At 41.0% G+C, this 51,457-nt stretch overlaps 1 protein-coding gene across 1 annotated transcript; it reads left to right on the top strand.

The window, feature by feature from the left end:
- The first annotated feature begins 25,449 nt into the window (after positions 1 to 25,449).
- On the top strand, positions 25,450 to 49,479 carry GRPR (gastrin releasing peptide receptor). The gene is made up of 3 exons (XM_010725418.3): positions 25,450 to 26,552; positions 44,064 to 44,415; positions 48,440 to 49,479. The coding sequence occupies exons 1-3, from the start codon at positions 26,134 to 26,136 to the stop codon at positions 48,830 to 48,832; spliced, it is 1,164 nt and encodes a 387-aa protein (XP_010723720.1). The 5' UTR covers positions 25,450 to 26,133; the 3' UTR covers positions 48,833 to 49,479.
- Positions 49,480 to 51,457: the final 1,978 nt, after the last annotated feature.

Here is a 51,457-nt window from a genome sequence, read left to right as displayed (position 1 = left end):
AGACAAGAGAAAGAGACAAGAGAAAGAGAAAGAGACAAGAGAAAGAGACAAGAGAAAGAGAAAGAGAAAGAGAAGAGACAAGAGAAAGAGACAAGAGAAAGAGAGAAGAGACAAGAGAAAGAGACAAGAGACAAGAGATAAGAGAAGAGAAGAGAAGAGAAGAGAAGAGAAGAGAAGAGAAGAGAAGAGAAGAGAAGATGAGCTAAAAAAATTGTATCATTTATTAAAAATAAATAAATACCAGAATCCTGACTAAGATGTGAAAAGGATATTTTTTTTTTACCAAGTCTACCAAGTCTTCATATTAATAGTTGCTGTCTCTTCTCCATACCAACAACAGAATCACAGAATCACTGAATGTCAGGGATTGCAAGGAACCTGAAAAGCTCATCTAGTCCAATCCCCTGCCTTAGCAGGAACTCCTAGATTAGGTCTCACTGGAATGCATCCAGGCAGGTTTTGAATAATGTCTCCAGAGAAGGAGACCCCACAGCCTCTCCGGGCAACCTGTTCCAGTGCTCCATCACCCTTACCATAAACAAGTTATTCTGCATGTTAGTACAAAACTTCCTATGTACAAGTTTTAGGCCGTTACTCCTTGTGCTATTGCTACACACCATCGAGAAGAACCTGGCCTCACCCATTTGCCTCCCACCTTCCTTTAGATGTTTATAAATATTTACCAGATCCCCTCTCAGTGTCCTTTTCCCCAGGCTGAACAGAGCGCGGTTACTCAGCCTTTCCTCACATGGGACTCTCCTGTAGAAAGCAGGAGAGTCGGAAAATCAGTTTTGGAAGATTTGAAATGCTTGAAGAAGTTGCCAGCTTTGCTATTGTCTGTGTACAGAATGAACAGCAGCAAATTAAATGTACCACCTCCTTCGTGATATGAAAAATGAGGTTTCTGTCTGCAAACTGCCTCCTGCAAGTGGCTCCTGCAACACTGTGATTCCTAAGTTCTGCCTGGGAATCACTTGAGAGAGCATTTAGATCTGGGCCATGACAAAGTATGTCTGTGGAGCTGCTCAGCACTCCTGCTCACTATTTCGGTTGTTGGAGAAGCATCATCTTTGCATGGAAATAAAGAGAAGCATACGAAGAAGAAAGAATGAAATATTTTTAGGTGGGTTAGGGAAATGTTATTTCCTTTAACATTCATTAGTACTTCCATGGACATCAACAATATTTTCTTGCTGTCAATCTTTCCATAAATATATTTAATGAATTTCTTTGCATCCATTACAACCAGGTTTATGTTTCTATCCAAAACATTCAAGCAATTGCAAATTAACAATGAGTGATAGTCACTGAAAGTATCTCTCCGCTATCTTCATCTTTATGATCTTAAAGATTGCAGTGGGGAATCCTTATTTAATGAATGAAAACAACGTCTGAGAGCTGCAGAATGTGAAGTTCTTCTCAATTGCAAACTGTATGATAATAGTTGTGCATGAACATGCCTTGGCCCTTCCATACATTCAGGGCTGACAAAATGAATCATCTCCTTTAATTCTTTTGGCTGTTGAAGAAAAGGGATTGAAACCTTTTGCTACGTAATGATTAAATGATCACAGGATTAAATGATCACATTTGTAGAGTAGTTTTGAACTACTTTACAGCAGTTATTGCAGACTTCATTCATGCATGCAAATCGTTTTCTAACGTGTTCCATGAAATGCAGATTCTTCTTATATCTTTTTTTTTTGGAGTGGAATGCAATTGTGACAGTCGTAATTCATAGCTAACCAACAGCAAGTAAATGTTGGCTCATCTGGCTCCATATCATTGTGTTTGCTCTACATTCTTTATATACTGAAGAAATAGTCTCTAGGTATTATGCTGACACAGGCAGAATTTATCCCAAAGCAAGGAGGATGCTTTGGAAGATGAAACCATTTTTAAATGCCAAAGAATTGTACACATAAGAAACACCTAGCTGCGCTGTTTTGTTTTTTAAGTTAGATTTTGTTTGCTCTAAATACATGTTTAAGTGTATTGCTTGTGCAATGATTTTCATGTTTGTACAGAAGCGCAGAATTATTTGGCTTTAGGGGCACTGTGCGCACGTAAACTATTGCAGGTTGAAGCTGGACACAGAATTTGATTTTAATAAAAGAGACCTTTAATCTTCTCAGTTTCAGGCATCCTGGTATGCTTGAAGTACGGATGTCACGTATTCTCAGAAGAGATCACAAGGGAGAAAACGGTCTTTTGTCCACGCTTCAGTCGTTCAGCTTCTTTTCAGAACAAGTAGAACCTGGATTCCAGACCCTCCTTACATCCATATGTATATACATGTATGTGCATAGGCATGTGTGGCAGAGATGGCAAGATATCAGCTTCTACTTTGTGGGAGAAGAGTCTGCTTCCTTCTTCATTCCTGGGGACAGCGGGCAGCCTCTATCCATGTTGCTGAAGTCTGAAGAACATGAAGGGACTTGCAAAAAAGATATATATTTCTTGATTGTGTAAGAATGAGCCTTACTGTGAGGCCACTAAACCATCCTATCTGCTGGAAAATGAAAATGGTTGTTTCATGCCTCTGTGCAGTAAAGAAGGTCTGTAAGCTTCCTCTTAACATCTAAACTAAATCTCCTTTGTCTTAGTTGAAAACCATCCGCCCCTTGTCCTAACACTATCCATCCCTGTAAACAGTCATTCCCTCTCCTTTTATCTGCTCCCTTCAAGAACTGGAAGGGCACAGTGATGTCTCCTCAGAGCCTTCTCTTCTCCAGCTAAACAATCCCAGTTTCCTCAACCTTTCCACATAGGAGAGGTGCTCCAGCCCTCTGATCATCTTAGTGGCCCTCCTCTGGACCCGATACAAGAGCTCTGCATCTTTCTTGTACTGGGGGCCCCAGGCCTGGATGCAGTACTCCAGATGGGGCCTCACAAGAGCTGAGTAGTGGAAGACTACCACCTCTCTCTTCCTGCTGTCCACCCCTTTTTTAATGCAGCCCTTTCTTCCATTAAGACCCAACCAGTACTAAAGTGACTACTAACTATTAAGATGGAACCTATCCCTCCTCTTAAGGTGATTTTTTCTTAAAGGAGTAAAGCTATATTGGAAACAAATATTGCAAGGAAGAGTTTATTCCCTTGTAACCAAAGCATGAACTCTCCCTGAAAGAACAAGATATGTCATTAAAAAAGCCCAAAGTTATGTTTTGCTAAGATAGTGAAGAGTAGCATGAAAACATGTTCCAGATGATGTCTATTACAAGAACACAGTGAAGATTTAACTCTGTCTTACTACACCTATTCACAATGTACTCACCAAACAGCACAGCCTTAATGGGATCATGGCACGCCACTTCAAAACCCGCTTAATCAAGGAAAGTCCAGAAAAAAGAGTGTTTCTGGGTTATTCTTCACAGTTTTCTGAGAAAAAGAAAGACAAAAAAGAAGCATGGAAATAATAAGTTTTGATGGGGAATTGTACAAATCATATCCCTCCTTACTTAAGTGTTTTGAACTTCATTCTACTCTATGCTCTCACATGTCATACAGTCATCAGCCATCCATGTTTTTACCTGCCAGAATTTAATGAATTTAAGTTTCCATAAAGAGAAATGCAGTCAGTTCTGCTCTGCACTGGAAAGATTTGCCAGAGGAGATAAATGTCTTCATGTGTTATTCAGCTTTTTTTTAAAACTGTCACAATATTCATAAGAATACTGCATTTGCACCTTTTGCTGACAAGTTTTGTGGGTTTCATTTACATTTAATAGAAAGGGTTGGGATATAAGCATGTAAGAAAAGAAATTAACATGCTTAGAACATCTAGCAAGAGACTTCTGCTCAGATTTTATTTTTACTGTCCTCCATGTGGGAATGAGAAAAAAAGGATAAAATACATTTTATTTAGTTAATACGTTGTCACATTATACGTCTTGTTAGCAGTACTTAGTAATGTTGAGCTACAGGGAAGGATATCATTAATTTTATGTGCTTCTGAGATGATATTATGCTATGTACTATGTCTTTTCTGGCTCTCATTTGCATCTTCAGACTACAAGGTGCTTCTCCACAATCTTGAGAATAAGCTCTTCATTTTCAAAATATGATGTAATCACTAAATCATACTCTAGACATCCTGGTCTTCAACTGCATTCTCCCACTTTAAATGCAAAATTGTCAAGCTATTCTACCAAAATTGTCTTTGCATCAATGTCAAAATTATACTTGTAACTAATCATAACTATTTATCATCAAGCACCTACTTTTATTTTTTGATGACTGAATCATTACAAATAAAAATAGTAGTAAATTTACTCCTGCTGAGAATCATTTATGAAATCATTCAATTTTCTACAAACACATTTCAATTCTGTAAGTAGAAGCAAGTGTTTTCTTTGATCATATTTCAACAGATGTTCTTCTCGATTATTCTGTCTCCTAGAACCCTTAATTGAACATTGGAGGCAAGTGAATAATGACTAGTACACTTTAAATGTTTGAAATGCAATATTGGCTCCGCAATGCAACATTAAATTAGGTAAGAATTAATTAAGGTTTTCTCAAATTTCAGGAAGCTGTTCTACTTACTCTAAGTGATAAATATTGCTATGAAAAGAAATGAAAACTAAATCTTTGCTTTTATTTCTCAAAACATTAACAAATCACTCACAGTAATGAGTCGAGATTAAATACCTCCATAGTCTAACGCATTTTGAGTGCTTCAGGTTTACACATAGAATCACAGTATCATAGAATCTTTTGAGTTGGGAGGGACCCTTGAAGATCATCTAATCCAACTTCCCTGCAATGAACAGGTAGATCAGGGTGCTCAGAGCCCCGTCTAGCCTGACCTTGAGGGGTGGGAACATACACCGTTTCTCTGCACAGCCTGTTCCAGTGCTTCACTACACTTTTCACAAACTTTTTTTTCTTATATCCAATCTAAATCTCCCCAGTTTTGGTTTGAAACTGTTTTCCCTTGTCCTATCACAGCGGACCCTGCTGAAGAGTCTGTCCCCTTCTTTCTTACAGCCCCCCTTTAGATACTGAAAGGCCTCTCTCAGTCTCCCCAGATCCTTCTCTTCAGAACACAAAGAGGGTTTTGTGTAACCAGAAACTCATCCATATTTTCTCTAAAAGGAGATATTTTGCTGTTATCACCAACACTTTTAAGATGATGAATAACATCTCTGATGTCCTGTAGCACTGCTTAGTGCAGTCACTGCATGGACAGACCCCACTGATAGAAAGCTGGTAAAAGTTTATAGTAAATTGGTCAAGATTTCTTTCATCATCTGCACAGGAAGCCCACGGACAGCAGAAACAGTCTGTAACAAATACCAGTGTGGTAACGCACCATGACTGATGGGTTAACCAGAGAAAACAGTATTGAAATGTCATCTAGGGCTGGCAGTATGCTTTTGAGGAGGTCCACAGAGAAAGAAGGTTTTCTCCTCTAAGATGCAGCAGAAAAAAACAAGTAACAGTTGCTATGGAGGACTCAAACAATGATTTGCATACAGTGTGTTCAGATAGAAGAATCCACTAAAATGTCTCTAATGGGAAATGAAAATCTTGACAGAGACATTTAAATAGATACTTTTTATGGTTTTGGTTATGATGCATTTTTTGTGTCCATAAGACAATTTCTTCTCACTGAAGACAATTTCTTACTTTGTGAGTGGAGGATCCTGTAATTAATAATTAAAATCAATAGATTTTTCTTTTCTTATTCTTCCTCTATGGCTGGGGAAAATACCTTGTGTAAAAACCTTAAATACAAAGGTAAGGCTTGGACAAGGGCACACACTTCAGAATGAGTCAATAACTGTAAGTACTTCCAGCTTTGCTGCATGTAGGTGAGTAAATGTTGCATTTTGAGTCAGAAGATTTTAAGTTCACATTCAGCCATGCTCCTTGATTGCTGCCAGAAGCTTGAGGCAAAATCCTGCCCTTCACCTCCAGCCTTGCACATGCACAGCCTTAGAACACCTGGCTGATGGTTGCTTCTCACCTCCCATAGCAGCAGGTCATGTTTGGTAGAAGTCTATTTATTGCTTTTACTGAACCACTGTACCTTCTGTGTTCTTATCCTACTTGGACATGTCATCATCTCAAATATATTTTAGAGGTGGTTTTTTGTTTGTTTGTTTGTTTGTTTGCTTGTTTTCTGTTCACACTGTTGCCTTCTCTATTGTTGCAGATGTATTCATTTGGAGATGTAGTAGAGCTGTGTTTCACTGCTCAGTGCTATCAGTATATGAGATGTCTGGTGCATTGGTTAAGGATAAAGAATTAGGAAGTGGAAAAATGATAAGGGGCCCATAGCCTCAAAAATAGATGATAAAATTGTGAAGGCCCTGGTGAGGTAGCAGTAAGAAGCAAGATTTGTTGGAGGCGTTCAGTTGGTTGGGAAGCTAGTTGAGATTTTAACAGCTGGTTATACTCCAGTTATATATAAGTACATATATATACTTATATAAAGCTCTTTCAGCAGACCCCTGATTTTGCAGAGGTACCAAAATTGTTATCAGGATCTCTGACTGAAAGTAATTTTGTCCTCCAGGCATTGGAAATGTTATCTGTTTAACTTGGGGGGAAAAAAAGGAGTTAGCTGTAGCAGCAAAGATTCACTCTGCTAAATTCTGCGGTCAGTGTGATTTGTTCATCAGTGGCTAGAAGAAATGGGTTAACTGTATAGTGGCAATCTTCCTACCAAGAATATAAATAGTGCTCCTTCGTTAAGATCAGTAAAGTCTACCTCAATTAAACAAAAACTAAAGATGTAGACCAAGGGGAAAACATACACACTTCGTTAATTTAGCTTCAGAAATATTGAAGAATTTACAGCATTGCACATAAATCTGACTCAAAAATTGTGTCTGCAGAAAAATTACGTGATTGTTGCTCAGAAACACTAACAGAATGACAAGGAAAGATAATGACTGTAGGGAAGAAACCAGTAGCGAATTTCTGGTGTTTCTACAGGAATTCCAATCTGACAAATGCTGCTAACTGAAAGGGAGCTTCATCAGAATGACTGAATTCATGTGCTTTTTATTAAAGAAGGGCTCCAGGAAAGCAATTAAGAAAATAAATGATATTAAGAAGCAACTTATCATCATGGATTTCTCTATCTGAAACTGTTACAGCAGTAAGGAAGATCTGTGTGACAATAACTGCACTAAAATTATTTTTTTTAATGCACAAGAATGCTGGTGTTTTTAACTGCGCACTTGCTTAGACTTTGAGAAATCATCTTGGAAATTCAATGGCAGACATGCACCTCTTAGCTTACATCTTAAACCTACGAAAATGGTATACAAATCTTAATTCTCAATAATTATTAGACTATTCTCTAGATAAAAGAAACTCATCATTGAGAATATCCATCTTTTGCTGTTTTCTTCCTGTTGTTGACTAAACGGCTTAGGAAAATTTGAGCTTTTTATTTTTTCAGATCCCGTGCCTTTCTCTAAAGCCCATATTTGGGAATTCCCACTTTCACTGTCCTTATTTTATTAAGGTTATGTTGTATCTTCAGATTCAAGTCCTCATTTTTATAGGTACCTCTGATGCAATACAAAGCCAGCACATATTGCAACATCAATGCAGCAGAGTCAGAAGTGCTCTTGTACCAAGTTTTTTCTGTCAAGAATGTCTTTAGGAATAGAAATCTAGCCAATCTTTGGCAAAGCAAAGAATGATCTGACATTAAAGAAGCTGCATAAGATTGGACATCACACAGTGGAAGAGGGTACTTTTAAAATGCACTGTGTCAAAGAGAGAAATAAACTCAAATGGAAAGTATCACCTAATACATGAAAGGAATGCACAAATAGCCAAGATCTTGAGTGAATCAATGGAAAAGGACACACACTAGAAAGAGGGCTAGAGCGAGCAGGTCAAACACAGCTGTTTTTCAAAAAGGAGATTTGGGACAAAGCACTTGCTATACATCTCTTAGTGCATAATCCAAGAGAAAAGATGGCACAGATAAAAAGTACTCCTTTGGAAAGGGCAAAAGAAATGGCAATTTGGGGCAGTTATCAAAAGGTGTATTTGCTTTGTTTATACTGGATGAAGAAAGTACTGCAAAGGAGCCAAGTTATATAATGTGGAGGCATTTAATATGATTTGTAGCTCTACTTTAGAGGCAGCAGAGTGAAGAAAAGCTGTCCTTTAAAAACCTGCTTTTAATCAGAAGAGTAATTGTGGTTGGATCAGAAACTTCAAGAGATTCTGCTATAGGACTCCTGAAGTGTGCAGCCCGGAACCCAATACAACTTTCTGATCCCAACCAAATGAAATGGAGATATTGTATAGATAAGTTAGGACAATGTTTAGCACCCAGGTGAAACATGGCTGCCCAAAACTGATGGCAGGGAGAACTAGCAAAGATCTGGTAGAGCTTTGAGAAATGACTCATTGAAGATGGGTTTCCAGCTGCTCATGATCTGCATTACTCACTGCTTGCTGACTAGCTCAGAGCATGGGGTCAGGAATAAGTGTTTGATGTTAAGTCTCTTCAATTGATGAGTCTAAAGCTGCAGCCCATCTCTGCTGCTGGAGCAAAGGCATTTTTGTTTCCAGGCTTCGTTCTTGCAAAATGACTGCTTTTTCTGGAAAGATGCTATCCCAGACCCAGTTCTGTCATTGCTCCCTGTGCTAAACCGTTTGTTCTTTTCCTGTTTTGCACCTTCAGAAACATGGAGGCATAAGCTCCTTGCAGCATGCAAGTGGCTATTTCCATGGTTCCTGCACTGTGTGAGACAACTTTCTTTTGAGAAGGCCTGCTGTGCAGCGCTGCTCTTACTCCCGTTGGGAGGAAATTGGTCACATGTTTATATGTCTGGGATCAAATATGGCGGTCATCTTTTGATTTGTCTGAGGCTGTGAATTAGTACAGGCCTTTAAAGGGGAGACCTTGTGCTTCATCCCGCAAGATGTTGAGCACTCTCAAATCTCATTGATCTAAATGAGGAATAACCCTTTAGCATTAAAAAGGAACCATCTTGACCATGTTCTGAAGACAGTCACTGAGAAATGGACGAAAGCTGGAGCTCAGTACTCTTTTTTTCAACCCTAATGTACTATTTACTTGCCTGAAAATATGGGGTATTATGTTTTAGTGTTTTGTCTTTGAAAATAACACTAAGCTTAATACTCTACCTCATACAGTGTCAAGAGTTTCTGCTAACTGCAAATTAAATGTTGATGATGCATGTAAAAGTCAATACCAGATAGCTTAATTGTTGACTAATCTTAGTTTGCATGTTCCAAAGGAAAAATATACTACTGAGCTCGCTATGATTTTTATTACAAGCATAACAAAAAGGAAAGGTTCCTTCTAAAAATCTCAGGCTGCTCTCTTGACAGACCTGTCCTGTGAAAAACACCATAATGCAAAAGCAAGGAAAGAGAAATTACACATCTAATGCAAAAAAGCACCTAGGTGATTCATAATTTGAGCTCCTGTCATAAATATTTTCGCTTTCTAAGATAGAGAAAAGATTTACTTTCACACACAATCTAGGGTGCTACAGTCTCCCATTTGCTTTTTGATCATTATTTAAATATTTAAATTAGAGACTACAGTGCCATCAATTATGAGGAGCAGTGTCTTATCTCATGAACAGTCTCGTGAATCTTACTTAGCATAGGTAAAGATGATGCAGCCCAGTCGCAGGTGCAATAGTAGCCAAATTAGAAAGAAGTGTCAAGTGTTATTATGCTAGCATGAAAGTTCTTACTGTTCCCAATCTAATCCTTAACAGGGTCATGTCACGCACTTGGCTACATAGGCTATTTCAGAATATCTCTGACTCAGTTATAAATCTTCACAAACAAGAACCATTGTCAGAGTGGATACAAGTGAATTCAGCATTTCCAAGGAAAAATAAGTGGCTATTAAAAAGCATAATTCTCATTTCATATGTCAACACAGATATGGTCTCACATAATTCAGATCTAGACACCCAGAGGGAATACAATTGCACTTGGCATGTAAACAAGAGAAGACGCTCTCAAGGAGCTGAAGTGGGGTCACTGAAACATGCGGAGGTGAGTTGTCACTGAGCATAAAACCCAGCAAAGAGATGCACAATCGAACACGACAATGTAAGAGCCTTGACAGATTGTGTTAATGTCTTCCAGCTGTTCTTTTTTTCTTTTTTTAGCTATTTAAGGAGAAAAATCTTCATTTCCAGAGTGGTCAAGAGTTTTATTTATGACTTACTTTATTACTGTCCTTTCACTGCATAATAACATTTTATATGTATTTACTTCTTGGAATCACTGAGACAATATGAACTGCTGTTCTGAACAAGTCTATGTGTCAAAAGTAACACACCAAAGATTGATAGTTGTCTTGCAGGGGAGAGTTAGGCTTTAACCGTCTCAATCCATTGTAATTGTCTATTTCTGTCTTCAGTGAAAGGAAAATGAGTTGCTCTGTACTGTTTTTGCTCCAATGGCCATGAAGCTGCTGAATGATGACATTGATAAGGAGTTGCTTATCTGACTGAGACTGGTATTTCTCTAACATTCTAATAAACACGAGAAATTCCAGAATTAAACTTTTCTCCTGCCTCCTTCATCTGATAAGAACTGCATCTGTAAGGAAAAAACTACCCAACTTTCATTGCACATGTTATCAAACAGATGTCTACCTCTATCTATAGACTTTGATGACTGAACTTAAAAGGAAGCAACCCCAAAAATGAATTAGATAAAGGACCATAAATCATACCCTGCATCTGTCCCCCTGTTGCAGAACTACGGCCTGTGGAATTAATCTAAAAGTCCAAAATCCTTTCATCTATTTCTAATGAAAAAAAATGAACTTGAGGAAGGCAAGGAGAGGGGCAGTTTTTAAAATATTGTCATCTAATACAGAAAAGATGGCAGTTCTTCATCTCTGGCAGGTATCTGCAGAGAGTTGGTCAGCATGCCAGTTCCTCTTGATTAAAGTCACTTAGGCCAACTCCAGTGCAAATGTTAATGGCTCAAGTGAACCAAGTACAGGAAGGGTAAGATGATGGAAATTATTACTGATAGGCTGTTTGGAGCAATGGCTGCTGCATCAAGGGAAGGTGCAGAGCCAAAGGTGTTAACAGAGAGTTCAAGGCTCAGGAACAGAAAGAAAATGAAAATCTGGAGTGAGAAAACATAAGGATGGCCCATTGTCTTAATGTGTGCTTGCTGTAGGCACTGATCCTCGGAGTGAAGTGGGAGCCCATGCCCCATTAACACATGCCCCACTAGCACATGCTAACACTGAAGACCATAATCCTGTCTGTGCTGAAATCATTGTGGCATTCTACTGTTGATTTCTGTAAACCCAGGTTCTCATCAGTCATGTTTCTTTCCAAAATTTTGAGATGATTGTTAATCATTTCTGGGACAGAGGAGAACCGCATTTTTCAAAAGTGAAGACCTAACTAAGGAGAAAGTCTCTCTCTGGGATTATTATATCTGCATTACTGCTCAGTTTGGTGGCATCAGTGGGTCCTGCAGATACTGCTGGGACCTGCAATGCTCCTCAGACCTGAGTTGGGTGGACTTGGATGCTTAGGAATTCTGCAGTTTTATGAACTGCAGAAATTACTCTTTTCAGATGAAATTATAAAGGTTTGGAAACATGTATAGTTGTATACTGAAACTCAGAGCAAATTTCCTGTACTTGTAAGTAACAGTCTTTGAACTCCACAGACAGATTTCAGAAGAGATTTCTTAGCATGGAATACTTTTCCTTATAGCTTTGCACTGTGAGTTAGTTTACCCTCATGAAATACTGAATAAGCGCTGTTGGTATTCATTCTGAGTGAAAGAACAGCTTGGGCAGTGAGTTGAGGCTCCTGCTGTGTTAGCCCGGATGAAAAGAGCACTTCACATTGCCTTTGTACACAGAGAGGTCATTGTCAAAACAGGTATTTTCATCTACCAGCTACCTCACAGAGATTTCATAAGAACGTAGTCTAAATTTTCTGGTCTGTTAGTATCAAATCAGTTTCTCAGATGGGAAATTTCAGCATACAAGGAACTTGCCACCTTTAATGTTCCATTTAGGCAAGGTTTTCATAGCAGAAAAAGTACTCTGATTAATCACTGACACACAGCATTCACCATTCAGCCTACCCACATTAATGAAAAACTTCCCTTTGACTACTCTGAGTTTGAAAAAGGCCAACAAAGTCCTTGCTGAGTTTTTAGATGTAACTGAAGCTCTATGGTTCAGCAAAGTGGAATCTATCTGAAAGTTGTTTTATATACCATGGTGGACGTGGTCTCACTTTAACTGCTTCACATTTAACTGGGTTGCTTTCTGAAACGCCTAATGCAAATAGACCATTTCAAGTGAGTTAAGGCAAGCAGCTAAGCAGCAGTAAAACATTTTCTTAATACTAGTTTCTTGTGTGCTTTTTTTTTTTTTCATCTAAGGAAATCAATAACTTTTAAACTTAGAAGGCAAAGCTTCTAATTATTTCTACTCTTTATTTATATGGCATTTTTTCACATTAATATATGTATATTTTGGCAAGCCCAAAAGGTCAGACTGGATTAGCTTAAAAACTTAGTCTTACAGAAGGTGACTGAAGGATGCTTTTGTTCTCAGTTACAGCTTGAGTTCTAAGAAGCATTTGCAGTGCAGCAGTATCACTGGTGTGGTACAGATGTTGATAGTTCAAGTTCCTCTGATAGCTTTCTTCTCTGAGTCAAATATCCAAGCAGAATGAGAGTGACTATTCTTCTTTGTGATTCTGAATATGCATAGCTAATGATGTTAACTATGTTGAAAAATAGTGTTTTGTAGCTGAGAATTTGCTCTATAAAATAGTGTTGTGTTCTTTGTATCTGTTGTAGACTACATGGAAACAAATAGAAATATGCAGGCTGTTCTTTGGGAAGGGATGACATAAGAAGACTGGATAATATCTAGGGGTATCAGACCCATAGGAATACCGTTGGAAGATCTTGTTGGGTTAAAAGAGGCAAACCTGATGAAACCTTACTTAAGATGACTATTGAGAGCAATCCATGGAAACTGCCTTTTTCCACCATGGGATGTTGTTTTATCAGCATGGACAATCAGTGGACCAAGACCTGAGAATTAGGGGAGTGCTAAGTCTTTTCTCTGTACAGGACATAATTTATATCATTATTGCTCACTCTACTTGTGCGTGACTTTTCAGAAGATTTGATGTGTGTAATAGTACAGCATCTATTCATGATGGAGAGTTTCCTTGCCCTTTCTTCCACCCAGCTTTCACCAAAAGGATCAGGAATATTTTGAGAGGGAATTCAATTAGCAGGGAAGTCTGCCAATGACTGGTATAACTTTCTTGGGAGATTTGTGTTATATTTTACATGTAAGTGAAAAAGGCACATTCCCTACCACCTGGAAGTCCAGTGTTGTGTAAGTATTAATGTTGTAGCTTCTGTCCTATGATCTCTGAAATGTGAAGCTCTTTTGAAAGTGACATATACCTGCTGAGCAGACAGAAGCATATTATAATCAGATTGGTTTAATTCAGGTGGAAACAATCTGTAAACAGAAATTTACTGTCAGTTATTAACAGATCTTTTACATTTGCTAGCACCGTGTACTAGTGTATTCAGTGTATTCAGATCAACAACACAGGGAAGCCAGAAGAATGTTGATATGTGGACTGTGTGGTGGATGAAAATCACTACAAAGTGAGTAAACATCTTGTTTGCACATGTCAGAGGAAAGGGATTCAAGCACGATATCCAATCAAAGCACAGTTCCCAATCCTTTTAAATGTTTCCGTAGGATTGACTCAATACAAGATCCTCAAAGCATTTATAAGACATTTTTGTCCCTTGTTTTATTCAAAGTTTCACTGAAATTCAAGGGTGATGTATTCATTTTTTGTTATCGCATTTTTGTCTCCTCTAACATTGTGATCTGGTAGATAATAGGACTAGTTCCATGAAATGCAGAAAAGGCAATAGTTATGTTTATTGCTTTTTTGTATTAGAAGCCACTTATTTGGGATTAAAGGAGTAAGATTCTTGCTGAAGCACAATGCTATGCTGAGGAAATAACTCCAAATCATTTATTTCCCACCTACTTGTCTGTCTGGCCAGTAAGCTTCTAACTCATTTCTTCAGATAAATAAGGTGGAACACTAACTTGCCAAAGCTTAGAAAAGTGTTGAGGTTTGTCAATATATACCTGAATGCAGGTACTGTTTTAAGATGACTTTGAGTTGATTTTAGCTGGAGCTATATTAATCATTCTAAAACATCTTTCTATTTGGCAGTCACAGTGAGGCATTACAGACACTGTTATGGCTATAAACCCCAAGGATCTTCTGTCTCTCTTACTTTCATGCAGATAACATCCAGAGGTGGAAACAGTGGCCATAGAAGAATTATATTTTAGTGGAATGATGTTACTGATCTGAGGTTCTTTCTAAATCATACCCATTGGCGTTCCCTACAAATATTATGTAATTTGATTTCCCAGTGAAGTTTAGGAACATGTTTATGAATGGGTTGTCCAGAGATGGAGGGGAAGCTGCACACTGTTTTTTTCTTATTCACCAAGTGTAGTGAGCTTTCTTCTGATTCAGGGCCAGATTTTACAAGTGCATGTATAATTCTTCACCTCAGTCTTGTCTCCCTCTACAGTTGCTACAAATGCAGAATACAATTTGCTGAGCATCACTTTGTACATGTTTCTGGTAATTGAGGACAGTAAGCCACTGAGTTCAGGAAAGCTATGCCATCAGAAAACCAGGATGAGATCAGAATTGGCTCTCTGTCTCATTGCAAGCCAAGCTATGCTCCAAATTATACAAAACTTGACAAATTTTACACATTTATCTTCTCTTTCAATGCACAATTTATTCTTGGGACAAAAGCTCACCCTTGTAATTCTATTTCAGAGCTTTCACCTTTCATCTGTCTTTGCTGTAGCTAATCTAGTAGCTTGCTGTAAATGATTGATTTTCCCCTCCTTTTTGCCCTGTTATTAGGTCATCATAGCTTAGATGCTCAGAAATATCATCAAATCATTCTGAATATCTTTCAACCCACATTATTGCAGAAGTTGCTTATCAGAAGTACCCCTCTGAATGCATCACATCCTTGTATAGAATCTTGTAATCGTAGAATCACCAAGGTTGGAAAAGACCTCCAAGATCATCCAGTCCAACCATCCACCTACCACCAATATTTCCCCACTAATCATGTCCTTTAGTACCACATCTAAATGCTCCTTGAACACCTCCAGGGACAGTAACTCCAACACCTCCCTGGACAGCCCATTCCAGCAGCTCACCACTCTTTCAGAGATGAAATTTTTCCTAACATCCAATCTGAATCTCTCCTGGTACAACTTGAGACCATAAATGAGGCTTCCAATTAGCTTTCCTGTAACAGAGCCCGTCTTTAAGCTGACACTACAGAGCCTGATGTAAGGATGTAATTTCACATAGGGAGGGCTGCAGCAGAGATCCTGGGATGAGTAGATCCCACCCAGTCCCAGTCCCTCCACAGAACACTTTACCTCCCTGATGGGCTATAATTTTCTTGTTCGCCTTTCTCTTCCCTCTCAGCAAAATGTTGGAGAAAGTGCACTCTGCGGGAAGACATTGCTATTGGAGAGGAGAAGGGGAATTCTTTAAGCCAGCATTGTCCCTAGACTCTGTCAGTGAGATTCTGAAGCATGTCCTACCCCTACAGGGAGACCATGAGCTGATGGGTAAGATCAATTCGTTCAGTGGCTTGCTGGCTGCTCATTGCCATGCTGGGACTGCTAAACACTTTATTACATTGACATGTTGGTTCAGTAAGGATGTGGAAGGCTCTGAATGTTTTTTCAATTGGTTATAACTAATTCCCAACTTTTTGTTTCTGTTTGTTTTTAAACCCTCTGCTTCTTGAAGCATTTAGGTTCCATAAAATCTCAAATCTCCTATTATTTCTTGTTACTTCATTCACTGAAACCAGCAGATATTTAGCTGCAAATTTCTTTAACAGCATTGCTGTCTGATGCATTAATTTAAATCAGTATGGTATGTCAAATGTTCATAAACTGATTGCCGCAGAATGCATTTAAATAAGTTGTTCCAACGTGATTCAAGAGTCTGTGCATTTCCTTTACATTAGTTACTTGAGTTCTTTTTTTTTTCCCCAAGGGTTGATGTCTTAATTTATTTGGGTTTGAATATTTCCTTTCAAGAGCAGAATGGTGACTGTGTAGTCTATAGCAGGGATGAGGACAGCACAGTGTACACAGCAAGCAACAGGCATGTTTTTCATAAGAATGTCTGACTTGAAATATGAAACCACACTTCCTATCAGGAAGCTTAAAATCAAGGTTTTAATTTTGGATTAGTTCAGACTGCAATCATCAGTTTTCCTGAACTGATCAGAAATGTCGAATTCAGAAGCAATTATAAATATATATTGTTACATTCCACACCAATCCTCTGTTATAAATCATCTTGATTTATAGTGGTATTTCTTTTATGGATCTATAAGTATTTTCCATAGTGGAGGATACCATAAAACTTGACAGTTTTCTCCCCAGATAAAGCTTTCACACAGTAATGTCACATCATGGGAAATGTAATTATTTATTTGGTTGAAATGAAAACAATTAATTTGAATTCATTGAAAAACATTGAAATGAAATACTTTTCATTTATACAAATAATGAATCTTCAGAAAATTGATTGCATTGTTCTTATTTGGATTTTTAAAAAGACTGGAATTTCATTGAGGGGTACTGAATGTGAGACTGAAATCATGTCTTCTATCATCATAATCCATATTTATCTCAAATTGCAGTTCCCTTTCATTGCCTTTCTGTATAGCTTATTAGAATATCTAATAATGTTGATAGCAGATAGTGAATTTTAATTTTTTTTGCTAATATTCTGACTTCTTTAGCATACAGCACCTTTCGGCAAACTTCTCTGATGGGCAGAGGTGGGAGCTCTTTTAAGTGTCAGCAATGTGATGATTACATCAAATACTGATTCTGCCCTCTGAGCCTGAGAATAAATATTGAGAAAACATAACCTTCATCTTATGTTGGAACCTGATGATTTGAGGATATCCTTGACAATGATAAATTGCTTAGTGCATAGGCAGAGCACAGGTCTCAGATCTTGTCTTTGCTGAAATACTAGCTTCCATCACAGAATGTAAGCCTTGGATATGTCCATACTTTGATTAGAACAAGAATGTCACGAACATCCAGACAGTATTATTTAAAATTTAATCCAGGTTTTATCAGCTCTGTTCATCTATAGCCAATATCTATAGATGACTGGATTCACAAAGTATACTTAACTCTCAGTGAGGCCCCAGTGGGATTTATATTTCTAAATGTTGTTGAGGGTTTTGGCCAAAAGCACTTACGTGTTTTTGTGATCAGCCTGCAGATGACTTCTGGAGATATGGACAATAATCTCCAGGGTTTTGTTAGCATAAAGCTAGTTTTCAGCATGAAACAATGTGAATATTTACATTAGGGAATACTAAAAAACAAAGATTGCCAGCCAGTTCTTCACCATCATTCAATTTTCTACTGTATTTCATATGTGTCCCAACAGCCTTAAGCACTACCATGTGAAAACTGCTTGCAGATTAAAGTATTTCATGCCATGCAGAGCAGTTGCCATTCTTTAATGTAATTAGTACTATGATTTGTAAGGGTCAGGAAGCCCAGACAATAAAATGAATGACTCATTCCCTACTTATTTGTTCATCGTTCCTTACTCGTTTGCTTTTAGGTCTGTGTGCATCAAGATGATGTTCTCAGAGAATTAATCACCGTGATTCCAAGGTTGCTTTTCTTACTGGAAACATGTTGGTTAGATTTCATCAGATATGAGTATGATTACTCAAAGTCATTCATTCTCAATACTACATTGTGTTTCTTGTAATTTACTGTCCAGCCACTCAAGTCAAAAACCATGGTTTCTGCCAGTCTACCAATAGTGTCAGACCCGGTCAGACAGATGCTATCTTGATATATAAAGCCAAAAAGATGCATTGTACCAATGGATGGTGGACATAAGGGAGCATGGCCCACCAGATTAAACTCAGGTTTCAAATAAATTGAGGCAAGAAGTGAAGTGCTGCCCAGTTTCTGCCTCTCAGTGCTGTAAAACTATATTACAAATCAGGGCATGCATCAGCACAGCTCAGTGAAGCAGAGCACTTTAATGGCACTTCATTTTCCCATTTTTCTGTGTCCTCCCAGGAGTGTGATGACATCCTTACAGTCATTTCTCTCTCCCAGACAGTGGACTTATTTCCAAGTTTTTGTGTGGAATGCTTTCCAAACACACCATTCTAGCAGGGCTTTATCTGTGATCTTGCTGAAGATTTTCTGTGTCCTCCAGTGTCTGCTCTGCTCTTTAACAGCTTCTGTCTCCTGAAGGGACACAGATTGCCCAGAAGGGCATTGTCTAATTAACCTCTCAAGTAGTTTCTCGCTACCTGGAGTCAAATGATAGATCAGAGTTACTGCCCTAATTGAGAGGGAGATATCCAGTCCTCTTCTTCATGGCATTTTTCTCCATGAGAAAATACATCCGACAAGGAGTCATGCCATGGGAGCATAGAATCACAGAATCATAGAATCATTTAGGTTGGGAAAGACCACTAAGATCATCTAGTCAAAGCACCAACCCATCACACCATGCCCACTTACAGCGTCCCCCAGTGCCACATTTACACACTTCTTGAACACCTCCAGGGGCAATGACTCCACCACCTCCTTGGGCATCCTGTTCCAACACCTCACTACATCCAAACTGAATCTCCCCTGGCACAATTTGAGGTCATTCTCTCTCATTTTATCGCTGTTACCTGGGAGAAGATGCTGATCCCCACCTCATCACAACCTTCTTTCAGGCAGTTGTAGAGAGGAATAATGTCTCCCCCGAACCTCCTCTTCTCCAGACTGAACAATCCCAGTTCCCTCAGCTGTTTCACCGTAAGACCTGTGCTCCAGACTCCTCACTAGTTTTGTTGTCCTTCTCTGGACATGCTCCAGGGCCTTCATGTCTTTCTTATAGTGATGGGCCCGGCACTGAACATAGTATTTGAGGTGTGGCCTCACCAGTGCTAAGTACAGGGGGACAATCACCTTCCTAGATATGAAGAATGGAGAGCCACTTCCATGTGCTATTACCTCTAGCAAGGGGACATGCCAATGTACATACAGAAGACATAGATAGAGCTCTGCAGACATTGCTTGCCCTGCACTGTGCAATCTCTGCTCATGTACAGATAGGGGTTCCTGTGCCCAGCAGCACCCACCTGCCCCTGTCCCACTCCCACAAGGCACACAGCATCACACAGCATCCAGCTTAGCGTAAAGCAGATTGCATGTCAGAGCAATGCTCCGCAACAAGTGCACCTTGCCCATGTCCTCTAGTGGCCGTATACTCAATCAAAATTACCCTCGACATTTCTGGAAGGATTTGATTTGTTTGGGTTTTGTCATCATGGTTTGTTGGAGTTTGTTTGTTTGTTTGTTCCTCTTCCCCATGGGAAGCTGCTGTGTCGCAGCACAGGGTGCAGGTCTGGGCTAAGAGGTGCGTGGCTGATGCTAGGATTCACCCAGGTCTCAACCTGGGGCAGAGCATTAGCAGAGAGCGTGCTCCATCCTACTTGTCACAACTGCAGTGGACTCTGCTTAGCTTCAGAGGCAAATCACTGCCTTTATCTGAGATCTCCTTCACGTAAGAGAGAAGATAATAAAAAGCAAATCAGATACTACGTGTCAACAAAAACAATTTGCTCAGAGTTATTGTTATGGAATGCCTCTGTGCAGTGCGATTTGCTTCCTGAAACATCCCTAAGGTACAGTATAAGGATGGTAAATGATAATATCACATTGCTGTGATCTTCACTCCAGAATTCTTCAGTGCATTTCTTGGTGATTTTTGCAAGTTAGCTTTGGAAAAGAAGTTTGAACAGTCTTGTTGACAACAATTTTTACTTTTTAAAACAAGTAGTTTACACTGTGGTTTTTCACTTCTTCCTATCTCTCAGAATACCATTTTTATTATTATTAATAACAATATTGCCAACTTTCTCTGTTTTTCTGTTAGCTAGAGAATTGTTCTCTTCCATGGCAACTAAGATTAAAAAAAAAAAAATTACATCTTCAGTACATCTTTCATTACAAAAGGGAAAGAATAGCAGTAATTTATTGCAGCAGCTGTTTTTTAGCATCAGCACTGGAAGTGAAAGCTTCAAACCCGAAGTGCCCACAGGAGGGTAATAGGAAAGGGGTGGAACTGGGGTGAGCCTATCAGAATCACTCAGCTCAGGGTAGGAGCTACCAGAGCTGATGGGTCCTGAACACTAATTCTGCATGCCAGAGGCCGGGGGGGGGGGGTTAGGGTGTCAATCTTAAATCAGTATCTACAAATGCCAACAAAGTGATCCATCCAGGGTCTGATGCTCTCAATTGAAGATCTCAACAGAGATGTTTTGGCCTCTAGCATTCCTGTACAGCCTTGCAATATTTAAATACTCTACTGACTCTACTCAGATTTCGCCTACTAAGCAAAGTCTGTGTTTTAGTCTGTCTTTCTCCCTGCCACTGCATTAAAGTTTTTAGAACAAAAGTTTGTTTTTCATTTTTCAACCTTATCTAGTTGAATTTGTGCACCATCTTTACCCCCCTTTGACAAATAAATGGGATGGTAGCTATGTGGTGTGGATGACACAGATGAGGATGCAATCCCAAGACCTAGACAGGCTAGAGCAGTGAGCTCAGATGAACATCACGTGGTTCAATAAATCCAAGTGCAGGCTCTTGCATCACAGTTGTGGCAACTCCTATTATCAGTACAAGTTAGGAGACAAAAGGATTGAGCACTGCCCTGTTGATCTGGGGGTACTGGTGGAACATGAGCCAGCAATATGCCCTCACATCCCAGAAAGCCAACTGTATCCTGTGCTGCATCCAAAGAAGTGTGGCCAGAAGGGTGAGGGAGGTGATCCTGCCCCTCTACTCTGTGCTGGTGAGACCTCACCAGGAGTACTGTGTTCAGATGTCAGAGGGGCTTCAGGGCTCTTACCTTCATACCGTTCTTTTGCCCTTTGAGCCATTTGTATCCACTCATTTCTTATTTAAAAAATGCATTGTGCTCTTCCAATATGTGCACAGGGCAGCTGTAAAGGTCCTTTTCTATTCTCTTAGCTCATACCACACTCTTCATGCACCCTTTCCTGCTGCTCTGCCCTTCAAGGTCATCTCTTACATGCATTCTCAAGTCCTGTTCCATCCCACATTTACAAAGCATAGGCTGGTTCCTTCCTTCTGCTGCTTCACCACAAAATTTCTCTCTTACTTTCTATATTTTCAGGTGCCATTTTACTTTTCTACTCTTCAAGCCTTGTAGGAGATTCCTGTAAATAAGTATCTGCATGCTTTCTCCTTCAAATCTGTCCTTCTCTGTGAGTATATAGGTGCTACCCAGTTCAGATATCCCCTCCGTTTTTGATGACTTAATGTCATGATGAGATGCTGGGAGTGAGTACGTGATTTATGAAATTCAATAACAAGCTGAAGGAGTTGTTTAATTTAGGATGGGTAAGCTGTTTTCAAAGGCACAGTGGGAGTGCTTCACATAGTGTGGCTTGCATATTCATCTGCAGCAGGGCTGCTCAATCAAGGAGCAAGTCTGGCACTGCCTCATTTCCATATTTGCACATACAAGAAACCATCTCATGGTATCCACTCAAGGGACTTCTGTAACAGAGTTCTATTTCATTTCATCTCCAGCCCTCTGACCTCCAGATCATGCAGAGATGAGCCTGGATCACTGCTCAAAAAATATTTTTTTAATACAATTAACAGTCTGTAAAGCTCTGCTGTAAATCAGATCTCTGGAATGAACTCAGCTAGGAAATTACCCTTTTGTGAAAAGTTATTGCTAACTTCAGTGACTGGAGGTGAACCAAGACACATAGTATAACGTGAATGGGTAGTGTGGCAGCAATAAAAATGAAGACCGTACTTGAACAGAGCATAAGAAGGATGCTTTCTGTCACCTTGTTCCCTCTGAGAGGTGAATAATTTGCAGGAGTATTTGGTAAATCAATAGATGCTACATGACAGCAGGGAGCAATCCACGGTCACCGGAAAAGGAGTTTATCTTTCTCCTCCAAGGAGATGCACAAGAAGCCATCACAAGGACAGTCATGTGTGGCAAGATAATGCAAGTGACACTCTTGGGAAAGAACCATGCCCCTTCTAGGATGATCCCCAGCGGTGCTGGCCTCAGCTAGCTGCAAGGTCTTCAGGTGGCCATGGCAGTGTCTGCGTGGAGCCTCACAGGGGCTGCCATCAGCCTCAGTCCCTGAGTCCTGCAAGGTTTCTCTTCTGTCTGGAAAGGGTCCCACATCTTCATTTTCCCAAAACCCAAACAGCAGGTGAACGCTGTGCTTCAACTCAGAAAACTCTTGTTACAGTAGGTTTCCACCCAGAAAATCTTATTTATGAGGAATATGAAGAATACATTTTCTACATACAAAGAATAAATGATCGGTGCCTTTCCAAAGATCTCAGTGCACTGAGAGTTTGAGCTCTTTGAAAATCTGTCTGTGGCTCTCTCTGTGGCAGCTGCATCTCATTGAGCTCTTTGAAAAACGAGTCCTCGTGTATTTCCCTCAATGCAGATTGTGTTTGTTTGGAAATCTGGCTCCATTTCTATTTGGTGAGTTCATGAGCAATGTAGAAGCCTAAAATTCATTAACTTTCAAGTAAGTTTAACTTCTTTTGAATATTTTACTCATGAAGCTCTTTCACAAATTTACCCCATTGTGCAAAATTAAGGAGAAATACATTTGTCTCTTTTCTCATTCAGAGGCTGGGTAGAAGTAGAGAGCTGAAAAAAGCATCTATTCAAAGTATCTGTGGAATCTCTCGCTGTCCAGCAGAAAAGCATTGCAATGAAGGAGCAGGGAGACCTGTGTTACTCTATTCATGACTGCCAGCAGCCTGTTAAGTAACTTCGTGCCAACCACTCTTTTTCTGCTTGTGCATGAAGGTTACTCCTGGTGAAACATGGGTAATGGTGCTTATCTTCCTTTAGAGAGAGACCTGAGAGCTCAAAGTGAACTCTCTAGCAGAGGTGCCTATGCTCATATAAATACCCTAGTGTTTTGTTTGCTCAGGGAAGACAAAAGAATTTATAATAAACAAAACATCTCATTATGAAAGACGCATATGAAAATTATGCAAAGACAAAAACATCTCTGGGAAATATCCTCAGTTACTTATAGGAACACTTGTTGGCAGTCTGAATAAGGTCTGTGTTCTACATGTCGGTAGCAGGCACGTAACTCAAAGGAGTCTACTAAGTCTGACATAAATAATGAATGTTTTTATAATTTAAACTGTATTTCAGACTTCATGGGTTTTTTAGGGGTTTAGTTTTTTCCTTTTCTTCATGTCTTTTTCATTTCTTATTCTCAATGGCCAAAAATGTCCTAAAACCAGAAACCTGTGTTTATCAATTGCAAAAACTAAAAATATGTAACTTTAGACTTGAAAAACATCATGAAACAAAGTAAATCCCCGTAGAAAGGGGAAGTGAATTCCCTCAGAGGTCACAAGAATATCATTCATCACTGGTGGAGATGCCTGGGACACAGACTAACCTGGATGTACTCACCTCAAAAGAAAAGAAGCACAAACACCACAGCCTACTGGACAATAGCAAATGGTTCCAGCAGTGCTTTCCCTTTCCTGGCATTATTCCCTTCACTATGTAACAGCATGAAAGATTTCAGTGTAGAGCCATTTAAACTGTGATGAATCATGTCTTATTGGCTCTTTTAGAGGGTTTTTGGCAAATGTACCTTTTTATTGTCCATCCGGAAGATTAAAGCCTAGCAGTGAGATCTGGAGGTCTCAGAGACAGATTTACAAGATCCCAGAGTTTACCATTCGTTCTGGGGCAGAAAGAGATTGTAGGAAGTTGCCAGACATGGGGTCCATCAAGATTACACTGAGTGGCTTCTCCTTCTGTTTCCAGCAGCGTCACTTTATCACAAAGCTTGGAAATCAAAGAGGAGCTCCTTTGATCAGTCTCTCAACAAACATGGGGGAGCTGGAAGAGGTGTCCCATCACACAATGTGGCCAGGCTGCTTTGGTAGCCCCACAGTGTTTCTCCGTGCCTTCAGCATGTGTCATGCTGTGCTGTGCTGAGTACTGTGCTGTCTCTGCCTGGGCTCTGCCCCACCTGGCAGCCTGCATTGAGCTCGTCCCAGTCTACCAAAGCGTTTCCACCTGTGCACATGGATCAGGCAGAACTGGTGTTTTTTAATGGTGGTATGTTTTTAAAAGCAGACTTTTGCTTGAAAGGAATACAAGAAATCTGGCTTGTCTTCTATTCCCTTAAGCTCTCAGCACAGCACTTTCTCAGGTACTCAGTTTGAAAACATATGTTTTCCACCTACTTAAGGGTACACATAAGTCCGTTGTTGACTGAGAGTGAACAGCAGTGAAGCAGCTGAAAACACTGACCTGGGTCACAAGAAAAAGGCAGGAAAACAGCTCCCGAAGTCTCCTTTTTATAATCCCATTCTGGGACATGGCTCTCAATTGCAGTGATATTTTCCAGATCATATTCTGGAATATTTCTTTTCTCAACAAACTGCTGATCACGCTTTTATTGTCTTTTGTCTGACTCAAACCATCTCCCCCTCACTCCCAAGCCATTCGAGCTATGGATAAAACATACTTTTGCCTGCAAAAGTGAGCACTTGCACGGGGAAATATAAAGTACAGCTTCATTTAATTCTGCAGGCTGGTTTCCAAATTAACTGTATTTCTCTGCAGTCCTGAAAGTCCTTGTATTTAACCATGAATCGCCTATCTGTTATATAGCAGTAAGGCATCAGTGCTGGTTATATCTTAATTAAGCTCTAAGAAAGCATTTTCAGACTGTTACAACTGAGTAAGTTTCTCTCTGCTGTGTTACCTACAGTTGTGGGTATGGTGGGCGCCCCGTAAGTAGTGATGATTGCACCGAATGGTAAACTTTGTCCTTTGTTATTGTTGTCTCCAAATTAAAACATAAACTAAAAGCGTGCAGAGTTCAGGCTTCCTTGGCTAACTCCAGGTGCACAGTGCTAATACTCATTTGCTTATTTTAACTATATTGCTGATTTTATCTTAATTGGCTTTATTCAGCTCCTTTGCCCTGGGGGATGAATTTGGCTCCTTATCACTATGCTCCTTCACTAGAACAACGAATACCAGAGTACAAACAAAGCCCGATCTCACTTAAGAGGGCAGAATTGCTTTTCTAATCACATCATCCACTGCACGGAATAAACGAAGCTTTGCTTGAGGCGTCTCACGATGTGACAGAGAGCAGAGTTTTTGGGGTGTTTTGTTGTTGTTGTTGTTGTTTGTTTGTTTGTTTTTTCCTTTCCATCTAAAGAGTTAACGGAGGTTTTCTTTCCCCGTGTTACTCCTACCAGGCAGTGATGGGATCGTCCAGTAGGTGGCTGGCATTCCCCGGCGCTGCTCCCGCGGAATGAGTGCGCTCGTGTCAGCCAGCCCGCTCTCATCATGGGAAGCCGGGGGGGAATTGACGTCCGGAAGATCCTGCCTATAGGGTCGGAGCCGTCGGAGGAGAGGTGCTTTTCCCTCACTTTAAATCCGGCTGTGGAGTGCAAGAACTGAGAGCTGCAAGAGTCGGGGAATGCAGCGTGACGGCTGCTACCAAAAGTTCTCGCTGGTTGTAATTTCTTATTTCAGACTCTGCTCTGCTCGGCAGAGCTGAAGCTGGGAATTTAGCTAGCCTTCTTGTTGAAAATGCCTCCCACTGACTGGTCTTTGGGTGTGATAACCAGCCTGCCGGAGCTGAGGAACAGCTAACAGTGAGGCACGGCAATGAGGAAAAAGCAAGTTCCAGGATTCAGACTCTGCTAGTAGATGTTCTCCTTTCAGTTTACAGAAACAGTACTGTTGAGCAATGTGTGGAGGTTTTTTGTTCTATTATTTTTTATACGTGTCACAAGGTGATATGACTTTTAAACTCTTACGACTGTTTAAAGCAACCAAGCAGCGGCAAAATTAAAGGAAAAAAAATTTTTTTTGAGGATTTTCAAAGAAAGTCGTCTTCCGAAAAGAGGAAAGTAGGGCAATGGCATCTGGAGAGTGCCTGCTGCTGGATCTGGAAACTGATAACTTCATCCTCTACAACATCTCTGCCAACCAGAGCGCAAATGTCTCCGTCCTCAGTGACGAGTGGTTCTACCCAGCCTTCCTCTACGCCATCCCCACCATTTACGGGATCATCATTTTGATAGGCCTTATCGGTAACATCACTTTGATTAAGATCTTCTGTACTGTGAAATCCATGAGAAACGTCCCCAATTTGTTCATCTCCAGCCTGGCTCTGGGAGACTTGTTGCTGTTAGTGACCTGTGTGCCTGTGGATGCCAGCAGGTACCTTGCTGATGAGTGGCTATTTGGCAGGATCGGATGTAAGCTTATTCCCTTCATACAGCTCACTTCTGTAGGGGTGTCGGTCTTCACTCTCACTGCTCTCTCAGCTGACAGGTAAGCTTTCTGCTGCAGCCTTCATTTTCTAAAATGCACAATTATGAATGGATATTTTCAGGTGAAGTTGCTTGTAACAGGCATTGTTAATCTAGCGTTGGACAAAGAGCAACTTCACTTAATTTCAGGTGCTTGTGAGCACAAAACTTGAGGAGTTTGTGAATGCAGGTAACTTTTTCTAGGTTAAACTAAATGTTTGTGCAGTTTAACAAATAGACCAACTTAAAATAACACCAAGAGTGGGTCAAGCCCAGGGAGAGAGAGCAGCAATTCATGAAGCTGAACTGAAAGATAGCGCTGTCAAAAAGATAATTGATCCATATTTCATGAAGTGTAAAGGCACTGCAGCAGCAATTTGAAGTGTAGTTAGAGTTAATTCTTTCTAGTGTCTTACTTCCTTACGGCTAATCACAAATGAGGCAGTATTTCATGAAATCCGTTCAAAGTATTCAAGCCAAGATGCCTGAAGTCAGGGATCTCAGTTTGCTGCAGTCAGTACATTTCTCTCTATTAAATGTTTTACTGCTTGGTCAATTATAATTGGTCTGCTTTGGAAACTTTGTCTTCCAATAAAGTTTGGTGAAAATAACATGCAATAACTGCTGCTTTAGATCGTATGAAGGAAGTTCCATTTCTGCAGGTGTTACACTTCTAATAATCCATCTCTGTTTTGGATTTCTGTGAGGATCTGTAAAATTATCTCAGAGCATTCAGATTTAAATTCAAAAGACTTTGAATCTGAATATTGTTTTGAAGCATTAAGCCTTGCTTTCCAAAAAGAATGTAGGTACTTACAGGACTGTTGTCTTTTATAGGAACTCCTGTGCCCATCAGAGAGGACAGGACATCTTATTCCTAGTATTGGTAATTCAGAAGAGACTGTGGAATGCAGTGTGACTATGTTAAACTTAGGAAATCTCACAGAATTAGTAATATTTCTGGTGAGAGAGAGATCCTTATAATTTTGTTGTGCTCAAAAAGTCCTGAGGACAGTTTCTGAGTCCACAAAGAAGTGGAAATAGCCTTGTGTTAAGCAGTGCCTTGTATGCTGTGCTGTCTCTCTCAGCCTTCTACTTCAAAATAACAGGTACCTTATGCTCAGTTTTCAGGGTAGTTTCAGTATAATGTATGGGGTTTCAATGAAAACAGATCACTGTGTTTCAGACACACAGAACAGCCAATATGCTTTCTAGCCGCAGCAGCTCAACTCCTCCATGATAATGTATAAAAATAATACTGTCTGCCCCAGTAGCAGATGGCAAACGTGGCAATGTACAGATAGAAGCCTTCAGAACACTTACTGTGAAAGTGTTGGCAAAATGGGAAAACTGCACAAACTCTCAAGTAAAGAATCACCTGCACTTCGTGACAGCTGAAACCTCACCTGTTCTAAAGAAAACTGTAGGAAAACCATAAGTGTTTCTCCAAGAAACTCATCTTTCCAGAGGAGTCCTCTAAGTTGTTCCAAAAAGCATCGAGAAAAGAGATATGTATCATAAAGGTGATTATATTGGGGAGATTTGTTGCTGATTATGCACTACATAATGTAAATACTGCAGATGCTTTTACTGGGCAGCACTTAAATGGTGGTTTTTTACCTGAAACAAATCAGCAACACAAGAAAGAGCAGCTATGGAAGTGTAGGTTTTGGTGACCTTAAATTCTCAACTTCAGCTTAATCTGAATAGTGTTAACTCTCATGCTGCACTGGGAGGGGGGGGGAAGAAAAAGTTACAGCATTTTTCATGCCACTTGACCATAATGGAATAGTCATGTGTGAAAGAAGACTTTGTGTTCTCACTTTCAAGTGATCATTTTACTGTCTTTGAATGCATTTGTTGTCCAGTTAGAAGGAGATAATAAAAATCCTACCTTTATTATGTCTATGAATCTTAACTGCTGCTCACTGAACCACAAATAGATCTTATCTATGTTTACTGAAGCCTTTGTTTTGTTATATTAACAGCAGTGCTGGAATAATTTTCTTAAAGAATAATGTGGTCTACATTTTGTCAGCTCACATATCAATATTCTATTTTATTTTCTGGAAACTCTCACCCTGAACTCTGAGACCCAATATTAATCATGTCAGAATCATTAAGAAAATAAAATGTACAGGGAAAACTTCCAAGATGTAAGTTGGCTGTGAGCAGCATGATGCCTGCCTGGGTCTCTGCAGGGGCAATCAGCACTGAGGCAAAGCGATGCTGACCCTGGAGCCTGTAGCAGTTCCGTAGCAGACCACATCTGAGGTAAGATGTGGCCTTGCAAGTGGAGTGCTGGCCAGCTCAGCCCTGCAGGGAAATGTCTGTAGAAGCCAACAGGTACAGTGGTGAGATCAGAGTAGAAGAAGGAATCAGGAGTCCAGCATGTGACACTGTTCAGACACAGCTCATTTCCCTTGGCTTTTTCTGTCTGAAATGAGGAGCTCCTCCAGGGTAGCCAGCAAGATGTCTCTTGTCCATGGAGAAAGATATCTCCAGAGACAAGTTGAACCACTGTGTTGCGATCTCTCCCTTTCTCCATGGGGATAGAGGAAACCTTCCTGTTTAGCATGGATTAGGTGCCTATATGTGAAGAGGCTAGAGATTTGGCAACTCGTAAATGGAAATGTGTAAAGAAAAGCACTGGAGTGTGATGCAAGTGTTCCCAAAGAGGTGACCATTGAAACACAGTATGAAAATCAATGGGTAAATGTGTTGAGCAAATACATGATGGGGGAGAGGAGTGAGATGAAACCATGTTGGTTGCTTTGGATCCCCTTCTGAAGTTGAGGGGCCTCATTTTAGTACACTGTGCTCAGACCACACCATAGGTTGAAGGATGTACCTTCCTAAGGTAGACTTTCGCTCTTTCCATCTCCAGTTCATCATGCATTAGGTAGGGTCAATAACACCTAATCTATCAACTCTTGATGACTGTAGAGGCTGAGTTCAGTGTCAGCCTCCATCACAGAGTACCCACAGCAGCTCAGTGGTTTGACCAGCCACGACCCAGAGGTTACGCAGAGGATTGGTTGCTCATTTGCAAACCTTTCTCAATGAAAACTCTATCTGCATTTACAGGAGCTGTGGGAGCTGCCTTCAGGACTTTTCCTTTGAGCCTGACAAATTCACCAAGCAGCCAGGGCAGGGTTAAGTGCTGTGATGTCCATACAGCCACCTTCCAGGCAACAGGGCTGAGCAACAAAGCAAGGAAACAAATAGTTACGCTTGTGTATGTGGGTCTATGTGCTTTACAAGGGCTCCAGATGATGCTGACAGGGGAATTACATCTGTCTGAGCAGCTCTTCTGCTCTGTCAGGACAGCAGATTTCTTTAGCTGCACTTCATCCCTGCAAAGAGGGAGCACGAGTTGGCTTCCAGCCCTACTCCTGGATGTAAAGGGAGGTACAGAAGTGCACAAGCAGTCACACCTGGGCTGCAAGCCCATGCAGGAAAGCTGGCTCAGCAAGTGGCAGGAAATTAAGGAAAATCTTTGCACAGTAAGAGGAAAAGTGGCCCATTTAATTACCCTTGTCATGGTAGATGTCTCTATTTAATTGACTGTTTCTCACATGACTGACAGAGTTTAGGCATTTGCATTTAAATTACCCAAGCTGTCAGGCACCGATCATACTTGCCCACTGTTTCACTGAGATAGTAAAAAAAAATCGAAACGCCACAGCGTTCACGCAGTGAAGCCTTCCTGAAGTAATGCTGTTTTTACAAGCACACAGCAGCGTGTGTAAAGCATAATTGGAGTTTTCAAGTGGAATCTTTAGTTTAAGCACCTCAGATTATCCAGATTTTAATGCTGGAAAACTGCAGGAATACCTGCTGCCTGAAGCTGCTGCCAGCCAGTCAGAGGAGAGAGTAGCATTTAGTATGGGGAGATACATGGGATGGCATCACAAACTGATGTCAGGTGGCATACCTTGCAGAGACAAGCTGCAGGCAGCAGGAGTTGCAATAGTGGGGGAGCTCCAAGAAATGGAATGAGGACATTAATAATGATAACGACTTTTGGAAATGTTGCCCTCAGTGCTGGGATGCAGGGATCGATGCAGGGTTGCAGTGGCGCTTCCCACTGCCCTGGGTCCCTGGGAGTGGATCACAGCTGAAACCACCTGATGTTGCTCTGAACATATACATCAGTTTGTTTATGTAAGAAATAAAAACCCACACAACGCTTTCCCTCAAAAAAAATAACGGTAGTGGAAGGAAAGAAACAGCTCCAGGATTTCTAGAAAGATGTTTCTGAATATACAAAAACTTTGCTTGTGGACTCAGCCTTTTTCTGCTTTGGATGTCTCCAGCTCCCACCTTTAATAATTTGTACAATTCCAGTGAACAAGTAGTGTCTATATGTAAGGCCATTTGTTCTATTTATATCTCCCCAAAAGGGAGATTAGGTGTGCTACCTTAGAATAAAGCTATGGAAAGCCAAACTGATTTCATGTTGTTGATAGGATGAGAAGTAAAGGCCTTAAGTTGCACCAGGGAAAATTCAGATTCAATATTAGGAAACATTTATTCTCAGAAAGAGTAGTGAGGCAGTGGCACAGGCTGCCCAGAGAGGTGGTGGAGTCACCGGCCCTGGAAGTGTTCAAGAAATGTTTAGGTGTGACACAGAGGGACATGGTTAGTGGGCATGATGTGATGGGTTGGTGGTTGGACTACATGATCTTTCTGGTCTTTTCCAATTCTAATGATTCCATGACTCTACTCTGGGGCAATTTACTTCTGTTGCAGTTTATTTTGCAGCCTCAGGGTGGTTTTAAAATGGTGACTGAGAAAGTCAATCTCTGAATGACCAGCACAAACCTCAGTGTGCTCAGTGCAGATAAGGAGAATGATACCCCTGTATGCATATTTTGGATCCACTGATATGAGCTTACCCAGAACATCAGTCCTCCCAAATCAGAGAAGAAATCCTGAGGGGCTTTGACTGCCATCCCCAAGACTTCCCTCTCAGTGAAGCACTGGGAGGCACCACTGGATCCATGCTGCTGGCATGGTGGCCCTGCCACTGCTCTTCCTGAGCTGATGGCAGAAGGTTTGCTCAGAGACACATGTATTGTTCAGATGTGGAGTCCTTAGTACAGGAGAGACATAGACCTGTTGGAATGCATCCAGAGGAGGGCCACAAAAATGATCCAAGGGATGGAACACCTACAAGGACAGACTGAGTGAGGTGGGGCTGTTCAACCTGGAGAAGAGAAGGCTCTAGGGTGACCTGATAGTGGCTTTCAGTTTCTAAAGGGGAGCTACAGGAAAGAAGGGAACAGGCACTTTATCAGGGTCTATGGTAATAGAACAAGGAGAAATGATTTCTAGCTTGAAGAAGGTATATACAGGTTAGATATAAGGAAGGGGTCTTTTACAGTGAGGGTGGTGAGGCACTGGCAGAGGTTGCCCAGAGATGTGGTTGATGCCCTGTCCCTGAAGACTTTCAAGGCGAGGCTGGATCAGGCCCTGGGCATCCTGATATAGCTGTGGTGTCCCTATTCATTGCAGGGGAGTTGGACTAGATGGCCTTTAAAGGTCCTATCCAACTCTAAGGATTCTGTGATTCTATCTCTTTCAGCCAATGCACAAAGTCTTAAATCCTGTGTTGCTGGCCACTATGTCAATACAATATAAACACTGTCAACACTCTTGGTTTTAGCCCTCATTTCCTAAGCTCCTGCATCCATCTGTACCAAGAGAAACAGATCAACAGCACAAACTTTCTGAGTACCTTGATTAGCCAGAGCAGATGGCTAAAACACAATATATGCAATTCTATAACCAGGAATTAGAGCTCCTATTCATATCAGTGAACTGGCACACAAATCCGAGGCTAGAGTCAGTAATAATGTGTTGGAGAGTGTCAACATTTAAGCAGTCAAGAGGAAGAAAATTTGGATTGCCTATTGTTTACATTTCAGTAAAATCTGAAATCCCCAATCAGTTGTCATGGTCTCACAGTACAAGGTGCTGTACACACCGTTAGCAAGGAGAGCAACTGGACACAGAGAATGTGCCATCAGCCTTCCCATCAGCATAGGCATTTGTACTTGGTGTTCAGACGTGAGAACAGTCTGGCCAAAAAAAGCAGAAGAGAGTTCAGCTGAAAAAGCTGGCCTGTGTAGCGAAGTGAAACATCCTACAGCTGCTTTGCTTGCAGACAGCCTTTGCAATAACCTGTTTTCTTCTTATTTTGAGAAGTGTCTTGAGAGAGAACCCAGATCCCCCATGGATTGCCTCTCACCAGTTCCACACCCACCTGCCTAGTTCACTCACACCATGTGGGTCACCAGGCGTTGTGAGGTCCTGTCCAAGCTTCTCTCTGCAACAGGCTCTTTGCTTTGCCCTTGTATCATCTGATCAGTTCAAATAGGGAATTTCAGTTTCCTGAAACCAACCCATGCCTTGGGCAGAAATGCAGGTGTTGCCTGGACCCCTGCATCAGGGGTCATCCAAGAGGCATCCAGTGCTACCATATTTGTGTGCTGTACAGAAAGGCAGAAAGCTGGAGTCAGTCGCAGAAAATTACCTTCTCAACCCCAGGCAAGGGATCAATTTAACCAGAATGCAGAAATCTGCCAAGTATCAAAGTGAAAAGCACTGCCAGATCTCTATCAATCCTGTCCTTGCTTGCCCTCTGCCTATAGACTACGCAGCTCTGTAGGAAGGCAGGAAAGAAGACAGCACCATGGCATCCTGAGAGCCCAAACTATTTCTTTGTACCTCCAAACAGCTCTGAAGCATGAGATTTAGTCATGGCTGTTCAAATGATACAGAAGAGCCAGAGTGGCAGGAACTGGGCCAGCACTGATAGCTCCAGCCAACCAGTTCAGCTGCTCTTCTCGCCCTTACCAGCACACAGAGGCTTCTGCACATATAATAGCATTTGGATTAAAACAGATCATCTCAGTGACACTGCAAAACTTTATAATTATTCTATCAAAAAGTCCCTTTTCCCTGTCATTGCTCTCCAATATTGTTATTCTCATTGCTTAGAAATTGTTGTATTTCAAATATAAATTTGTCTGACCTCTCACTATTGTGCCTTTCTCAGTAGGATGGAAATATCCCTTGCTTCTGCTTATTTTTTCACATGAAAATACCTTTATGTGGTGATCAAGGCTCCTTGGGAGACATCATTCAGCTAGACTAATTTAAAGCTATGTTCTCTAATTGCATTTCCTTTTCAGAGAGACTGTTCAAAATGCTTCCTGGTGTTTGACATAGAATCAAAGAATTATAGAATCATAGAATGCTAAATCACTGAACCATTAAATCATAGAATGGTTTGGATAAGAAGGGACCTTAAAGCCCTGGTGGGCTGCCCTCCACCAGCTCAGGCTGCCCAAGGCCCCATCCAACATGGCCTTGAACGCCTCCAGGGATGGGGCATCCACATCCTTCTTAAAAGCATATAGTAACACAGACAGACCATTCAGCATGGTCCTATAGAGCTGGAGGTACCAAAGGCACTATCACTTCCATGATACTATTAACTTACAACAGCAGTCAAAAATAGTAGTGGACCACTTAGCCCTACGATGGCTAAGCGTTTATAAAAAGTTCATGAAAGTTAATAAGGAGGTGATGGTCTCTTAGACATTTGTCATTGCCAAGGCCACAGAAAGGACAGAAGCATTATATAAGCATAACTCACTGCTTTTTACTCTCTAGTTCATGTGCTGATTGCACTAAAGTCTTGACACCATGAGAATGGTGTGGAACACTTCATTTTGTCAGGTGAAAAAGAAGCACTCCAAAGTCGTGGTCTTCTCTTCCCTGGAAAAGATTCTCTTTTTTTTTTTCTTTTTTTTTTTTCCTGCAGTTTGTGGGTTTTTTTGTTGTTGCTGTTGTTGTTTTTTGCCACAATCTGCTCACTTGAGTGTTTTATACACTATTTCGCACTCGTAGGAGTTAAAATGGCTTCTGTTAGAATGTGGCTGTTTATCCCAATGACTCTGAAATATTTCTTTTACAGTCTGGTTAACAACTGTGCCATCTGCAGACTTTCCCAGCAGAGGTTTTATAGTGTGCTCAGGGCACCTGATAAACATAATAAATAGCACTGCAGCTAGAGCACCTTCTCAGAACCCAGAATAGAAATGGTTCCACTCACTGTTACTGTCCTACTGGCATAATTGGTGACCCACTGAGGTGATCCTTGTGCTCTAGGTCCCCACCAGCTGCAGCTCCCCTGTCTTCAACCTGTACATCCATTTTTAACCCTTGTTGCATAGAGGGTGGCAGAGATTGTAAAGGCATGTGGGAGGGTGCACAATGTAAACCAGTGCTTCAATTCTTGGAAATTTCTACAATTTTTCAAGATTTGTAAAAAATTTTAGCACCAGTTGTTCCCCAGCTCTTTCCTTTATTACTCCTAGGTGAAAATTATTCAAGCCTGCTGGTGTGAAAATGTTTTATGCTGGCAGATGTTGGCTCACATCTTCTTTAATACAGCTGGTGACTTTTCTACTACAACTGTAGCTCTGCACACATGCTGCAAACACCTCCTCCACATTTTGTCTTAAATACCTAGCGATTTCCTCTCACCCTGTCTCCATAAGTGTTCATATCTTCACCATTTAATGATTTTTTTTGTTCCTGGTGTATTTAAAAATGTGCATTTGTCTGTTACACAGTGACCTTTGATATTTTGTTGGCTCCTCCAGCTTTCCTTATCAGACACCGACATTTTTAAACTCCAATATTTGCTGTCATTTACTTTTGCTTTTTTTCCCATCTGCTCTATATTGATTTTTTTTAATTACTTCTTTAAGGTTTTAGTGCAACTCCTCATTTTCTCTCACTCAGGGCAGTTTTTTGCCCTTAGCAGTTTTCTCAGAGCAAGGTGGGGGTGAGAAGGAAGGTTAGGGTCAGCTACTGATGTATCATCAGTATCATCCACTTTACTTTTTCATTTCCAGACTGTTGTACCAACAACTACTTTTATAGGCGGGAAGCCTGCTTCTCTTTTTATTTATTTATTTATTTATTTTTAATGTACTTTTTCCACAAGACAAAGATAAGCACACCATGGCTGCTATAGGGTCAGGAACTGTTAATTTGTATAGGTCAGTTATGCAGTCTGCTTTCTCTGTCAGAACAAAGTGCAATATTGATTCATTGCACATCACAAGCAGGACTTTTGGAACTGAGAAACTGCCATTTTTAGAAACTCCAGTAAAATTCTATAGCAGGAACAGAGAGATATCCAGCAATTATCCTATATATATACACATATATATATTTTTAAGAGGCTATACTTTAGGTTACATTTTGTATTTCTGGGAGAAATAAGACTGATTGTCTCAGTCCTCCCTCAAATGGCACATCTCACATACAATTGCATGCATGTAGGCTGGTGCCACTGAAATGTTTGACTTGGGACCAAGATTTCATTTGGAGGCTTGACTGAGGATCACCTGCAGGGAAAATAGGTGCAAAGGTATCTTTCTAAGAAGGACAGCATTGCCCAGGGACACTCACTATTTTCTTCAGTGATCTTTACATCCTTTTTTTTTTCCATTTGTATGGTTAATTTTTGAAATACTTTGTGTTCTAGCCTGTCATGATTAAGAATAACACAGTCATTATTTAACGATTAGTATGTAAGTTTTCTTACTTGCAAGGTGTAGTGCAATTTAAAGTTCTGTAAAATACTTCATCCTAATGGAGACCTCAGTCATTCCTGGATTGAAATTCCCATTCATTCAGATTTCAGACTGATGTAGGAGTGTACAGGTATATGGATTAAAATTTGAACACACATTTAAATAGTAAGAACTACACCACTTTCATCACTGCATCTGGTTTCTTTCCATTTCAATGTAGTTAATGGGAAGAGAAAGGAAACGGACTGTACCTGCTAATGCATGTAAGTCCATCAGAGATGTCTTTGTGCCTGTGTGCAATTTACTTAAGTTTTTAATAACAAGTGTTCAGTCATGCATAATAATGATAAATTTACTAAGTTTACAGAAAGCAGATAGACCTGAAATAGATTGCCAGAGTGTGCTGATGGGTTGGATAGTCCAGAAACCTTGTGGATTTCTACAATTATTTCTCTTCAGAGCTATAAATATTCGTAGTATTCATGGTGGAAACAATAAGAAAGTCTGGGACATTACGTTTCTCATAAACTTCTTCTAATATTTATTAAGACTTTTTCATGGTTTTCAAAGTCAAACTTTGCTCTCAACAAGGCTCCATATAGTTCATTTGTGCAGTCTTTGCATAGCGTCAACTTTTTCTCTTTAGCTTGAGTCTTTTTTACATGGTAATTGAGCCAGTCCTGCATATTATGTGAACAAATCAATAATGTAATACTAGCAGAACATAATTACAGATTTTCAGTGAGGTTTTCATTCAGTCTGTTTGTAGGCCAAGACCAGATCAAGGCGCACATGGTAAGCTTAAAAATAGGAACAGATGAACTGTGAACTGTACAAGATTTCTCCCTCTTCCATTTAAAAATGGGAACAGAAGAAATCTGGGGGTGTGCTGACCAAGAGGCAGGTCTTCTGTCTCCCATCATTACAATAGCAATTGGTTGCAATTTCAGGAGCTCATTTTGTAGAGCTGGGAAGAACTCAATGTTTTTACTTCAGAGTAATTTACATGACTGTTTTTCTAAGGCTTCAGTCCATTCCAACTAATCCTTGCTTTTTATTGAAGTTTTAGGTTCACATTTGCCCAGCTTCTCAAATAGAGCTTATTTTAAACATATCCAAAAGTTTGTAAGTGGCTTTCTGCCTTCAGAGAAAAACGTGAAGTGGTCTGAAATACAGCTAATCTTTCTGTCAGCCTGCTGCAATCTATGCAGTGTGGTTGGCAGTGAAGCAGAAGCAGGCCAGGTTTTTGAAAGTTCATTGGAACAATTTTCAGTGCGTTTCTTTCCTAAATCGTGATGAAAATTTAGGAGTAGGAGCCAAGAGCTCCTAATAGGTGATGCTATTTACAGAAAAAGTTCCTTGATTCTAAGGTACTCCTGCTAACCTGTTTTGGAGGGACACTGTCCCATATGTGTAAGGAGGATATGGAGGATTATTTTCTCTTTATATATTTCTTGCAAGTGTATTTGCAGAGTCACAAGGTCCTGCTGCATGCAATATGACTTCATATTTGCCTTGGAAGGGATGTCACCAGGAACACCTCCTGCAGTTACTCACTTGTATGAAGAGCTACCTGTGCTGCCATGAGGGAGGAAGAATTTTTCCCCACTACCACTGTCAGCAACTGCAGTCCCATGCTACATTTAAAGATGCCTCAGAAAGTGACATCTCCAAGGTTAAAGAAAGCTGCTTTGTTTGCATCCCATACTTTCCAGGTGTACAGTGAGGGATGTTATATGGAACATTCATATTAGTTTTAATTGCTTATGTAAGGGAAGGGGGAAAACATTTAAACAAAGCAATCATAGAAGAGGAAAGCAAGCTAATGCTGCAACAACACCATCTTCTCCACATAGCATGAAGGCACCTCCCTAGAAAGAAAGTGAGACATAAGGAGTTCATTAATTTTAAATCCAAAGGAAGCCTCCCATTTTCCTTCTGTTATTTGTTGTTTTAATTTAATTTTCGTAGCTGTTGTAGCAGGCAGCAAGTAAGTTTATAGAATCATAGAATCACAGATTATTGTGAGTTGGAAGAGACCCACAAGGATCATCAAGTCCAACTCCTGGCTTCACACAGGACCATTAGAAATTCAAACCGTATTTCTGAGAGCTGTGTCCAAACTTTTCTTGAACTCTGTTACTTGGGGCCGTGCCCACTGCCCAGGAATCTTATTCCATGCCCACTGCCCTCTAGTGCAGAACTTATTAATTGGTGAAGGTGGAAAGAAAAAAACATGAAGGTTGCATTGGAGGTGACATTTTGGGGATAAGATCCTTACTCCTCCAGAGTAAGAGAAAAAGCGGTCTTCATATCTGCATGTTTAGGAATATACTGGCAATATGACTTTGAAGGCAAAGGTTATTCATACTTCAGCTGGTGTGCATTTTCTTGTCTCAGCTGTGGAGCACAGAGGTGGCTAGTGCACTTTGTGCCAGCAGAGAAGCTGCATCTAGGAAACCTTAACATCACTTTGGACCTTTACCTTTTTCACGATGAAGATATTTCTGTGTTTAAATTTGAAGTTGTGGCTTTGGGACTAACTGTACATTATTAACCAATGTTTTCATAGTCAAAGTTTCAGAGTACATTACATGGTGTTAACATCGGTAACGTTATTACTAACACAATGATAATGACACCGTATTTCAGTTTCTGTGACTTATTAACCTCAATGGGAAAGGTACTTACGACTGAAAAACCTTGTGCAAGTGCCACATTTAGGTGGTTTATTGTCACTTCAGTAGTCTCAACTGTGAGAAAAAAAAATGTTCAAGGAGCTCAGAAGAGATCCTAGGAGATATGTATAAGATATTTTTCAGCATTGTATGGTGAGGCATGCACTGGCACAGTTTTAAATTCTAGCTGTTAAAGAAAATTCACAAAAGTTAAAAATTGGATTGTTGGGATTAGATTAAGAAGTGATCATGCATTATATGTCATTGAATTCTTTCAATAAATATGCTGTACCAGAGCAACTTTCACTTTTAAAGTACTATTGGTCCAAACCTCTCCACCCATCTGGTGGAGATGTCATTTTGCAGTAAGGAGTGATGGATTTACACAAGCCCTTTCCATAACTTGGGTCACTGCACTGAAGCAACCCTCTGATCAGGCTTCTCTTGGAGGCCTGAAGGCAGACCTGGAGAAGAGGGACAGCACTGGAACCGTCCAGCAGTTGAAAGGGTTGCACATCAGGGTGAGTTCTCACAGCACTTCGTAGACTGTTAACGATCTGCTGGAGTCTAACAAATTGGTGCTTACACTGGCTAAAACTCTGACCTACTATATAGGCTACCCTATGATTGTATTAATTGCATTTCAGAGAGCCTCATATGTAATTTCTTAGTGCAGGCTGAAGCTGAAACCATGAGACACAGGGACATGCTTGCAACCATCATGAGCAGAAGGTCGTTTGTACCTCCTGTGCCAGGCAGGCTGCTACTTAGCAAGCACAGTAGGAAGAGATAAGTTCAGAGATTGAGCAGTAGTACAGATCAGCATCTCTTTCTTATTTCCTATGAGATCTGCAGCTCAGTCATTTTCACTGGGCTTTTTGACAGCTGGAGAGATTGGAATTGACACAGATTCTTAACTGCCATGTTTTATTCAACTGAATCTTCAGAAAGCATGCTTTTCCTTTTAAGCTTTGGTCTTTGTTGCAAGGCATGAGTCATACTTTTGGATTTCGATGTCTGTGAAGAATTATTTTAATACATAGGGGAATTTAATGTATAGGGGAAGGACTTTGCTAAAAAAGAGTAGTATCATATCATTCAGAAACTCAACGTGAGAGCAAGCAGAGGTAATGAACACACAGCCATGAGTAGAGTTACTGCAGATAAACTGAGATTTTGATTAGATTATTCAAATATTGTATTTTAAGTATGGGAAAGTCAAGTACCTCAAACTTACTCCTAGGTTTAGCCGTCTGAAATAAGTGATGAAACTTGTTATCTTACTGCTTTGTCTCTGCTTATGGAAAGCAGAAACAAGGGCAACTCCAGAGGACTTACCACCCTGTTCCACTCAGGTACCTATTTCTGAACTGAAGAAATTATCTCCAGAGTTGCCTCTTTCTCTTCACTGACTATAGAGGGCACCTAGGCTGATGCCCTGCCCTTGGGCAACTGCAGTAGTTGAGATGGATGGTATCTCCATGGTCTAATGCAGACACAGATAAATAGATTTGATTCATTCAGCTTCAGTTGGCCCTCAGCTCCTTAACCTCAGTCTGTTCCTTTCTTAGGAGACAAAATAGCATGTTATAAGGAGTTAAGAGAGGATAGGGGTGTTAGTTGACAGCCAGCTGAATGCAAGCCAGCAGTGTGTTCAGGTGGCCAAGAAAACCAGTGACATATTGGCTTGTAACACAAATAGTGCAGCCAGCAAGAGCAGGCAGGTGATCATGCCATTGTACTCAGTAATGGTGAGGTCGCACCTCAAGTACTATGCTCAGTTTTGGGCCCTGAGAAAGACAAGAAAGACATGGAAGACCTGGAACGTGTCCAGAGAAGGACAACAAAACTGGTGAGGAGCAGGGAGTGGCTGAGGGATTGTTCAGTCTGAAGAAGGGGAGGCTCAGGGGAGAGACCTCATTAGTCTCTACAAACTGCCTGTAAGGAGGTTGTGGTGAGGTGGGAGTCAGCCTCTTCTCCCAGGTAAGAGCAATAGGATGAGAAGGAATGGCCTCAGGTCACGCCAGGGGAGATTCAGATTGGATATTAGGAAATGTTTCTTCTCCAATAGAGTGGTGAGGCAGTGGCACAGGCTGCCCAGGGAAGTGGTGGAGTCACCGTCCCTGGAGGTGTTCAAGAAATGTTTAGATGTGGCACTGGGGGACATGGTTAGTGGGCATCGTGTGATGGGATGTGACCTAAGGTGTGACCTTATCTTTTCCAACCTTGAAGAGTCTACTATTCTATGAAAATACATTTGCTGGGTGTGTAAATGGCACATATTAGCCTTTTCCTGTATCTCAAACAGCAGCCTATCTCAGAAAACTGGAAGTGTTCCAGAGATGATAAGTTCCTGAGACGTTGACCTCAGCTGATCTGGCTGCGCAAAGCAGAAAAATGGTGCTCAGTATTCTGACAGAAAACTTGGCCACCATCATGTCCAGACAGTAAAAACCAGTGGGAGAGATGAAGTGTCTGCAGGACAGCAGAGAGCCCTGTTCTCGATTGCATAGGACTGGCCATTTAGCAGTAAAGGTAATAGCCACTAGAACTTTCTCTGGGCTTGGGATTTTTTGGTATTTGAGAATTTGGGCATGCAACTGAAGTGAAGCTGATAGGGGACAAGAAATTACTATCTCATTGAAAAAGAGAAATGGCAGTGGACAAAACTGTGGAAGAGTTCAGGATAACATTTGATATATCAGCTGAACAGACAGAGTCTGAAAAATAGGTCTAGGTGCTCTTCAAAACCAGTCTACCTTGTTGCATTTCTTAAAGATTTGCAACTAGATTATAAAATTCAGGGTTGATTCTATCATTAAACTGTGTGGAAAAATAAACTCACAAAGGATTTTCTGAGCCTCCCTCAGAAACCCACAAGGAGTAGCAGCTTTTTCACTTTAGGAGCATCCAACACAGAAAGATCTTCCAGCATCTTTCAGCGCTGGCTCCAGACTAAGGGTCTTCCTGCACGACCTCCCTGTGCTCTCAAACAGAGCAACCCTCTGTAGCCTCTGTCCAGAACCAAAGCCGATGTGGGGAGGCAGAACTGATGAAACATAACTTGGGGGTGTGCCCACAGATCATCTGTAAGGCAGCTGGAAATGAAGGCTCCCAGCAGATCAATACCAAACAATTAAGCATTAATACTCAGATGAACACAATCAATGAAGGTTTCTGAATAAGTTAGCCCACCATAAAAAAACGTCATGGAGATAGTCAACAAAAAAATTTGATTCTATCTCCAAGCTCCTAAAGAAACATGCACCTGTGTTCCTACATCTGACAAACTACACCTTCAAAACCTGTTTTTTCTTGCTTTGTTTTTCTTGTCTCATCTTTTTGTGCTTTTGACCTCATGATTTGCCTCTACAGAGAGCCCTTTGCAAGTGAAAACTCTCTCATCTTCTTTTAAATCTGTCATAGCAGGCTTTATAAAACATACTAAATGCCTAATTATCAGTGCCAGCATTCTTAGCTATTTTTAATCATATTCTTTCAAAATTATATTGTTTGGAAAAGACAAGTCCAATTAAAATGTACTAATATCTTGAAATGGATCAATTTTCTGTCTCTCTTCAATCTATTAATGTTAATAGAAATTTAACAGACTCTTTCTCTGTATACTTCCATTCATTCATGCTACTGGAAATAAATACTGGAAAATATTCTCTCAGCTGGCTATATGATACACAAGAAAATCCCTGAAGTAATTACACTAACACGCCGTGTTGATGAGCATATAATAAACACCTACAGAAATAGCTTTGAATTAAATAAACTTATGACTATATCATAATTTGTTTCCTTTTATGTTTATGTTCTTTAGGCTTTACTGAAGACATTCAGCTAGTGCTTCTGCCAATTTTCTGGTGAAGCAAACTGCAAACTGAGCTGGTTTAGCAGCATTTTTTTACTAATCTGCCTGGCTCATCCATTCTATTACTGCAACATTTGCAACACCATATTTGTGTGTGTGCCACGGTTTTCTTCAGCTGAGATTATGATCTTGACCTGGAAGATTGTGCTTTTTATATGACATCACTTAACCCCCATCCAGCTTCCATGTGCAAGTTAAAGAAGTGCTAAACAAGTCTGCAAAAAACTGTTTGACTACTGCAGCTGTATAGCTAGAGTAAGGAGGATTTGGAGGTATTGAGAAGAAGCAGTTAAACAGAAAACTGATGAGGAAAGTGTTTGCAGTCATTTAAAGGAAAAATCATTGACATGAGGTACCTGTGGAACTGTATGGAGAAACATCTGCAGGTGACAAGATGTCCAGATAGAAGAGAAAAGGAAAGGGAAAGGGAAAGGGAGAGGGAGAGAGAGAAGGAGAGGGAGAGACAAGGGGAAAGAGGAAGGGAAGGATTATCAAGTCCACTGCCTAACTACTTCATAGCTAAGCAAAAGTTAAAGTATGTTAACGAGAGCATTGCACAGATGCCTCTTGAATACTGACAAGCACGGAACATCAACCACCTCACTGGGAAGTCTGTGCCAGTGTGTGACCATCCACAATGTAAATGTAAATGCCAGTATGTATGTTCTTATGTGTGTTTTTATGTTTTTTTACAGAAATATAAATGCATACGTAAATATATGTGTATGATGTAAAATAGCAGGTATGTTGAACAGGATTTTGCTTCTAACTAGAAGCTGAATGCATGTTTGTTCTGTAAATATGGCAATTACCCAGTTAAATCAGTGCAGAACCTCATACTTGCTGCCTCTGTTACACACAGAAAGCTTAGCTTGAGAAAGCATCAGAGTTTGCTTCCAAAAGGCCGACATATTCACAGCTCAAAATGAAATGTGTGGCAAAATCTACAAACTGAGTAACCCATCCAGTTTCCTTCAACAGAATCTTTCAGTGAGGTGTAAGCTGCTGTAATGCTTTTCAAGAGAAGTCTATGGTGGCACATCCTATCTTAACCCTATCTGGACACATACTTATTAATGTCATGCAGCACTGTGCTTTGTTGGGTAAATGACAAATTAAATGAACTCAGAACCAATACACATGAAAGTGGATGGACTTAGAACAGGTGAAACTGGTTAAAAATGAGAAATCTTTTGAAAATGGCAAAATTTAAAATTATAACCATTTTCAGTTTTGAGTAATTTTTTTTTCTAAATGGAAGGTATCTGTTAAGTATGAGCAAAAATGCAGTGCCTTACCTTTATAAATGATCAGTGTTGATGTCAATAAATAATTTATCTTTTTTTTTTTAGGTATAAAGCTATAGTAAGACCAATGGAAATCCAAGCATCCCATGCACTGATGAAAATTTGTGTGAGAGCTGCTGTAATCTGGATTGCATCCATGCTACTTGCCATTCCTGAAGCAGTGTTTTCAGATTTACACCCTTTCCATGACAAAGGGACTAATAAAACTTTCATCAGCTGTGCTCCTTACCCACATTCTGATGGGCTGCATCCCAAAATCCACTCAATGGCATCATTTCTGATCTTTTACATCATTCCTCTGTCTGTCATTTCAGTATATTATTATTTCATTGCTAAGAACTTGATCCGGAGTGCTTACAACATCCCTGTGGAAGGAAATGTGCACGTAAGGAAACAGGTAGAGACTACTTTCTTCAAAAATCCACAATTCTCATGAACCAGTAAAGAGAGATCACATAGGGAAGTTTACACTAAAGCATTCTGCAGCTGCTGTGCTGATTTTAAATAGATTGTCATAAACTATGTCACAACAATAATCTTCTAATTTTCCTAAGTTCAGAGACTTTGGCAGGGCAGTTACCACGGCACAGCAGAGGATTCATGCCAATGTCTGGGAAGGTACTGACTAAGATGCAAGAGAAGGGATAAAGCTGGTGGTGGTGGTGTGAAGTTGAAGCTGAGGGGTAACACAGTGGAAAGCTTCTCAAAGTTTCCGTATCAAAAAGGGCCTAGGAGAAAAACTTGCTCCATTAAGTAGCCTCTCTTCATGTAGAGGGAAATGCTGGCTTTCCAATTCAGTCCTCAGGGCTGAAATGGGACACAGTAATGTCATCTGCTGGTGTTATGCCATGCTGGGGAAAAAGTACAGGCTGGACTGGGGAAGTGGAGGCTGGAGAATGGTGACAGATAGAGTGTCATCAAGAGAGAGAATCGAGTAGGATGGTGAGATTTGGAAGGAAGGGATGCCATTCAGAGGGACCTCAACAGACTTGAAAGGTGGGGCTGGGTGAACCTAATGAGGTTCAAAACGGCAAAGCGCAAGGCTTTGCACTCGGGCCGGAGGTATCCCAGGCATCCATACAGACTGGAAGGAGCAGTCCTTGAGAGCAGCCCTGCAGAGAAGGACCTGGAGGTCTTGATGGATGAAAACCTTAACATGAGCCAGCAGTGTGCTCTTGCAGCTCAGAAAGCAAATGGTATCCTGGGCTGCATCAGAAGAGGGGTGGCCAGCAGGGACAGGGAGGTGATTGTCCCCCTCTACTCTGCTCTTGTGAGGCCCCATCTGGAGTATCGTGTCCAGATCTGGAGCCTCCAGTAAAAGAAAGACAGAGAGCTGTTGGAGAGGGTCCAGAGGAGAGCCACGAAGATGATCAGGGGACTGGATCTCTTTCCCCACGAAGACAGGCTGAGGGAGCTGGGCTTGTTCAGCCTGGAGAAAAGAAGGCTGTGGGGTGATCTCACTGCAGTCTTTCAGTACCTAAAGGGAACCTACAGACAGGAGGGGAATCAACTCTTTGATAACAGATGATAACAGGTAGATAACATCAAGACAAGGAGAAATGGTTTTAAATTGAGGGAGGGAAGATTTAGGTTGGATGTCAGGGGGAAGTTCTTTACAGAGAGAGTGGTGAGGTGCTGGAAAGGCTGCCCAGAGAGGTTGTGGATGCCCCGTCCCTGGAGGTGTTCAAGGCCAGGTTGGATGGGGCCCTGGGCAGCCCGGTCTAGTATGAAATGGGGAGGTTGGTGGCCCTGCATGTAGCAGTGGGGTTGGAGATTCATGATCCTTGAGGTCTCTTCCAACCCTGGCCCTACTGTGATTCTGTGATTCTGTAATGTCCTAACAGTTGTACTGAAGTTACACATCTTGTAGAGGGTGTGATTGCAGTCCAGGCTGAAATCTCAGGAGAAAAGGAGAGGTCCAACTTCTTTCCCTGAAACCTTTCATTTGTTATATTTCTCCTTCTTAAAATGCTTCTTTTTCTGTGGTCTCCAGAGGAGATGATATTGATCAGAAAAGCCTTCCCACTTATTATATGCACTCTAATGATCCAGAGTGGTCAGTCTTCCAGTCCAGTAGGTGGTATCCTCAACTTTCACCTTGAGACTGATCTGATTTACCTATGTGGGACATTTACTCTGGACTAATGCAGACTCTTAACTTCCCTTTGTACCCTTGAAATCAGGATTACCTCTGTTATTGTCACTCTGGAGTATTTGTTTTATTTTTTTAAATTCCCCAAACTGTCCCATTGCAGAGTCAGGGACTGCTGGGAGTTTCATGCTCTGGTTGAAAATGTGTTGCTGAAAATGTGTATATCCTACACAAAATGAGGTGACTTTGCTAGGATTTGGCCAACTTAAGTCCTGGCTTTCTGCTGGAGATTGCTCGCTCTTGTCTATTCCTTTTGTAAGCCTTTAGGTAGAAAAAGAGTCATCTCCTATGGTAAATTCAAATCCAGCATGAGTAACTGAGTGCTTCAGATCAATGCATAACCTGAAACAAATCTGAGCCTTGGTTTTGTCTAAGCAAGAAATCAACAGCAGGACAACTCGTTTCTGAACAACTTATTTGCCTTGACAGATCCCTTTCCTTTCAACTAGGGGTTCTTCAACCAAAACTAAACTGACATAAACCATTTTTCAGCTGAATGATTGTCTGCGTAATTGCATCAGGCTGACATCTCCACCTCAGGATGACATGAAACAGTAATTTCATCTCCTGTAGCCTTCTGGTTCTGAGGTGAAACAAATGTGTTTTCTGCCCATGAGATGATGTGTGATCCATGAAACCCTTTTCTCTTTTGTCTCTCCTGAATGTGTATAAATCTTTCTTCCCTGGAGATCATTTTTCTGCTGATTTAATGACCGTTTTGATTAGTGACAATAAAGTGAGTAGTAAAAACAGTCCTTTCTCCCTTTAGTTTAGGGGGAAAGGTCCACAGAAAGCAAAAGGCCAGGCTATAGTTTAGCACCACCAGTCCATCATTCCTGTCTTGCAGTGCACTCAGGAGCTATAGGTCTCCATCTGAAACAACTGGTATTGATTTCTTTATTGTGTTGCTTCCTTTCTTTATAGTGCAGATGTGGCCTCAATAGTCCTGTATCAAATTAAGGATACATTTAAAAGAATATATGGCTTAGTCGTGCAGAGCCTTTTCGCAAAGGATTTAATTTTAGGCCCTCTCTTTGGAGACATTATCACCTGGTAAATGTCAGTCCTTCCCAAGCACAATGGCTAATTTTCAGTTGGTGCCATTACAGGGGCACAAAATAAAGTCAAAATCGGCACTTCAGGTCTCTCCTGCCTACTCCCTGCTTGCAGCTGTCCTGATCAAAGACAGGCCTTTGTCAGCTGCTGTTTCTGATCTGCTTGTGCAGCTCAGAAGGTGAATGAGGATGGAGGGTGGCTGGGAGCCTGGCTTGGCACTGCTGCCTCACCAGGGCAGGAATGAGCACAGAGGGGATGAGGTTGGGGAAAGTTTCAGGCCATTCAGGTTGTGCTCAGGTACAAGGAGCAGGTGACAGCAAATCACTGAAAGTGTCTGGGAAGAGCACAGGAATTATCAGACAGGAAAGCGTTGTGATCCTTGAAAATGTAGTGATGTCATATCTGCACATTTCTGGCTATCCTCTTCCAGTCAAGGGTGTAGTCCAACAAATGTTTGTGAGTAACGCTGTCCATCCTCTCCTTTTGTGTGACCTTTCTCATAACTCTCATGTCTGTCAGGAAGAAAGGTATGTTTTTCAGTGGCGTTGTTATCTTAGCATGCAGCATTGGTGGACAAAAGATCAGGTACAGTTTACCTCAGCTCCCCTCAGCTGAGCAGTAACTTTGGGTTGAGTCCAAGCCTGCATGTGTAAGAAAACAAAAATGTGACTTGTTTGTTGAAGGTTATACTGCATGTTGGCTGAATCATGAAAGCACCTTCCCCTTGGGTAAATTCAGTTATGTTAAGAGAGGTGATGATACACTTTCTTACCACCTACATCCACCTGCTCCTTTTGGCCCCAGCTCTTCCAACTGAAGGGTCCACATTGCTGCTGCCTCAGTGTTTCTATAAGTGCAGTGTCCTCTGTTGACATCTCCAGCTCCTTCGGCCTCTGAACACCGCACTTGGTCTTCAAAGGCTGTGAGCTGTTGGTAGCACATTTGTGTATGTGTACCACATGACCCTAAGGGAGAAAGTCCTGTCTCTGTGCTCTGTGAAATATCCCAGTCCCCTATTCTGTTAATAACAATATTAATAATACTAATAACACTAATAATGCTTTTTAATATATAACGCTTACATCAAATTATATATATAGTATATGAATAACTAGTGCAGGTTTCATCTGCTAACCCCTAAGGTGCAGCACTGGGGAGAAACAGCTACTTGTCCAAATTAGAGACTACTAACCTGCTCTCTTTCTTTTTCCAGATTGAATCTCGTAAACGCCTGGCCAGGACAGTGCTGGTCTTTGTGTGCCTCTTTGCCTTCTGCTGGCTTCCCACTCATATCATCTATTTATACCGGTCCTATCACTACTCAGAGGTGGACACCTCAGTGCTGCATTTTGTTGCCAGCATCTGTGCTCGGATCCTGGCATTCACTAACTCTTGCGTCAACCCATTTGCACTCTACTTGCTCAGCAAGAGCTTTCGGAAACAGTTCAACAACCAGCTATTCTGCTGCAGAGCTCGCCTCCTCATCCGCTCCCAGAGCATGGCCAGGAGCACCACACGAATGACCTCCCTCAAGAGCACCAACCACTCTTTGGCCACCTTCAGCCTTATCAATGGCAACCACGTCTGCCATGAAGGCTATGTCTGAAACACAGAGTCAGGGGCAGCTGCATGGCATGCCTAGTGTAGCTGCTTAGTTCCACTCTGCGGGGATAATGAGTAGTGCTGATATCCGTGTGTGCATGCCTGTGTACAAGGAAGTCTGATGCACTCAGAGAACTCAGGGGAGCTGGAAGCTCATCCTGGGCTGCAGCATGTCTGGAGCAGCAAGTCATTAGCACCTGCCCGCAAGAGTTTTTTGGACGGGCTGTGTAGCTTCAAGACCTGATGCTTTTAACAGGAGTAAAGTGAGGGTCTCAGGATCAGATCTAGTTTGCTTCTGACAGTTCTTCAGCTCCTGCTACTCAACACCAAACTCAGACATATTTACAGCAGTGACAAAGACCATACCAGTCCACAGAATTCATCAGAACAGTTGCATCCAGCAGTTCTTGGCAGGACATTTTTTGACACCAAAATAAATCTTTTTAACTAAGGTAAACACTTTTACAAAGGAGTTCATTGTAGGTCATTTACAGACTTTTCAAGTATTTATTAATATTAAGAGTACAGTATTAATGGTGTGAAAGATATTAAGAGTTTACTGGGGTATGTTGGTAGCCCCACCTGAAATGAGCATTGTCTTGCACCACGTCAATGTGAAAGCAGTAATGTGAATAAATGTGAGTTGGAATATGTTTACAGTTTTCAAATGTGTGCGCTTTTGCCATGTCACAGAGGAAACAGCATGTCATTTTCCAGGCATCACAACTTCGCTCTTCCTGTCTTCAAGATGTGAGATAGTGAATATGTTTCATCACCTGAGACTGCAACCTTCCGATTCTTGAAGGGAGCTTGTAAACAGGAGGCATAATGAGTTTTGACACGTGCAATTAGTAATAGAGCAAAAAAGAATCATTTTAAATTAAAAGAGGGGAAATTGGAATTAGATATCAGAGGGAGATTTTTCTCTGAGAGGGCAGTGAGGCACTGGCGCAGCTGCCCAGAGAAGCTGTGGTGCCCCATCCCTGGAGGTGCTCAAGGCTAAGTTGGATGGGGCCCTGAGCTTGTGGGAGGCAGCCCTGCCCATGGCAGGGGTTGGGGCGGTGTGGGCTTTGAGGTCCCTTCCAACCCAAACAAGTCTGTGATTCTATGATTATGTACCACATAAAGTTTAGCTGGACCTGGCTAAGGACAAACAGAAAATGAAGCACAGCGATTTATCATGCAGTAGTGCTTTGTGAAACGTTCTGGTTATGCAGTAGAAGCCATTAGCAATGCAAGGATTGATCTCCAACCCATCATTTTTTTCTTTCTATCTACACAGAAATCTGTGGAGACAGAGGGACAGGGCTGGCTGGCAGCCTGGCAAGTCACGCCTCCTTCTGCAACATACGCCCTCCAATAGATACTGTGCCAGGCACCAGCCATCCTGGAAACAAGAGCACAGAGTTCTGCTGATAACTCTCAAAGCATGTGGGCTATAGGACAGGCAATGAAGCTGCACGCGTGATAAAGCAAGCTGTTGCAAATGAGGCCATAAAGCAATCCCCATAGTGAAATATTGAGTTTTTAATGGCTCTCATCCTCTTTGACAAAGATCCATTTTTTCTTACCATGGTAAAAGAGAAATGAAATCTGGAAAAAACTTTGTGTTAATCTTGAGATGTGAATGTAGAAAAACTCGTATGAGTGCAGTGTGATCACCCTCAGCCTGAGCCCACCTCCTTGCCTTGGTTTTAACTTCACTGGGCTGCCTGAGGTCTTCATTTACTGCAATTTTCAGCAGGATGCTGCTTTTCCTGAGCTTCCATGTGAAGCTCCTGACAATCAGCACAATCTGTGATAGCCAGATTGATCTGTGATCATTCCAGAGAATTCGGTCAAGATCCCAGCTGCTTACGACATTTGCAAATGGAGAGAATGCATCTATCTGGCCTTAGATTTTTTCACTAATATTTTCTTAAGCCCTATAGGAATCTAATCGAAGGAATGGCATGCTTCACCACAGCTGCACTGATGTTGCCCTCCCGACCATGAGCAAACAACAGATTACTCTTGCTTTATGAGAGACTTCAGTAATTTCTGAATTCATTTTTACAAGAGAAAGGAGAAAACACAGTTCTGATGTAAACAAATTGCAGACATGAGGGAGAGTGCTGGCTGCGACTCCCTCAGGGCTGCACTCAGTACAACTACAGTGCTTTGAGCACAGCAGTGTTATGAAGATACAGCACCGTGGAATTAAATGGGTGTTGTGGGTTTCAATATTTTCTTCCTAGCAGATCTAGTTAATTTCTGAGTAAATAAAAGAGAGGATTTTGGCTCTGATCTGGAACGTGCTTTCCAAAAATGCAGCTGCAGGTGTCTGCACAGACACATCATTGCTTCATTTCCTTGGTATTCCTTTTCTTCACTTTGTTTTCAGAGCTGATAGTCAAAACCTTAGAGGGATCTACTTGTAAAATGTAAACCTTCCATCAGAAGTTAAGATACCTACAACTTCCCAGAATTTCCAGCAACGTATTCCACAGAAGAAAACTACACTGCAAATTTTCATTAAATTCATCATTTTATTCAAATCCCACCACACCTCCACCCCAAATTTCATATCTTAAAGGCAATTCAGTAATTCTGAGAAAGACAATAACATGGTTCATGGCAAAAAAAAAAA

The sequence above is a fragment of the Meleagris gallopavo genome, chromosome 1 (genome assembly GCF_000146605.3).
Source record: "Meleagris gallopavo isolate NT-WF06-2002-E0010 breed Aviagen turkey brand Nicholas breeding stock chromosome 1, Turkey_5.1, whole genome shotgun sequence".
Lineage (NCBI taxonomy): Eukaryota > Metazoa > Chordata > Aves > Galliformes > Phasianidae > Meleagris > Meleagris gallopavo.
Note: the sequence above shows the minus strand (reverse complement) of the source record. Positions and strands in the feature narration are given on the sequence as shown.

What these genes read in the sequence shown, in the direction of transcription:
- GRPR (XM_010725418.3), top strand. Translation starts at nt 26,134, where the DNA reads ATGGCATCTGGAGAGTGCCTGCTGCTGGATCTGGAAACTGATAACTTC. An exon ending in ACTGCTCTCTCAGCTGACAG is followed by an intron (nt 26,553 to 44,063) that starts GTAAGCTTTCTG and finishes TTTTTTTTTTAG; the next exon opens with GTATAAAGCTATAGTAAGAC. An exon ending in ATGTGCACGTAAGGAAACAG is followed by an intron (nt 44,416 to 48,439) that starts GTAGAGACTACT and finishes TTCTTTTTCCAG; the next exon opens with ATTGAATCTCGTAAACGCCT.